The sequence below is a fragment of the Benincasa hispida genome, chromosome 11 (assembly GCF_027475165.1).
Source record: "Benincasa hispida cultivar pf3 chromosome 11, pf3_genome.v1.1, whole genome shotgun sequence".
Classification (NCBI taxonomy): Eukaryota; Viridiplantae; Streptophyta; class Magnoliopsida; order Cucurbitales; family Cucurbitaceae; genus Benincasa; species Benincasa hispida.
The window spans coordinates 15,909,787-15,981,875 of record NC_143488.1 but is presented as its reverse complement, the minus strand read 5'-3'; the positions used below and the strand labels follow the sequence as shown (position 1 = coordinate 15,981,875).

Below are 72,089 nucleotides of genomic sequence, written 5' to 3'. Positions count from 1 at the left end.
ATTCCATATTTTAAAGCCCTTTACACCTTTAGTGAACCTTACAAACATACATTCATAGCCCTAGACTTAAGTTTTCCCTGATTTTGATGTATGTACCCAACACATTCAAATACGCTTAGGTTGTCAAGGTTAGGAGGATGCTTGGAGCATTTTTTCTTCAGGAGTTAAAAAGTTTAAGGATATACGTGGGCACCTATTTAAGGTGTACACTGTATAGCTTGCAGCTTTAGCCCAGTACTTTTCACTAAGAATGGCATCTAAGAGTAAGCATATGACCCTTTCCGTAATAGTCTTATTAAGCCTCTCTACTACCCTATTCTGTTGAGGTGTATATCTGACTGTCATATGCCTAGCTATGCCTGATTCCTTACAAAATTTGTTAAATTCTTCACTAAAAATTCTAGTCCATTGTCTGTTCTTAGGTATTTAATTTCTTTAGAGGTTTGCTTCTCAATCGTGAGTTTCCATTATTTATATTTGTTAAACACTCGGTCTTTTGATTTAAGAAAGAAAACCCAATTTTTCCTTGAAGTCATCTATAAAGGAAAGTAAGTACCTTGAGCCACTTAGGCTAGGCATTGGAGTTGGTCCCCATAGATCTAAGTGGATGTAGTCAAGAATAGCTTTTGTTGAATGTTGTGCTTTGGTAAAGCTATGTCTGGTTGCTTTCTCCAAAATACAATATTCACAAAAGGTTAGCTTGTCTAAAATTCCCTGCTTAGACAACACTTCCAGTCCTTTAGCACTAATATGAGACAGCTTTTTGTGCCATATGTCAGCTTCTGTCATATCATTTGTAGTGGCAATATATGCCCCTGTCATCATCTCAATACCTTTGACCACAAACAAGTCATTAATTTTCTCCCCAACAAAGACTACCTTTGAGTCTTTTAGAACCTCAATAATTCCACCCTTATCCCTGTACTCATACCTAATTGTATCAAGCTTCTCAAGGAAATTAAATTCCTCTCAAGGAGTGGAACATGCCAAATATTTTTTAGTAGTTTAACAATCCCATCCTTGAGTTTCATAGAGATAGAGCCAATATCTTCAATTTTACAACCTTGGTTGTTCCCCATGTAGACCATTTCTCCATCAATTTCTTTGTAGGTGTTAAACCAGGGTCTCATAAGTGTCATGTGGTAGGTGCACCCTAAATCCAAGACCTAATCATGTTTCCCAAGAGGGTTAACATGATTGGCCTTGTCAAGTGTTAAGGCAAGTGCATCGGAGTAGATGTAGGAACTTTCTACAACAGAGGCTTCAGGTTGCTTGCCTTTGGACTCTTTTTCTTTCTCTTGATTTTCCTTGTGGTAGGAAAGAATCAAGAGAACCTTCTACAATAGAGGCTTCAGGTTGTCATGTGGTAGGAACCTTCTACAACAGAGCTTCGAGCTGTCATGAGGTAGGAACCTTCTATAACAGAGGCTTCAGGTTGCTAACTTTGTTTTTAGGCCCAAAGAGAAGGACAACTCGATCCAATTTTGTGTGGTAGGTGAAACGCAAGGCTAAGGGATAATCACGATCCTCAACTCAGATTGCCACACGAGGAGAAATTCACTTACTCGATTCTGAGGAAGATTGATGAGGCTGATAGGAAAATGTCAGATAAACAAAACCACACACTCTTCCTCTAGCTTCACTATTCTAAAATGCTCCCAACTCTCTTTAACACTTCACTGTTCTTGACAAAAATCACAGACAATGAAGAAGAGATTCAAGCATGCAATAGAGTAAAAAGAAAGAAGAAGAAGAGTTCTACATAGTGTTGTACATGGTTCGATAAGAAGGTGACTACATCCACGGGAAGGGAGCTGAATCTTTATTGAAGACTACAAAAACGATAAGTATTCTTTTCATCTTACAGATCTTGTACAAACTGAAGTAAAAGTTGTAAAATGATTTGAATGTAACACACTTATATATGTTTACAATTCTGTTATAAGTTTGTTAATTAGTTTGAATGAAGAGGAAAAAAGCCATTGAGATTATATCTTCATTAATCGTTACAAAACACGAGTTTTAGGACATACAACCCAACAATAATGTTGTTTTATTGACCCTTTTAACTCTTTCCTTCTAATTTTTTTGTTTCACAATTTACCTTATTTGAATGGATTGGCTGCTTTGTTTAGGAAATACATGAAATTTGTTCATCAAATTCTATTAGAACTCTATCTTACTTAAATTTTATTTCGAACTATAACTTTGAAAATAGTTAGTTGCTCCCTACTTCTCCCCTAAAACTCACTCACTCAAATTGCTAACGACAATTTCAAGAGTTTTTTGTTCACATAGTTGGAGACTTCTAGTTTAACAAATTTATTTTCTTTCTTACAACCAATTTGTTGGAAATTTGAAATGATGGTCTAAATTATTAGTCATTTGTTTGTCAAGAAGCCACAATTATAAAAAATCTCATTTAAATTTGGGAAATTGCATTGTATGGCAAATACATTCTAAGAAACCAAGGTCATGACTTCAACTTTTTGTAATTGCAAGTGTGGCAATCACAAAGCAAATACATAGAAATCAGATAAGAATCACATTACAATCACATAAAAATCAGATAATAATCAAATTTTTAGATGTAAGTTTTTTTGACATGTTTGCAAAAAAGCAAAACTTAGGGATACACGCCCAATTTTCAATATTTTTTTAATAATTAAAATTGCAATTTCCCTTTAAATTTAGCTCTACCAAGATGGGTTCATTTTCCTCATGGATTACTTTTTTTCTCATATCAAGTTCAATAGATTCTTATTCATTGTTTATATGGTTCTCCGTCCTTTTTTCTAATATTCAAATTGTTCAACCTTAATTTCTATCGTGCGTGCTTGACTTTTGATGTTGTTGATGGAAAAAAATCAAGTGTTGAGTCTGTTCAAAGTAGTCAACTCAAACGACATGATTGCACCATTTTCTAGGACACTAGCTAATCGAGTGAGGATCCTGTCAATTATCTTATAGTGCCCTCGCTAAAAGGGTTGAAGTGCCCTCAACAAAACCACTTTGGAACATATTATGTAGTTTTGTTTTGGTTGGCAGACTACTTTTTCTAACTTTGTTATGGTTTCTACTAATTAGTTTATTTCAGTTCATGAGTATCATTAACTTGTTGAGTTTCTTTCTTGAGTTGAGTTGATAAGTTTAGTTTATGTAATTTCTTCCTATTTCAGTTTTTTATTCTCACATGCTTACATGTTTCATGTTTGTTTTCATACATGATTTTGTAGGTTTAATTTGGTTGGTTATTCAAAGAATTTGGGTTAATATTTTCTCCTTTTATTTCAAATGACTTGTTATACTTCAAAGAATTTACCTTGAAATTTTGTTACGTCCTGTGATAAATCAAAGGATAGGTACATTATCATTTAATCAAATAATATGAGTATTATGTAATGAGGTTCATGAGAGAGGTATTCCATTATCTAGATATTCCTATCAAATCTCTTATATGTCACTCTTCTAACATAATATTATTATTTACATATTATGTACTTATTAATAACAAGTTTATTGTAATATTTGTTACTCATTTACCGTCATATAGTTTGATACTGAGAACCTTTTTACCTAGAAGAACTCAATGAGGACATACGAGTTGGGTGGGTGGAATTGTCAAGCTCCATTTGATCAGATTGTGTTTTGAAACATATATTGTTCGGCTTCACTTTGAACATTTGGAAGCTCTTAGACATTTTGTGTTGGTTTGAAACAAATTGTGTAGTTTTGTTTGGTTGTTAATATATTTTTGTAGCTTTGCTAGATTTCAAACATATTGTACATTGAAACCTGATATAATAAATATTGAAATAAAATGATAGATTGTGTTTTAGAATTTTGTCGCTGTTTTGCTGAACATTTTTATTAAAGTATTAATTGAAATAGGGGTTGAGAATTATTATTTTTGTGAAAAAACATTTTATGCAGGATTTGGGTTCCATATTATGCTAATATATTTATTGTCAATTATAGAAGATATGATGTCAGTTCTATATTGCCATAGTAGATTATAATAATAACTGGTATGAACAAACCACCAACGTTTATGTATGATGACATGGGTTCCATGTCAGTTACAAACTGACATCGTAACAAAATGCCTATGATGGCATGGGTATGATGTCAGTTCTAAACAGACATCACAAACAATTGCCATCGTATATATGTGATGGTGAAAGTTTTGATGGCGGTTCAGAACCGCTATCGTAACCTACAATGTCACCAGATGTAATGGCGGTTTGTAATCCGTCACCATAAGTATATGATGTAAGTTCGAAAATGACATCTAAAGCCAAAATTTTTGTAGTGGAAGAAGCATCATAAAATTTCAAATAAAATACCGTGGAAGAAGAAGTAGATGCATTAAGAAAGAATCGAAGTTGGGACATAGTGCCAGAAGGCTAAGAGCATCCAATAATGTAGAGTTCCAACAATAGCTCGAGATGATAGAAAGAGCTAGAATAGTTAGCATTGAGGGGGAATGTTTAAGTAGGAGCAACACTAACTGTTCTGAAATCTTCTTGAAGTATCTACATATAGCTTAAGTGTAAATATAAGACATCTCTAGATTATATAGAATATTTTTAAATATATATGTCAAAGAAAAGATGTAGAAATATTTTAGGGGTTTTTTAGGCTTCAAGAAAGAATTCCTTTAGATAAGGATACTCTCATAGAATTATCTAGAATTCATTAGATCTAGGAAAAGTCTAGAAAAATCATATTTTTTAAAAGTTCAAAAGTCTTATACCTATAAATAGAAGACATGTCCTCATTTGTAAAGTAGGAAAGCAAAGAGAGGAAGAAAGCAAGTAAAGAGAGGAAGAAAGAAAAACAAGAGAGTTAGAGAGAAACCTAGAATAAAAGTGAGTGATTGTGTATTGAGAGAGTAAAAAAGTATAGTCCCAAAAGTGTCCATTTTTATACATTTTTAATAAAAGTTTCATTCATTAAAAGAGATTATCTCTCTTCTTCTTGTGTCAATTATCTTAAAAATAAAATTAATATTATTAACTATGTGGAAACCTACCTTGGGTTCTTATTAAATTATTTTGAGAAATAACTATCTTCTCCTTCCACCTCTTTCTCTAGCGAGGAAGAATAAATGGAAGACCAAGAAATTAGAGGCAAGAGAGAGGCAATTGTTGGCCAAAAGCAGAACCCTTAACATTATGACAATGGAAGTTGGTTGTCTACCACCATTGAAAGGAAGGTTAATGTCTTGCAACACTACGCCTTGATATGGAAAAACTTGGTTGCATTCAAAATTTACTGCCACTTGGGTATTTGAAGTCCCCCTTATGCCTTCATATCTCACATCTTTAGTCTGCACCCTTGACTAACTTTACCAACAAAAAACCACAATTTTGATTTAGAGTCACACATATATAACATATATTACTATATTCAATATTTTGTTAAAACCATAATTCTCTCAAATTATCTTATATATACCATTTCATCATTTGGACCGCAAGAGTCGAGACAATACATTTGATCAATGATGATAGGATTTTTGACATTGTTCATTTGGAGATTGAGAAATGTGACATTGCTAACCATGTTGGAATATGAAGATGACCATGATTTGATCCTCACTCAGTTGGAAGTGCTAATGAATGTGGAGTCTCTTATTGTGACTTCGAAGATGTCTTAATCGCTTGGTTACTTTCCAAGGCTACCGATGTTAATTCCATGGCGGACCATATTGAACATTGGTTATGTTGATGAATTTACTTCCAAGGTCCAAGGAGATACAATCATCTCCAGTACCGATCACTTGATGCATGATGTTGATACCGCTCATTGATGAAATGTGGATTCCATCTGCGTTGGGGCTGTCTGCTGGAACTATCACTGTAACGTGATCAAACGTGACATGACGACATCCATGTACAGTGAAATGGAAGAGTTTTCTATTATAAGAGCTTATGTTCTTTATACTCGTAGTATTGATATTATTTTGTTTCATATACTACATAGAATATCAAACTGTTATATGGCAATAATAATTTTTGGAGTTGCATTTAAAATAATAAATATTTTGTAGGAGATGATCGTATATAAACACTTCCATAGTCAACATAACGAATAAGCTTTCTTTTTCAAAATGAAGAAAAAATTCAACTCCTTTTTAAGGCAATAACATGCCATTCTTTACAGCATAAGAAAAACAACCACAAAAATGTTTTAAACAAATTGTTATGGGACACTATGTAACTGGGTGGCTAGATTGGCTTACAAAGTATTGATAGTAATATTTTTTCTAAAATACCCTGGAATAAAGGTTTGAGATAGAAAGCAAAGTTATCGTATGAAAAACAATTTTTTAGTACTCACAAAAATATAGTAAATGTAATGTTAGGTTTATTGTTAGAAACAAAAAATATGAATTTACAAATTTAATATAACAAATGTAATAGAAACAAAGACATGAAAACAAGTTATTATTTAATCAAAACAAATTGATAGTTCTCCCAAACATATAGTAAATTTAAAATCAGGTTTATTGTTATTGAGAAAGAAAAAGAAAAGATGAATTTATGACGTGACAATTAGCGAAGTTATATGGCCAAGCGATAGAACCGCGATCGTTCAAGCGACCCAAACCATCGATATTGAACAAGTTGTTGACTTGGTTGATACTAAGATAATAGTCGCGCGATAGTGAAATGCTTAGCGGCGGGAGCCAACAGTTTGCCATCACTATTTCCACAAGCTATGGCATGGACCTTGAAGCAACAATGGCAAAACTAAGAACCTTCCTTGTGTTGGTATTAAAACCACACCGCCTCCACTATTTCCACAGGCTTCACTCCGTGCATAATGCCTATATTATACAAATAAATCAATTAAGTTTAATTTTCAAAACTAAAAATTTGAAAAGTAAAGTACATTACAAAGAAATTGTAAGAAAACAAATAAAATTTATTTGGTTTTTTAAAAACTTTGGCTCAAAATTGAAAATTTTCCCTACGAAAAGATGAAATCCATTGTAAAAAATTATAAGAAAAGAAATATAATTCTAAAAAACGTCGAATATATTACAAACATCTTGACTTATGTAGTTTGTAACTTCCAAGACTTTACATCATTTTGGAAATGATACATTTCTAAGAAAAAAAGTTCTTAAAGACAGAAACGTGAGACGTGATTATATATATATATAAAAGAAAGAAAAATGCTATCAAACTATCTCCAAATAACAATTTTTAATTATCATTAATTTTATAAATTACAACAAGATATGTCATAGATATAAATACTTAAAACATTTAAGAAAAAAAATATTTGAATTGATTTTTAAAGTATTTGTGGTTTGATATTGAAAACAAAAATTTTACCTTACTGTTATCCATTATTCCATCAGGTTTGGCACCAAATTGCATGATATCGAACACTTTATGTTGAGCACTACAATATTTACAAACGCAAAGTAATATCATAATGGACATTACACATCCATTTGCTAAATAACTCAACACAATTGCAAGACTAGAGGTCGGACTATTGACGATTGAAATGGTAGTTTGTACTTTATTCAATATCATATACGATTTTATTTTGTATGCAACATATTTGTGATTAGTAGTATAATTTTCTTCTTTATCACGTCATTACACTTACACTACCATTCCACATACTTTCTTTCTTTCTTTCTTTAGTACAAGAGGGATGAGAATTCGAAAAATACAGATATTTTGGCCGTTAACAGTTAACACACATCTAAACGTCAGTTGACCCATGCTCACTTTGATATCAATATTCTATCCTTTAGTTCAACAATGTGCATAGATATATTTGAGGCTTTAATCTATTAATTGAAAATATATATGTCTCAAGTAATTGAGTTATCCTCAAATTGGTCTACTACTACCCTTCTAGAAGAGTGACATTTCTATTCTTTTAACATTCATGGATGATGGTATCTATTGACAATAGTTAAAAAGGGTATCATTAGATATAAAAAACATCATGTAAGGAGGAGATATGTTTCATAGAAAAGGAAACATTTTTTAGTACACCTAACTTAATGGTTGTTAGGCAATTTTGATTATGTTTTTACTAAATTCTTCTATGAATATGTCTTCAACGGATTTTTTTTTGTTTTCTTTATTTTATATTTTTAGATTTATGATTGAAATTTTAAAATGCAAATTTACAGTTAAAAAGGTAAAAAAAAAATTATTAAATTAAAAAATTTATAATATAATATATTATAATTCTATAAATTGTTATACAATAGGGTTGTTTTCAAATGAAGTATAATGCCAACTTACTTACAAATATAACAAAATGTTACTGTCTATTAGTAAAAGACCGCGATAGACTTCTATCACTCAATTATAGAAGTCTATGGCGGTCTATCACTAATAGACAATGATATTTTGTTATACTTGAAAATATTTTCAGCAGTTTTACTATTTAAAACAAGGGACAGTTGCAAATATAGACATTAGGTCCAATGTATTAGCGGATATAACATAATGTAAAAAAAAAATTACATTTGCAATTTTAAATAGTCTATCAGTGATAGACCATATTATTGGTAGGAGTCTATCAGTGATTGACTATATCATTGTAAGAGTCTATCAATGATAGAAGTCTATCGTTGATAGACTTGTCTATATTTACAATTTTTTTAAATGATGTTATATACTTGGTTATTATTCTTAAAAATGCTACGAATTGCAATTATCCTTAAAAAAATTACCTTATATAATTATTATACAAATTTTTTTTTAAAGTTAAACATGTTTAAAAGTGTATTTAAATAGTTTATACAACAAGATATTTTAGCGGGTAATTACAACTAGTTTTATGATTTATAAATATATTATATCAAACATATTTTAAACAATAATTGTTTAAGTTGAGATCCAATATTTAAATATACTCTACTACAAACAAATATGAAAATATGATTTTTTTTTCATTGAATCCATTGTTTTCAAATTTCTGATTTTCGATCAACTATCTAAGAAATCCAGATCTCTAGAATACAAATGTTAAAGTATATCACATTAGGTTATTTGAGTTGGATTTATTTCCTATTTGAATTATGTCTTGATATATTAAAGTAACTAGATATTACAATTAAATCTTATTTGGTTTAAATAGGTTCTTAGATATGTACCTATTAGGAAATTAAGCCTTATCCATTCTTTCCAATTTCTCCCATTTTTACCTTCCTCTAAATTTCATAACAATAAGAACTAACGTGTTTCATACTAATCATGCAAGTATGAGAATCTGAGGTTATTACCAAGTATATGAAACCTCATTAAAGGGACACATATCAATAAAAGCTAAAGAAAAATTTTCAAATACAATCCATGTTAAAAGTACATGTGAAATTATTTACATCGAAGAATTATTCGATTAGGCCACCATAATGTGTTCGGTTGACCGTGTTTTTATCTGTTGGATGCATGTAAGTGAAGAAGTATCTCTCAAACTAGGGACATGCAAATTATTAAAACTACGTTCAATGATATTATGAGACCACCAGAGACGGATTTAGTATGGACTTAGGGGCACGAGCCCCTCTCAACTTTATACCCTTTATATAGTAGATATATATATTATCATAATATCAAAATCACTTGCTAGCAAATAGTAAATCTACCTTTCGTCCCCTTTTAAACCTAGGTTCCAGTCCCACTAATTATTTTTATTTTTACTAAATTATATAAAGTTTCCATCAACAACATTGCTAAATGCGCATTGGAGACAACCATAGTGTAATGGTTTCATTTTGGAAAAATCCCAAACGAAAGAAAAACCGAATTGTTGGGCATTTAAAATGTAGAGAAAGAAAGTGAAACATTTTAGAATATTTAAACATAAGAAGTGAATCTAATTATATAGAGACAAAATTCATGGTAAAACTTCAAATTTAATTGAAACCAATCAAATTAGATGATATTTAATGTACAAATTCAATATATAAAAAAGTTAAATTAGAGTTTCTTCAATCTCAATGATTTATGTTTGATTTTGATCAAGTAACAACTCAAGTTAAATTTGTGAAATATTTCGATTTTGTATTTATTAAACTTAATTTATTTTTTAAAAAAATTTTGGGGAGTGACTAAGAGCGTGTTTAGTAGGAAATTTAAAAACAAAAATCTAAAAATAATGGATTCAATGAAGACAGAGTTGAATTTTATGTTTTTCATATATGTGTTTAGCAGCAGATTTAGAAACTAGATTTTAATTTAAATAGTTATTTAAAATGTGATTGATATCATATTTTTAAATCATAAAACTTTGTAGTTTCCCAACTAAATATTAGTTGACTATAAACTATTATTAATTTATTTATGAACATGTTTTATGTAAACTTTTTGTATAATTATTATTTTATAATATTATATAATTTCTAATATGTTACATAATAAATATTTTAATTTTTTTAAAAAAATAAACTGAGTTTATAACATTACATGTTGTAGTTTTAAGTGTTTTTTTAATCTTTATTTATTATAATTATGTATTTTAAAATTTAAAATTCAAAATCTGGATACAATATGAACATAGAAATGTTATTTTCATAATTTGTACTATTTAAATCATAGAATTTGAAAATAGTTTTCAAACACATATGTGTTGAACAGAGTGAATCTGAAAATGTAAAACAAAATCTGGATTCTCTACGAACAGGTGCTATATTACTAGTTTATAAATAGCAACTTGTTTCTTCATTTGTATCATCTCATTCCAAATTGTAGAGTTTTCTCTCTCTCTCTCTCTCTCTTTTTAATCTTGAGTTGAGTTGATAGAAAGTATCCAAATTATTCCCAGATTCACCTAAGGATGCTAATGCTTTGAATAAAAGCAATATCAAGGCAAGTAAGGTCATGTTTGCAATTAAAACTACAGTTGATGAAGAAATATTGGAGTACATCAATATAGTGGACATACCAAAGGTAACATAAGACACGTTTGTGTCACTTTTCTCAGAGAAAAATGATGCGAAATTGCAGTTTCTAGAGAATGAGCTCAAAATATACAAAGTCCTTGGCAAAGTGGTGTACATGATCGAGAACTACAATTATGGAGATCAACAAAACAAGCATTCCAAATTTCAGGAATGTAAATGCAACATTAGCAGAGTATCTAAAGAACTAACAACATGCGAAGAAGCATTATAAAACATCAAATCGAAGATTGAGGAAGAAGAAATAGATACATTAAAAAGGAATTGAAGTTGGGACATAGTGCCAAAAGCCTAAGAGCATCTAAGAATGTAGAGTTCCACCAATAGCTCAAGATAATGGAAAGAGCTAGAATAGTTAGCATTGACAGGGAGTGTTGAAGTAGAAGCTAAATATTCTAGAATCTTCATGAAGTATCTACATATATCTTAAGTGTAAATATAAGACATCTTTAGATTATCTAAAAGAATTGTAAATATATATATAAAAGAAATATCTAGAAATATTCTAAGATTTCTTTAGGCTCCAAGGAATTCTAGAGAATTCTTTTAGATAAGGATAATCTCATAGAATTATCTAGCATTGGTTAGACCTAAGAAAGTTCTAGAAAAATTCTATGTCACACCCCGCCCTAGACTCCTCTCTGAGCATAGGAAAGGACATGAATGCAGCAGTTATCAATCCTTTTGTTGACACTTACTGCCTAATAACTCTTGCAGAAATAATTCTGATACCAATGAACAAATTCAACAGTCAACTGATTAAGTGAATGAGGCAAATAACAACTTATTAAGTATGCCCATTTTATTACAACGATATAACGTTTATACAACTCCAAGACTTAACTACGAAGTTTACAACAACAACTGTAAAATTCTCCGGAAGAGTAACTGTGGCATGTGGCAGACCATGACCTTAGCAGTACCCTGGAACTCCTCACCTTTCCCTACCTGGGAAGAAAACATGAAATAACAAAATGAGCTTCACAAAGCTCAGTGAGTGGTAAGTAATTTCTAGAGTCTATTTCAACTCATGAATAATAAATACGAGGTTACATTCAAACCTCCACCTTGAATGGGTCCGGTCTCAACTCTATCTACGCGCACGATAGATAGCTAAACTGATAACTACTTAGAATGAGTATGTTGTCTACCTACACACACGGTAGATAGATAACTGTTACTAAATACAACGCTTACTCTTTACGTTTTCTTTGTCTCCTATGTGCACATAGCTCCCCGCTCATGGGCTCAGAAGCTAGGCCCTTTGGCCCTCTGATCATCCTATAGGAGGATCCTCCCACAGGCTCAGGAACTAGACTTCTTGTGTCCCCTGACCATCCCGTGAGATTTTGCTTACGGGCTCAGGCACTAGGTCTATTGACCCCATGACCATCCCGATCACATAATCTCATCCTCATGCTAGATACTCATTCATAACCTAAGCATATACAATTTACTCTAAAAGATATGATTTAAGACTTAAAGGAAAGTACCAATCACCTTGGTCGTTTAGGAACCTTTATCTCTAGAAGTTCCTTGATCACCTCGGGCTTTCCTTTTGAATCCTAAATTTCAGTTTCAATTTAAAGTTCAGACTACTAATAATTCTAGGATTTATCTCGAGTTACTTCCTTCTACAAATATACTCTAACATGTCTCAGGAAGCTTACTTCAAAATCTTAGCTCATAAATCTCCGTGGTTTGGCCGGAAACATCAAAACATCAAGACTGGCCTAGCTTACCCGACAACTCGACCCCTCTGTCTCGTCCTCACTTTCCAGCCTGATTCCTTAGAGCTTCTTCTCCGGTAGCCCTACCCTGAAAACTAGACTCTCTTAGCTTTCAAATGGATTTGAAATCACACCAAACGCACGAGTATTCTGGGAGAATGCCTCGTCCCAAGTTGATGCTTCTTCCTATCTTTTCTGTCTGACAGCATTCTCCCTCTTGGAATCTCTTGACCAACGCATGGTCTTACTATCAACGCATAGCCTCCTCTCAATACACTCTTCTTTATGTCCTTTGAAGAGAATTGAGTTCTCATCCGAAGTCCTTGGCCCTATTTATAGGCGTCCAAGATTGCTCTAAGACTGACACCTCCTACTTGACCATATCTAAGTGTTTTCCTTAGCATCTGCCAACTTCCAGCCTTCTCCACCTCCTGCTTGAGGTGTCTTCACCTCACTCCATCAATGCAACTTTTGATCAACGCAATCTTAAGTGTCTTTCTCCCCTATTTCCAATGCGTGAGGCTTAACTTTGCATGTCTACCTGTGCACCCACCTCATTTCCTTAAGGCCTAAGACTCCTTCCTAGCAAGCCACATGTCTGATAACGTCCTCTATATGCGTTCATTCTCCATATGCACTCATTCTTCCTATGCGTCCATCCAACTCAATATGCATTCAACTAGGATGATGACCAACGCCCCTTTTTAATGCATACTGCTAGCATCGGATATCAACGTATAGTATACCACCAACGCATAGTGTATCACCAACGCATGGTTTATCATCAATGCATAGCAACCCTTGGCTACACTTGGTTTTTAACTCAACACCATCGCATCTTCTACAACGCAAACCCAACTCATTTACTTTGTCACCACAAGACTTAACAATTGCAAGAGCAAACCACTATGCTTCCATCCTAGCTCTTCCCATCGCATGGCCTATGCCTTAGCAAAGTCACCATGTCCAACGTATCCATCGTGCATGCCATCGTATACTTCCAATGTATAGCATGGTCGCATGGCATCAATGCATAGCATAGTCGCCTAACATCAACGCATAGGATGGTCGCATGGCATCAATGCATAGGACGGTTGCCTAGTCTAACGCATCCATCACGTCCAATACGACCATCGCATCCGCCTCTATCGCCGCATGCCATCCTCCAGCGCATGTCTTGCACCGCGTCATCGCATACCCTCGCGTCACCGCCTGCCCTTCCAACGCATCTCTTTCAGCTGCATGCCTTCAGCCGTATGGACGCATACCATTGTGTCCAACGCATCCAACGTAACCGTCGAACCTTATGCATTGATCTAACCTCTAGCCGCATAGACGCATACCATCATGTCCAACGCATCCATCATGCCTGCCTCCATCGCCGCATGCGTCTATCCATCGCATCCAACACATCCAACGCATCCAACGTCCAGCGCCCTTGGATGCGTAACTTGAGGCTGCCGCATGCGTTTTCTAACCTCTTCAAGACCTTGGCTGCTACATGCACTACTAACCTTTCAAATAACCTCTCAAAGTCTAATGGCCAACGTATGGCACCACATCAACTCATAGTCCAACACTTAGCCATATTTCTTCTTGGCTTCCAATGCATGGTTACTCTTGGCAATGCCTCTTACCAATACTTCGGCCAATCATGCGTCCAACCTTACAGACGCATGGTTTCCTTTTCAACTTATGCGTTAATGTCTCCTAACACTTAATGCATGGGTTCTTTTAACCTTACATTTAACTCAAAGCTACTCAAGGAAAATCTATTCAACATTTAGAAATTTCCTTTACTTCAACATAGGATTTAACTTTCACTTAGTTAATTCCTTTTAACACATGCTTAAATAGGAATAATGGAAATCCAAGTTTCACATTCTATTCCTCAAAGGTTCAAGGATCTCATACCTATAAATAGGAGATATGACCTCATTTGTAAATCAAGAAAGCAAAGAGAGGTAGAAAGCAAATAAAGAGACGAAGAAAGAAAGTGAGTGACTGTATATTGAGAGAGTAAAAAAATAACCTCACAAAAGTATCCATCTTTGTACTTTTTTAATAAAAATTAAATTTTTCATCTCTCTTCTTTTGGTTCCAATTGTCTTAAAAATTAGTATTATTATTATTACTTTGTGGAAACCTATATTGGGCTCCTATTAAATTATTTTGAGAAATAATCATCTTCTCCTTCCATCTCTCTCTAACGAGAAAGAATAAACGGAACACAAAGAAATTAAAGGCAAAAGGGAGACAATTTTTAGCCAAAAGCAGAACCCTTAACATTATGACAAATGGAAGTTGGCTGGCCACCACCATTGAAAGGAAGGTTAATGTCTTACAACACTATGTCTTAACATGGAAAAACTTGGCTACATTCAAAATTTACTGCCACTTGAGTATTTGAACTCCCTTTTATACCTTCATATCTCACATCTTTAATTTTCACTCTTGATTACTCTATGAACAAAAAACCACATTTTTTGCTTTAGAATCGCGCACGCACACATGCACACGCACGTGAGTGCGCGCGCGTGCACACACACACATGCACGCACGCTCGTACCCACACGCACATACATGCACACACACGCACAGACACACAGGCACATAGACACCCACAGAGATGCATGGCTGTATGGACATGCACACAGACAGACACACACACACACAGACAGATAGACACATACACACACACGCACACACACACACGCACGCAGCACATACGCACACACACACACACACACAAATGCACAAACATGTACACAGACACACATACAGACATATACATGCACACACACGCACACACGCACAGACACACACGCACGACATGCACACGCACGCACGCACGCACACACACACACACCGTTTGATGATGAAATGTGGATTCCATTTGTGTTTAGGTTTTCTGCCGGAGTTATCACTGTAACATGATCAAACGTGATGTCTCAACATCCCTTTACAAGGAAATGGAAGAGTTTTCTATTGTAGAAGCTTATGTTCTTGATACTTGTAGTGTTGATATTATTGAGTTTCATAAACTATATCAAATAATATCAAATAATCATATTTTGACGAGTATGTTTTGGAGTTGTGTTTAAAATAAATGTAGGGGATGAGATCATAAAAAAGTTTTCATTGTCAACATAACAAATAACTTTTTTAAAATAATGAAAAAAATTAAATATAATAGATTATTATTAGGTTCATTGTTCACCAAAAACATATAGTAAATGTAATATTAGGTTTATTGTTAGTGAGAAAGAAAGGAAAACATGAACTTACGACGGGACGATTAGCGCCGTAGTATGGCCAAGCAATAGAACTGTTGGTGTTTAAGCGACCTAAACTACCAATGAACTGTTGGGATGGTACTAGCACACAGCGAAAGAGACGAAGATCGATAAGCACTCTAAGTGATTAATTTTGGCAGAAATGAAAGCATGTTCAAACAGAATTTAATGGGTTTCAAGACATACCTTTGAAGAACCATTGAAATCTCGATTTCTAACGGCTAATTTCTCCAAATCTTTGTGTAGACCACCATAAGGTATTTCCTACCATTCTCTTGATACTCTAGATTGAGTTGCGGGACTCAAAATAAGCTGGAATCAAAGGGAACATGGAGAATACTCACAATAGCAACCCAATGAAGAACACATTCTTCTACTCGAATTTTTCGCTAAAATTCTATCGGTTTCCTTGCTTCAACTTCACTCCAATCTCTTCAATATATTGCAGACTATCATGCAAAGAGACTTTTTGCATGGGATGCATCTCATGCTTGGTGTTATTGAAGGTTGAAGATAATGAGTTCTTTGTGAGCTAGTTGAAGATGAAGTTGAAAAATCCAATTTTTCATTTTTGTGTTTTTCTATTTCCAAAATCCAAAATTGATTTTAAAATCATATTTGATTTCTAAAATCAAAATTTATTAATTTTACAAATTAATTTCATCAATTAATTTTCTAATAAAATTAATAAATAATTATTTAAATAATTTAAATAATTCTAATTAATTTAATATCCAATATTAAATTAGTTTTTACACAAATCCATCTTCATATATTTAAATCATATTCTCCAATTTCATTTGATTCTAATTTGAACGTTTCAAATTAACTTATCACGCTACTCTAGAGCTAATCCATTTTCAAACTAGTAGGGGGACCTCGTGGACCTACAAATCATGGGCTCCAACAATCCGAGATTAATCGGCTAAACTCATTAGATCGATCTAACCCCAATTCGTTAACTAATGGGTCACTCCACTAAAGCCCATAGTTGAACTCCCCTCACTATAGATATATTATGTCCACTCGATATAACCATGATTAGTAAGTCAACCCTTCACAGGTTGTTTGTAATAACGGTTAGGTCAAATCTCTGTTTTACCTCAGAAATTACCTCTTGTTCCTTAAGTCCCCATTGGTCCCCTAATGAACAATAGTTTTGTGATCCAATCAACAAAACTGAGTCCCTCTTGGGCCAATGAGAGGGGAGGGGGGCTTGTTTAAAACCCATAATCAGCACTTAAGGGAACAACCTCACTACTATCCCTAAAGCGGGTAGGAGTGAATTCCGTCTTGCACCCTATGTTCCTAGCTATCTATCAGGTCTTACCCCTGAAATGGGAGGATTATTGAGCGGCGTTGTTGAGCCAACCCTCACCTATGCAAATCTAAGAATAATAGTTCACCTATGACTTGGTTGATATTAAGCCAGTAGTTGTCGGTGGTAAAATGCTTATCGGCGGGAGCCAACAGTTCGCCATCAAGCTGTATATAAATGAAGCAAAATTTAGATTTTCTCCTAGAGTCTAATATCTTAAATCACTGATCAACTAATTAATTATAAGTCTTATTTGTAAATATAGCAAAAATTAGATTCAGTTATCAAACTCTAATATCTTAAATCATCTAACATATTAGACTATATCGCTAATAGGGGTTTATCTGTAATAAATTTTGCTATATTTGCAATTCTTTAACAATGTTGCTATACACTTCATTATTAACCCTGACAATATGTAGATTAGGGGAATTGAGCCTCCTCAGTCCTGATGTTGAGGTTGATACAAGCACTATATCAGTTGAGCAATGTTCATTTTGATTTTGATTTTATTTTATTTTTTGTTTCTTTATCAACTTATAAAGTTAGACGTACCTAAGCATATTTGCATGGTAATCATTCCCCTTTTTTTTTTTTTTTGAGCAATACTTGAGTGCATCTCTAGATGCATCCATCTTTGTGCATCATATTCTCATCACACATAAACAAAAAGAATTAAATACTTTAAAAAATAAGTAAAATGAATTTATCATGTGACAAATAATGATTGGACAATTTGATTGGTACAAAGATAGATGCATGATGCATCTAAATATTTTCTTTTTTATTTTACGTTAAATTTACATTTAGATATTTATTTAAAAAATTATGCTTACGAACAACGATTACTGTTAGGTTTTGAAACTAAGACCTTATTTGAAAAATAGTTAATTTTTTATTTTAATTTTTGAAGATTAGCTTATAGATACTATTCTACCTATGATTTATTATTATTTTTTTAATCTACTTTACAGGAATAACGTTCAAAATACATGTTTAAGTTTTAAAAATTTTAAAGGTAGTTTTAAATTTTTATTTTTATTTTTTTTAGAATTCTTGTATGGATGCATGTGTTTTCTTAGGGAAGGTGAAAATTTATTGTAATAAATGGTAAGAAAAATAAGCATATAATTTTCAAAATCTAAAACTACGAAACTAAATGGTAATCGAACTAGACATAGGAAAAAAATACTTTTCAACGAGTAGGTTTTGGTTTTGATGGCTTAATGTTTCCGTAGAAAAAGATGAAACCCGTTATATAGAAATTATAAGAAAATAAATACAATTATGAAACATATCAAATGGTTATCAAAAGCCTCGACTTTCACAGTTTATAGCTTCCAAAACTTTATTACATCATTTTGGAAACGACAATTCTCGGAAAAGAATAGAAACTAATGAGAAGTGATTATATACGAAAGAAACAAAAACATTACCAACTATCCCTCAAAAAAAAAATTTTATTGTCATTAATTTTAGAAATTAGTACATCAACCAATTTTAATTGCATACATCCAAATAAATTTTTGAAAGTGTTAACATATATACTTATTTGAACTTTCTAAAAAGAATTCAATAAGAGTTTGCAAAAATAACTACTCCTGCCTTGATCAGGTACAAATAACAATACAGCATTAAAGAAAAAAAGAATAGGTATTATGCTGGTCCAAGTAAAAATAAAAAAAAAAAGGACAATATCCTCAACAACCTTACCTTACTGAATCAACTCAACACCACTTTAATAAATCCCTTAATTTCCACAAGCATTGAAGTTGAAAACAAACTTCCAAATGAATTAAGGCTTCAAATTCTTCATTGCAACTCCACCAAGATCTTGAAGTCTCTTATAAGAAAAAGCTAATCCTAATCATGGCCGTCAAGTTTGTCAACTCAAGAAAAATTCGGCTTCGGCCCAATAATCCTACTTCGACTCAAAATAGAAGTTAGTAAATAGTACCTTCAAGCTGTCACTGCAAGCACAAGAAATATCCAAACTCTTAATACTATCGTCTTCCTGACATATTCAACATTCAAGTATCTTCAAGGTGATTAATAATTCAAGTATCTTCAGGGTGATTAATAAAAGCCAAGAAACAATACTTCAATGCAACCAACAAAAGAATCAATCCATTGGAAACCACATATATGGCGTTGTAAAATCCTAAATGACAAAACTGATCTTGCAATAACAACTAAGCATACCCATTTTAAGTATTCATGTACCATATAGTTTCAAGTTTTGCTATGTAAGTATGAGAGGAAAGGCAACAAATACAAAAAGAACGCAAAGGAGTTACAAATAAAATATGGGTCTTTTCAACTTACATGGAATCTAGTGTCCCAAGAGTGGAACTATACCCTTGTACAACCTGCAATTACAAATGAGTCGAAACAATCTTAGTGGGTCTTTTTCTATAATGCACTTCAACAATACTTTGGGAGGTTTTATGTTATTTTCAAAGAGATATACAAACCGAAAAAAATGATAAAACAATATTTTATAGGTCTTGAAGAGCAAATATAGAACATCAACTCTTTTATTACAGATCCTTTATTGTGATCAAGCTTGGTCCTATTGTTGTAAGCTATTACAGATCCTTTATTACAGATCCTTTATTGTGATCAAGATTAGTTGCAATCCAATCTTCCCCAACATCGAGATTATTTTGGATATAATCATTTTTGATAGATTGAGAAAATCAATCCTAATGTGATTTGTCTTTATTCATGCCCAATGAATTGGGTTGAAACGCACATTCAATCCCTCTCCAGCGCATTTAGTCAAAAGAAGGAGAACAATCATAGTCTTCAATTAAAAAAAAGTAAGCCAAAAAAGGTTAAGTTGAAGGAAAACACACACCAAGAGAAGGGCATCAGAATCAACGATCCAGCGAAACAAATCCAATTGCTCGACGTGAAGCCTTTGAAAGTTAGGGCTTGAGAGCACCATTCTAGTATTCTGGCTCTTCTCGATCCTATGCACAAACTTTCTACAAGAGAGGTGGAAGCTTTGAGAATGGCAAAGGCGACAGCATAAGTAACCTGTCAAATGAGACAAAGGTTGAGGCTAGGGTTTGCGATGAAGAATGTGTGAGTGAAGGATAAGGACAAACAAAGTTGAAGAGGACTAACAAATATGCTTCACGTTGCGACTTACTTGCGAAGTTGGAGAGGAGATAAACAAAAGAGAAACCTAAGAGCAAACAATAGATGGAGTTGTTCGAAGGAGAAGACGAGAAAGAAAATGAAGGGGAAGAGACTGACGCTTGAACGAAGTGGCAGAAGAGAAAATGACACTCGAAGGAAAAGGCGGAAGAAAAAAAAATCCTAAAGCGTAATCTGAAAAAATGAGGAAAAAATTAACCCTCCGGCTTTTTTTTTCCCTCTTTTTTAATAGCCTTTTATTTAAAAGCTAGGCGAAAATGCTATTAAAAAGTCTATTTGTCGTAGTGCTATGAAAGTTAAAGAGATAAAAGAGCATACTCGCAGTATGAATATTCATAACAATTCCTTAGATATGTGTCAATCCCATATATCTCAAGCTAGTTACATAAATAATATTCAAACTCAAAATAATAGAATATGTAGCATAAGGATAAAATAATTGTATATATAGCACAAAAACTTGCAAAAGACTAAAATGTCCACACCCAGTCCACCATTTCGTGCGTTCTTCCTAGTTTTCTCAAATTAAAAATTATCATTGATAGCTACTATCAGTGAATATCACCGATAGCTGCTTTTAGCGATAACTTTCAATTTGAGAAATATGCTATCAGTTGCTATCATTGATAGTATTGATAGCTGCAAATTGAGAAATGTGCTATTAGTGATAGCTTTCAATTTGAGAAATATCAGGAAAACAAAACCTCTTCCTTCCTCTTGCAATCTCTGCTATCTGAGTCTCACCCATCTGAACCCTAAAACACATCGTTTCTGATACGCGCACGCCCATTCACCGCCACCCTCTGCCCATGCTCACACCATCGTTGCCGTCCTTGATGACTCGAGCCTTCTCTCTCGTCTCTTCCATCTGATGGTTGCCCTCTTCTTCTCAATCTCTGTCACAAAACCCAAAAGAAAGAAAAAGGTGAATTAGCTTCTTGAAACCCAAACCTAATCTTGAAGCTTCTCGCCAAGCTTTGTGAAGGTGATGAATAACGGAAGAATTGAAGAAATCAGAAAAAAAAAGGAAGAAGAACCAAATTTTCGAATAATGCAGGAGTAGAGAGCTGCAGAATTGAAAAATGAAAAAAAAATGTTGTACAATCGGAAAAAGGAAACAAAAAAGGAAGAAAAGATGGAATGAAAATGTGTGTGCGAGGGCAAACTTGTAATTTTAAAAAACTTTTAAAGAGGTGCTATAATGTCGGTTTAAAAAAAATGGATCTTTAATGTCGGTTTTAAACCGACATTGAAGATGGGCTTTAATGTCGGTTTAAAACCGACATTAAAGATATAATATTTTTTTTTCTTATTTTATTAAATAATATATCCCTAATCTATCGCATCCTTCTCGATTATCATTCTTCGCCCAAACCCTATGTCGCACCGAAGCAGAAAAAGTCCCTCAGGGCCACAAAAACGTCATCGCTTTGATCGACTACTTCCATCATCTAGAGCTCAACGTCCTCGATTTAGTCGCACTCTCCGGCGCCCACACCATCGGCCGAGCAGCCTGCCATACCTTCCAAGATATGCTCTACAATTTTAATAGGACCTAAACACCCGACCCGATTCTGAAACCTCCATTTCTGAATTTGCTTCGAAGGCAATGTAAGAAAGTTATGGATCTGGTATTTCTGGATGCAACAACTCCAAAAATGTTTGATACTGCTTATTTCAAGAATCTTCAGAAGAAATTAGGGCTTCTAGCGACGGATCAATCGTTGTTTTCTTAAGAGAACTTCTTCCTTTGTGGATTTGATGGCGAATCAGCCGTTTCTTTTTTATAGCCAATTTTCGGTGTCGATGTTGAAATTGGGGTATGTGGGAGTGCTTACAAGGAAAAATGAAGGAGAAATTAGAGTGAATTGCAATTTCGTTAATCCTAGAAGAAAGAAGTAAGGATTTGCTTCCTGAATCTCCAACACAAATTATTACAAAAATGTTTGGTAATGTTTGTTATTATTATTATAAATATGTATGAATTTTGACTCTTTTGGGGGTGGGACTCCTAAAATAGTGTTGTTTAGTGATTAAAAACACTTTCAAACTAATGTTAAATTCACTGTTGTTGTTTCCATTGAAGGTCTTTGATTTTTGTGCTCTTTGTTTAATTGTTTATTTTAGGATCCTTTCCTGAGAATATCTAGAGTTGTTGAAACTGGAGGCTCAATTCGAATCTGTAAAACTGAAGTGGTTAAAGACAATCTTAATCCTATTTGGAGACCTTTATGCTTGAGCATGTAGAAGTTTGGAAACAAGGCAAGCATATGGCCTTCTGAATCTTATTCTCATTAATAATATTTTATAGCCTCCTTATTTTTTTTCTAAAAAAAATAATATTAATAATTTCTGGTTTTCTCTTTAAATACAGGATAACTCATTGGTCATTGAGTGCTTTTATTTCAATAGCAATGGCAGTCATGAATTAGTTGGGTAACTATTTTATAAATTCATCAATGTCTAGTATTTACTTTTCCATTATGGAAAAAAATTATCAAAGTATACCTTAAACTAGAATGTGGGAAGGAATTTTATTAGTAGCCAGATGCGATTACTTTTGTAGGTAGGGTTTGAACATATCTATCTCTATGAGTAGATTTTGAGTATTACTTGTTGTTTAGGTTTTGTATGATTCATTGTTTGGTTCAGAAATTATGTTCTTGTTTAGTTTTGAAAAGGTCCGTTGTTCAAAGTTTAAGACTGGTCTATTTTAACATTTTAAAATTGAAGGTAAAAACACTGACTTGTTTAAGTAATCGAATAAAATTGAAATTGTCTTATAAATTATTAACTTGTGCTTTCTTCATGTGCATATTTCCATTTATTCAATAAGCTCCAAAAATCGATGGGTGATCTCGAAAAGCTTTACGGAGAAAAAAGTGGTGCAAATTTTATTATTCCATCTTCTTCTCATGGTGGCTATGAGACGGTCGGATCTCTCACATTTTCAGAAATTATTAGTATCGATTTTTTCTTCTTCTTCTTCATATTGATATAATATAATTGTGTTCTTTAGGTTCTAAAAGGTCAGCTATTTGTTGATCACTACGTTGAGAAAACACAATTCAGCTTTCTTGATTACATTTCTAATGGATTTCAGCTTAATTTTATGGTCGTTGTTGATTTTATAGGTACCTTCTATGAAAAAAATTAACACATTCTCTTTTTACTTCGGTTAATTTTGATGTCAAAATTAATAAATTCTAAAGTTAATCGCCTTAATTAGTTATAGAATTTCTTATACTTGGATGTCCCTCTTTTGGGTTAATGAAGATGTTGCATTCATGTTTTATGTCTTCTCAGAGTTCGGTAGCAGATTTAGAAATTCGATGCTTTTAGTTCCTAAAGTTGTGGGATTCATGGTTTAAGTGCTTTTTACAGCTTCGAACGGAAATCCCTACAATCCAGATTCATTGCATTACATTGACCGTAGTGGATGTCTGAATAGTTACCAGCAGGTTAGCCACACCATTTCAACTATACTTCCAAATTATAAATTTAATACTTACTTCATTTAATATAGAAAGTTGTTAGCTTAGTATAATTGAATTATTCAAAGATTCAGTATATTAATAACTTTTCTTTGTTCTATGGGCTGGAAGTTTAAATCTCTATATTTGGTGATCTTTTTTTTTGCTTTTGCTGTAGTAGGAGATAAAGATAATAAATATAATTGAAAAACTACTTGAACTTATGGCGGGCCATAATAGATGTAGGGGAGGTAATTCAATTCTACGACACTGATCGGTGCTTTCCAGCTTGGGGGTTCGGGGCAAGAACATCAGATGGCAACGTTTCACATTGCTTCAACTTGAGTATAGCTCCAACTCAACCTGAGGTTCTTACAATTCTATATTTGTGCTTTTACTTTCAATATTGTAACCTTAACTCTTTTAAGCTTTATGTTTGTCTTTTTGCTTATTATTTCCCATTCATTTCAATTGAACATCAACTTAATTAATAGGTGGAAGGAGTGGAAGGCATAATGGCAGCATATGCAAATGCTCTTCACAATGTTTCATTGGCTGGACCTACTTTATTTGGCCAAGCGATCAATAAGGCTACTGAAATTGCTGCCCACTCTCTCTTGGGCACAAGAGAAATAATGTTATAACATTGTCATTGGGTCATGTTTCATCTTTATGCTGAAAGCCTATACTAATATCAGCCATTGCAAGTCTTATGGTAACGTCCCAACTTATGATTATCTAGGTTGCAACCTCACTTAACTCTACTGAGTGTTTTGTCCTGCAATCTGGCTCTTCTGTTTTCTCTTGGCATGGAAACCAAAGTACATTCGAGCAGCAACAGTTAGCTGGCAAATGTTACAGAGTTTCTAAGGGTAAGGTCTAAAAAATTTTATCCATTTAATTTATATATATATATATTTGAATGGATACAATCTTCCGTTGCATGTGTTACGCTTATGCCCAAACCTTTATTGTTTGTGATCCTTTGAACAACAGTAGTCAGACAAAGATGCCTATAACCAGACACTGCTGAAGCTGGGGGGTCTGTTCAAGAAGAATTATGAAGGAATCTATACTTACCAAGTAGAGAGGGACAGTAAACTCATAATGTTTGTAAAATCATAATCTTTGTATTACTTGTAATTTGTGTTTTCAAGGCCTGAATTATTGTACGCCTTTCAAATTATAATTTTATAGCAGAATTTGCAGATTAAATGTAATAGATTTACAATCCATACATGAATAATATGTCATAGCCATAGCATTCGATGATGATGTGTCATGTTATACTTTTTTACCAAAAAAATGGATTTGGCAAGGGAACTTTAAAAAACGGACAATAATTGATAAAATGGACAAATTCGGGCTTCAATGTCGGTTAAGAATTTAAAAAAAAAAAAAAGGCTTTAATGTCGGTTGTAAAGACCTTTAATGTCGATTGCAACCGATATTGAAAGCTATGTTATTGGTGTTATTGAAGCCCTTCAATGTTGGTTTAAAACCGACACTAAAGGCAACCAACATTAAAGGGCTTTAATAACACTATCTTTAATGTCGGTTGCCAACCGACATTAAAGCCCGAATTTCTTCTAGTACCACAAGAAATGGAGTTGTGTCAACTATCATTTAGCAAAAACAAGAGTTGTATTGTCCCTCAACTTCCATATTTTCATGACTCCATTTTGGATGAAATGATAAGTCAAGAAATTATTTATAACTAACAAAAAAAAAAAAAAAAACTTATAGAAGAGCACTACTTAGTTTTGTTGGGGTTGATGCCCTAAAGTCTCATGTCTTGTAGTTTTTAAACAGCTTGTACGAACGTTTGTATTGTATGATATATGATATTTACTTCACATCTTGATTTTGCTCAGTTGTATATTTTATTTGCTTTACCACAAAGCAATAAATATAAATTTCTGGTTATCTGTATATAACTTAAGCATGTATGTGGTGACATACAAGTGGATCATGTCTTGAGTGATAACCAAAATGATCTGTAGTATATAGATATAGGAGGGAAACCTTATCCTAGTAATGCTACAGATGCGGCCCGCTTTGTGGAATGGTCACAAGTGTTGTGATTTGTCACAGATGGTCTGATCCTGATCATTCGTGTAGGGGACATGCGAGCAGAGGCATCATATACAAAGAGTTTGTATAAGACTTGACCACGAAGTATTAATGTCTCGTTATATAATACTGTTCATGATAGAGACTTCACTTCACTAGGATGACCATAGGTAACATGATCTCAATCCTGAGTAAGTTGGAAACTCCTGCTATTGAGGGCGGTCCTTTGATTTGTATCGGTGCGAGTGGCCAGGTCACCGATTCAAATCTACCATTTTCGAGATTCGTCTGATTTGGGAGTTGGAAATTCAGCTACACAAGATGGAATTCACTTCTTCCCCGAGACAAGGGCAAGTGGATAGATAGCTTTCTTAAGGGCTGAATCCATGTCTTGAACGATGTGATGCCACACACCTTCTCTTGGTCCGAGAGGTGTTCACACATAGTTGGACTATGTTGTATTATTCATTAGAGAAATCAATGGTACTTAAGGAGTAAGATGTAACTACAGGGGAAAAATGGTAAATTGGCCCAACTTTACTTACGAGCATCTGTGAAGGGTCATCGTACTCATGATTAGTTATATCCGATGGACGCAGAAATATATCTGTGGTAAGAAGAGTTCAGCTGTTGGTCTTTAGTGAAGTGTCTTGTAGTTAACGGATGGTGGATCTCGTGGCTAAGGAGTTTAGTCAACTATTCACGTACCGTTGGAGCTTCGAGCCACAAGTCCATAAGGTCCCTTAGGTAGCTTGGATAAAGTCGAGAATCAGTGTTTGGGTCAGTTTGAAATGTTCAAATTGACAAAAGAGAGTTTGATTATATATGATATAATTGGCTAAATATATGAGATACATTATTTTTGGAGGAAATTAGATATAAATATGATTTATATGAAGTGGAGTAGAAATTACTATAGTAGATATGTGGTATCAAACTATAGGATAAGAATATAATATGATTATATTAATTTATTATTAAATTGGTTAATTATATGATAATTGGTCTAAATCCTGTCCTCGATCGTGCGTTAGTGGGAATTCGGTATTTGGTTATTGTAACGGAAGAATAAAATGAAAATTTGTTTCATTTTTCAAAAGGTTCGTAAAAATTCGCAATTGGTGTGAAAAAGTATCGATCGCCTAGCTAAGAGCCTATACGATAAAGTCTCATCGTCTAAACAATCGCACATCCGCATCTAAACGATCGCTTAGCTTTCCTAAATGATCGTCTAGCGTGGCACGTTTTCTAAATGATCATTTACCTATTACTAGACGATTGCTTAGTAAAACCTACACGATCGTGTAGCTTTGTCTAAACGATAAGTACTCCGCTATACGATAGCTTTCTCTCCCACTTGCTTATCTTCTACACAATCAACCTTTCCTCCTACCTCTATCAAATTCACCAAAGACCACACTTTAGATTCTCACTCGGAGAATACCAAGGGCTCCATCTGGTGGTGTCGTCCCCGCTTCTTACTTGTTCGTGCTTGTTTGTGTTGTTTCCGTTCGTGTAGACGATCATGCTGCCATAGCCGACTGATTTGCTGGGCGATAAAGTTCGTAGAGGTTCTTCCGCTACGTTGAGTTTGAGTTTGAAGAGAGTCTTCAACTGGTATGTTAACTCAATCCTTTGTATTTTATTTATCAAAGCATGTCGCTAATTAGTGTTGAACTGTATAACTATCTGTTAGAATGTATGTGTTGTATTTCGGTCACAATGAAATCGGAAATATTCGAACGCACTCATGGATGCTCTTCGTTAAGAGATCCTTCAATTGGTATCAGAGCTAGGTTTTGATATTCCAATTTCATTGTTGCAACGAATTGCATATATATTCTTGGTGGGTGCATATCTACTCTATTTAATCATTAAATTGTTGGGATGTGCAGATTAATGGAGTTTTCTGGGATGTTAGCCTCGATATGATTTAATTCTTTTACATTTTCGGTTGATTGTAAAGGCCCCTGCATTTTTTGTTATTTTATCGAGTCTGTAATTCAAAGTCAGTTTGAGTCTTGAGTCTTTCGTGAAGAAGATTGGAGCAAGGGTTGCAGTTCTTCGAGGAGGGAGACGATCAAGGGTTGATCGGGTCGTGTAGACAATAGGGTAAGCGATCGTTGAGTATCGGATCGTGTAGATGATGGGATGTTGACATATCGTTTAACGCACGCGCGCACTAGACGATCATTTAGCTCAGAAAGCTCATCGCTTAGTAACTGACTAAACGATCGCTTAGAAACGCACGACAAATCGTTTACCTTTCGCCGCGTTAAGCGATCGCTTAGACGATCAGGCTTCAAAGCCTCGTTGTCGTCTAAGTGATCGTTTAGCTTTTGCGCCTATCGTCTAGTGTGCACTGGGCGATTGTCTACCTTCGACATTTACTAAACGATGGAGTTCTCCTGGCGGTTCAAGACCCAGTTCGCCTGTGAATCAGTTAGCTCGATAGAAAATGTAATAGATAGGGTTATTTCATTCCGATTTTTTGTAAAGGCTCATCCCGTTCCATTAATCCTTAGTTTATTACATGCGATGTCTGTTTTTTATATGTCATATCGTATGCACATATAGTAAATCCCACCTTAACATCATCTCTTTATTGTAAATATTATAATTTAGAGAAGCATGATTTAATTATGTAAGAGCATGCTCCTGCATCATAAAATATAAGAGTTATACTTATGCATGCATAAAAAGCATTTACATGCATCATCTTTATATTATAATTGTTATAGTATAAGGGTGAATGGGAAGCATGTTTGCTTGGTTATTACACATATATATAAAAGTTATGTATAGCAATGACCGGACATTGCATGAAGCATGACACATAGGTTACTTTATAAGTGTTATAAACACTTAGTTGGCGCGATATTTTTTTAGTTGTTTCTTTTTAGAAGTTAAAGAGAAATTAGAATTAAAAGTAATAAGAAAGACATGCATGCTCACTTAAGTTTAATTCAGGTTTTAAAATGTTTAAAATTTGGATCACATAAACCGAAGATCAAGGTTCTAATATGATTAGCAACCCCAAGGCTTTAATCTTTTACTCAATTTAATAGGATTAAATTGACTAATAAAAGGTTAAAGTGTAGCAAATCTATCTATAAGGTACCTTTTGTCTATGTCGGGTTATGTCTAGGCTGGGGTATTTAAATTGACGGAAAAGTAAATTCTCGCTCTTGTTTGGATCAAAATTTTAATTTTGCTATATAACGCTTATGAGTTTTAGTAATTTTTTGATTACCTTGGTTTTATAGTTAAATTATCATCTCCAATTCCTCTTTTGTAACTTATTATTATGGATTTGTGAAAGCAAGCAATTAAGAATTTATTTTGTACATGTATAGGTTGATTACCTTGGTTTTAGGGACATGTCATTTTTAACTTTGTGACCAACATTAAAAATGGATTGGACAATAATTATATTGAATACACGGACAATAATTGAAAAAAACGGGCATGGAATTTATAAAAAAAGGACAATAATTATGGCTTTAATGTTGGTTTAAAACTGACATTAAAGACAACCGACATTAAAGGGCTTTAATAATTTAGTTTTCATATAATTAGATTCACTTTTTTATGTTTAAATATTCAAGAATATGTTTCACTTTCTTTCCCTATATTATAAACATCTAACCACTAGACTTTCCTTTCTTTCAGGATTTTTAAACTGAAACTATTACATTGTGGTTGTCTCATAATATCGTTAAATGTAGTTCCAATAATCGGCATGTCCCTAGTTTGAGAGATGCTTCTTTACGTACATGTATTCAATGGATAAAAGCATGGTCAGCCGAACACATTATGGTGGCCTAACCAAATAATTTTCAATGTATATAATTTCACATTTACTTTTAACATGGGTTGTATATATTTGAGAAATTTTCTTTAGCTTTTTAATGATATGGGTCCCTTTAATGAGGTTTCATATACTTTGTAATAACCTCAGATTCTCATACTTAAATGATTAGTATGAAACACGTTAGTTCTCATTGTTATGAAATTTAGAGGAAGGTCAAAATGGGATAAATTGGAAAGAATGGATAAGACTTATATTCCCTAATAGGTACATATCTAAGAACCTATTTATACCAAATAAGATTAAATTGTAATACCTAGTTACCTTAATATATCAAAACATAATTCAAATAGGAAATAAATCTAATTTTAATAACCTAATTTGATATACTTTAACATTTGTATTCTAGAGATATGGATCTCTTAGATAGGTGATCTAAAAATATAAATTTGAAAACAATGGATTTAATAAATAAATAAATAAATAATCATATTTTCACATATGTGTGTAGTAGAGTATATTTAAAAATTGGTACTCAACTTAAACAATTATTGTTTAAAATATGTGTGATATAATATATTTATAAATCATAAAAGTAGTTATCTACTCACTAAAATATCTTATTGTATAAACTATTTATAATTCACTTTTAAACATGTTTAATGTTAAAAAAATTTGTATAATTATTATATAGGGTAACTGTTTAAATGAAAATTTTCCATTAAGAGTGAAATCTCATTAATCTCAATGCCATGGTTTATGAATAAAATCAATATAGAGATTTTTAACAAAATAAATTGACCTATAAAAGAAACCAAAAACTCAGTTTTGTGAGTTATTCCATTTTTGGTTGTTAAAATTCTGTTATAAAAATGAAAAAAAAATGAGAGCAAAAATCAGCCATCTTTGAGAAAGAAACAAAAGAAGGGGAAAAATGGATTTGAGTTATTTAGCAAATGGATGTGTAATGTCCATTATGATATTACTTTGCATTTGTAAATATTGTAATGCTCAACCTAAAGTGTTCGATATCATGCAATTTGGTGCCAAACCTGATGGAATAACCGATAACAGTAAGGTATACTTTTTGTTTTCAATATCAAACCACAAATACTTTTCAAATCAATTCAAATAATTCTTTTTAAAAGTTTTAAATATTTAGATCTATGACATATCTTGTAGTAATTTCTAAAATTAATGATAATAAAACATTGTATTTGGGGATAGTTTCGTAACATTTTTGTTTCTTTTATATATATAATCACACTCTTTTTTTTCCTAGAAATGTATCGTTTTCAAAATGATGTCATAAAGTTTTGGAAGTTACAAACTACATAAGTCAAGACGTTTCATACATATTTGACATTTTTTAGAATTATATTTGTTTTCTTATAATCTTTTTAGAATGGATTTCATCTTTTTGTAGGGAAAATTTTCTATTTTGAGCCAAAGTTTAAAAAAACTAAATAAATTAAGCTTAACTGATTTGTTTGTATAATATAGGCATTAAGTAATGCATGGAGTGAAGCTTGTGGAAATAGTGGAGGCGGTATGGTTTTAATACCAGCACAAGGAAGGTTCTTAGTTTTGCCATTGTTGCTTCAAGGTCCATGTCATGGCTTCATTCATATACAACTTGATGGCGAACTGTTGGCACCTATCGATAAGCAGTACGCCACCGGCGACTACTGACTTAGTATCAACCAAGTCAACAACTTGTTCATCGATGGTTTGGGTTGCTTGAACGGTCGCAGTTCTACCGCTTGGCCATACAGCTCCGCTAGTCGTCCAGTCGTAAGTTCATCTTTTCTTTTCTTTCTCACTAACAATAAATTTGATATTACATTTACTATATGTTTGGGTGAACTATAAATTTATTTTGAGTAAATAATAACTTGTTTTCCTGTCTTTGTTTCTATTACATTTGTTATACTTAATTTGTAAATTCATCTTTTTGTTTCTAACACATTACATTTACTATATTTTTGTGAGTACTAAAAATTTGTTTTTCATACAGTAACTTTGTTTCTACTACTTTCTATCTCAAACTTCTATTCAGCGGTATTTTATAATATCATTACTATCAATACATTGATGTAGGGCTTGAGACTCTGAAAGTATTTTTATTTGGCTTCTAGTTAGATTGCAACCATTCTTTGTAGCCCAATCTAGCCACCCAATCACATAGTGTCCCATAACAATTTGTTTAAAACATTTTTCTGGTTGTTTTTCTTATGCTGTAAAGAATGTCATGTTATTGCATTAAAAATGAGTTGATTTTTTCTTTATTTGGAAAAAGAAAGCTTATTTGTTATGTTGACTATGAAAGTGTTTATACCATCATCTCCTACATTTTAATATTTATTATTTTAAATGCAACTCCAAAATATACTTATTGCCATATAATGGTTTGATATTCTACATAGTCTATGAAGCTCAATAATATCAACACTATGAGTATCAAGAACATAAGCTCTTATAATAGCAAACTCTTCCATTTTGCGGTACATGGATGTCGTGACGTCACGTTTGACCACGTTACAGTGGTAGCTTCAGCAGACAGCCCCAACACAGATGGAATCCATATTTCATCATCGAGCGGTATCAACATCATGCATTCAGTGATCAGTACTGGAGATGATTGCATCTCCTTGGGCCCTGGAAGTAAATTCATCAACATAACCAATGTCCAATGTGGTCCTGGCCATGGAATTAGTATCGGTAGCCTTGGAAAGTACCCAAACGAAGAAGACGTCTTCGAAGTCACAATAAGAGACTCCACATTCATTGGCACGTCCAATGGAGTGAGGATCAAATCATGGTCATCTTCATATTCTAGCATGGTTAGCAATGTCACATTTCTCAATCTCCAAATGAACAATGTCAAAAATCCTATCATCATTGATCAAATGTATTGCCCCGGTACTTGCGATCCAAATGATGAAATGGTATATATAAGATAATTTGAGAGCATTATGGTTTTAAAAAATATTGAATATAGTAATATATATATGTGTGTGTGTGTGAGACTCTAAAGCAAAATTGTGATTTTTTGTTGGCAGAGTAAGTCAAGAGTGCAAATTAAAGATGTGAGATATGAAGGCATAAGGGGGACTTCAATTACCCAAGTGGCAGTAAATTTTGAGTGCAGCCAAGTTTTTCCATGTCAAGACATAGTGTTGCAAGACATTAACCTTCCTTTCAATGGTGGTGGCCAGCCAACTTCCATTTGTCATAATGTTAAGGGTTCTGCTTTTGGCCAACAACTGCCTCCCTCTTGTCTTTAATTTCCTGGTGTTCCATTTATTCTTCCTCGCTAGAGAGAGAGGTGGGAGGAGAAGATAATTATTTCTCAAAATAATTTAATAAGAACCCAATCTAGGTTTCAACATAGTTAATAATAATAATGTTATTTTTAAGATAAATGGCACACAAAGAAGAGAGACAATCTCTTTTAAAGAAAGAAACTTTTATTAAAAATGTACCAAGATGGACACTTTTGGGACTATATTTTTTTACTCTCTCAATACACAATCACTCACTTTTATTCTAGGTTTCTCTCTAACTTTCTTGTTTTTCTTTCTTCCTCTCTTTACTTGCTTTCTTGCTTTACAAATGAGGACATGTCTTCTATTTATAGGTATGAGACCTTTGAACCTTTAAAGAATATGATTTTTCTAGACTTTTCTTAGATCTAATCAATTCTAGATAATTCTATGAGATTATCCTTATCTAAAGGAATTCTTCCTTGGAGCCTAAAAAAACCCTAAAATATTTCTTGATCTTTTCTTTGAGATATATATTTACAGTTCTTCTAGATAATCTAGAGATGTCTTATGTTTACACTTAAGCTATATGTAGATACTTCAAGAAGACTTCAGAATAGTTAGTGTTGCTCCGACTTAAACATTTTCCCTCAATGCTATCTATTCTAGCTCTTTCCATCATCTCAAGCATTTGTTGGAACTATACATTACTGGATGCTCTTAGCCTTCTGGCACTATGTCTCAACTTTCCTTCTTAATGCATCTATTTCTTTTTTCACGTTCTTTGATTTGATGTTTTATGATGCTTCTTCCACTACAAAAATTTTGGCTTTAGATATCATTTCCAAACTTACATCATATACTTATGAAGACAGGTTACAAATCGTTATTACATCTGGTGACATCGTAGGTCATGATGGCGGTTCTAAACCACCATCAAAACGTTCGCCATTATATATATATGATAGCAGTTGTTTGTGGTGTCGGTTTAGAACTGACATCATACCCATGTCATCATACGTTTACGATGCCAGTTTGTTACGATGTCAGTTTGTAACTGAAATGGAACCCATGTCATCATACATATGAAGGAACTCTTAACGAAGGGCATCCATGAGCGTGTTCGGATCTTTCCGATTTCATTGTGAACGAAAAACCACACACACATTCTATAATTATGCAATTTACATTAATTAACGGCATGCTTTGATAAATAAAATACAAATGATTGAGTTCTCATACCAGTTGAAGGCTCCCTTCACTTTCGAACTCAACGCAGTGGAAGAACCTCTACATTCTCTATCGCTCAGCTAAACAGTCGGCTACGGCAACACGATTGTCTACATGAACAGCAGCAACACAAACAAGCACGAGCAAGCAGGAGGGGGGATGACACCACCACTTAGAGCCCTTGGTATTCTCGGAGTGAGAATCCAAAGAGTGATCTTTGTTGAATTTGGTTGAGGTAGACGATAAGCAAGTGGGAGAGAAAGCTATCGTATATCGTGTATGCTTATCATTTAGATAAAGTTACATGATCGTGTAGGTTTTACTAAGCGATCGTCTAGTAATAGATAAACGATCAATTAGAAAACACAGCACGCTAGGCGATTGTTTAGTGAAGCTAAGCGATCGTTTAGAGAAAAGCGTGTGATCATTTAGAAAAAAGTGTGTGATCGTTTAGACGCGGATGTGCGATTGATTGAGTGATGAAGCTCTATCGTATAGGCTTTCAGCTAAGTGATCAAAACGTTTTCACACCGATTGCGATTTTTTCGATCTCTTGCAAAAATGAAACAAATTTTAATTTTATTCTACGGTTACAATAACCGAATACTGAGTTTCCCACTAACGCACGATTGAGGAGAAGATTTCGGCTAATTATCACATAATTAATCGATTTAATTAATAAATAAATATAATCATATTATATTCTTACCTATAGTTTGATATCATATATCTACTATAGTAATTTCTCCTCCACTTGATATAAATCATATTTATATCTAATTTCCTCCAAAATAATGTATCTCATACATTTAGTCCATTATATCATATATAATTAACCAGTTCAATTATATCATATATAATCGAACTCCCTCTTGTCAATTTGAACATTTCAAACTGACCCAAAAACTGATTTTCGACTTTATCCAAGCTACCTAGGGGACTTTATGGACCTATAGCTCAAAGTTCTAACAGTACGTGAATAGCTGACTAAATCTTTAGCCACGAGATCCACCATTCGTTAACTGCCAGACACTCCACTAAAGACCAAGAGTCGAACTCTTTTTACCACAGATATATTTTTGTGTCCATCGGATGTAACCAATCATGAGTACGATGATCCTTCATAGATGCTCATAAGTACAGTTGGGCCAATTTACCGGTTTTCTCCAATAGTTACATCTCACTCCTAAGTACCATTAATTCCTCTAATGAATAATACAACTTAGTCCAACTATGTGTGAACACCTCTCGGGCCAAGAGAAGGTGTATGGCGCCACATCGTTCAAACCCTGGAATCAGCCCTTAAGAGAGCTATCTATCTACTTGTCCCTGCTTCGGGGAAGGAGTGAATTACATCTTGTGTAGTTGAGTTCCCGGCTCCCAAATCACACGATTCCCCAAATGGTAGGTTTGAATCGGCAACTTAGCCACTCGCACCCATACAAATCAAAGGACCGCCCCCAATAGCAAGAGTTCCTAACTCACTCAGGATTGAGGTCATGTTACCTATGGTCATCCTAGTGAAGTGAAGTCTCTGTCATGAACGGTGTTATATAAAGAGACGTTAACACTTCGTGGTCAGGTCTTATATAAACTCTTTGTATAGGATGCCCTCGCTCGTATGTCCTCTACACAAATAATCAGGATCATATCATCTGTGAAAAGTCATAACAATTGTGACCATTTCACAAAGCAGGTTGCATCCGTAGCGTTACCAGGATAAGGTTTCCCTCCTATATCCATATACTACAGACCATTTTGGTTATCACTTAAGACATGATCCACTTGTATGTCACCACATATATGCTTAAGTTACATACAGATAACCAGGAATTTTATGTTTATTGGTTTGTAGTAAAACAAATAAAACATATAACTAAGCAAAATCACGATGTGAAGTAAATATCATATATTATACAACACAAGCATTCGTACAACCTGTTTACAAATTACAGGACACGAGACTTTAGGACATCAACCCCAACAATATATATGATGGTGGTTTGTTTATAGTAGTTATTATGATAATCTACTATGGCAGTTTAGAATTGACGTCATATCTTCTATAACTGACAACAAATATATTAACATAATATGGAACCTTAATCCCGAACAATTTTTTTTTTTTTACAAAAATAATAATTCTTAGTTCCTATTTCAGTTATTTCTTTAACAAAAATGTTCAACAAAACAGGGACAAAAATCTAAAACACAATATGTCATTTCACTACAATATTTATCTGATTGAGTTTCAATGTAACGCTCTTAAAATAGCTATACAATATGTTTCAGATCTAACAAAGCTACAAAAATATCCTAACAACCAAACAAAGCTACATAATTTGTTTCAAACTAACACAAAATACCTAAGAGCTTCCAAATGTTGAAAGTGAAGTCAAACAATATATGTTGCACCAAAACACAATCAGATCAAATGAAGCTTGACAATTCCACCCACCCAACTCGTATGTCCTCATTGAGTTATTCCTAGGTAAAAGGGTTCTCAGTATCAAACTATATGAAAGCAAATAAATAACAAATATTACAATAAACTCGTTATTAATAAGTACACAATATGTAAATAATAATATTAAGTTAGAAGAGTGACATATAAGAGATTTGATAGAATATCTAGATAATAGAATACCTCTCTCATGAACCTCATTACATAATAATCATATTATTTGCTTAAATGATAAGGTACTTATCCTTTGATTTATCACAGGATGTAACAAAAATTTCAAGGTAAGTTCTTTGAAGTATAACAAGTCATTTGAATAAAGGGAGAAAATACTAACCCAAATTCATTGAATAACCAACCAAATTAAACCTACGAAATCATGTATGAAAAAAAACATGAAATATGTAAGCATGTGAGAATAAAAAACTGAAATAGGAAGAAATTACATTAACTAAGCTTATCAGCATAAACTCAACTCAAGAAATAAACTCAACAAGTTAATGATAAGTTAATGATACTCATGAAGTTAATAGAAATCATCACAAAGTTACAAAAAGTAGTCTACCAACCAAAAAAAAACTACATAAAATGTTCCAAAGTTGTTTTGTTGAGGGCACTTCAACCTTGTTAGCGAGGGCACGACAAGACAATTGACAGGATTCTCACTCGATTGGCTAGTGTCCTTGAAAATGATGCAACTATGTCGTTGGAGCTGACTACTTTGAACAGACTCAATACTTGATTGTTTTCCATCAACAACATCAAAAATCTAGCATGCAAGATATAAATTTAAGTTGAACAATTTGGATATTAGAAAAAAGGACGGAGAACCATATAAACAATGAATAAGAATGAACCCATCTTGGTGGATCTAAATTTAAATGAGATTTTCAATAATAGTGGCTTATTGCACATACAAATGACTAATAATTTAGACCATCATTTCGAAATTCTAACAAATCAGTTGTAAGGAAGAAAATAAATTTGTTAAACTAGAAGTCTCCAACAACGTGGAACCAAAAAAAAAAACTCTTGGAATTATCATTAGCAATTTGAGTGAGTAACTTTTAGAGGAGGAGTGGGGAGCAACTAACTATTTTCAAAGTGATAGATAGAAATAAAATTTAAGTAAGAAAGAGTTCTAATAGAATTTGTTGAACAAACTTCATGTATTTCACTAAACAAAGCAGCCAACACATTCAAAGAAGGTGAAACAAAAAAATTAGAAGGAAAGAGTTAAAAGGGTCCATTGTTGTAGGGTTATATGTCCTAAAACTCGTATTTTGTAAACATTAAACATATTTTATTTTGCAATAAAGATATTATTGAAGTTTATACAGTAAAAGATGTTATTGAATATGTGATTTGCACCTTTTAACCCTAAATCCAATAAAATAAGAACCTCTGGCTATAGTATGAAGACTTGAACTTTATGTTGAGACATAAAAGTGGATCAAGTTCGAGTAATAGTCAAAACGGTTTTAGTATAGGGATTAGGCTAGGTACCTTATCTTGGGGACACTATGGATGTGACCTACTTTGTATTTGATATAAACGATGTGATCCTAAATCGATCATATGGAGACAAGCGAGTGGGGACGTCTTATGCAATGAGCTTGGACAAGACCGGATCACGAAATAGTCACTTTTACTTTATAACACCGTTTACAATTAAGAATTGACTATTTCAATTTGATGGCCAAGGTAACTCGATCTTAATCCTGAGCAAACTATGAACACTTGTTTATTCGGGTTTATCCTTTAATCTGTATGGGTGAGAGTGACTCAACATCGCTGACTCAATAAACCTCTCATTTTAGGAGTAAGATCAGGTAGATAGCTGAGGATATAGTCTTGCAAGATAGAACTCAATCCTACCCGATTCTAGGGATAGTGGATGGTTGTTCTCTTAAGTGTTGACTCCGGATCTCGAACAAGGGGTCTTGCCCTTTCACTGGCCCAAGAGAGACTCGGTTTAGTGGTTATACCGCAAACCAATTGTTCATTAGAGGATCAGCGGGACTTAAAGAGCAAGATGTAATTACAGGGGTAAAATGGTAATTTTTGATCCAGTTGCAATTACGAATAAACTGTGAAGGATTGACTTACTAATTATGGTTAAATTGAGTGGACAGAAATATATCTACAATAAGGAGAGTGCAGCTATTGATTTTTAGTGGAGTGTTTCGATATTATCGAATATTTGTTAATTAGGTTAAAGAGTTTAGTCGGTTAATCTCGGATCATTGGAGCTCATGATCTGTAGGTTCTTTAGGTCCCTCTGCTAGCTCATATCGGACTAAACCTTAGAATAGTGATGAGAACATGAAATGTTCAAATTTGAAATAGAGAATTATAGTTAATTATGTACAATATAATTAACATAATTATATAGTTTAATTATTGAATTAAATGAAATTGGAGAGTTGTAAATATTTAAATTTGGTTTAAATATTGTACACGTGAATGGAGATTCACGTTCAGGATTGGTGTTTTATTAATTTAATATTTGATTTTGAATTAATTTGATTAATTAAATTGTTTAATTAATTATTTAAAATTAATTATTATAATTAATTTATTTTAATTAGTTTTAAAGAAGGAAAATTATTTCAAATGGTAAACCTGTTGAAAATATTTACAAGATATAGCAAAATTTTAGAACTATCAATGATAGATGTTGATAGACACTGATAGAAGTCTATCAGTGTCTATCAACATCTATCACTGATAGTTCTAAAATTTTGTTATATTTTATAAATATTTTGGTTCATTTTTCTATATTTAAAATCAGCCCTTTAAAGAAATGAATTTTATTTAATATTAATTATATGAATTAATTTTATATAATTAAAATTCATTTAAATTTTTTATTTTTTGAAATTCAAATTAAATTGAATTTTGAAAATCCATTTTAGTTTTGAATTTATGAAATTCAAAATGGAAAATTAGGGTAATGAGTTTTTCCCACTTATCCCACTAATTAACACATATCCCACTCAATTGCATTCTAATTTAGTGTCACTTTGTAGTTAAATCAATTTTGCATGTAATCTTCTTTAAAGGGAATAAAAATGGATTGAGAGTGGGTTCCAATGGTTGGGCTTTTGAAGCCTAAAACATTCTCTTAAAGTGTTGAACACAAAAATTCTCCCTAACTTCAAATTCCCTTTAATTCTATCACAAAATTGGAACTAACAATCTGTTCTAAGATCGGAGAATAGTGGGCAAGACTTTAGCAGTGGTCCATGATGAGTTTATGATAGAATAATTCAAGGGATTTCCCCTTTTGAACATGTGTGTTTTATTCCTAAATTTATTATAGTTAGAGTGCTTAGAATCTTGATTTCCTCCGCATGTGCGTTATATGAAATTTTCGCAAATGTACGAAAAGTTCCATAAAATCAGACGCATTTTTCCAAAACCGACATCATAAAGTCAATTTGTCATCGTTTAAAAAATGCTATCTGATATCTAAAGCCAAAATTATAGTAGTGTTCGCATGTTGTTAGTTCTTTAAACACTTCTAATGTTGCATTGACATACTTGAAATTTGGTATTCTTTGTCTTGTTGATCTCTGTAATTGTTGTTCTCGATCATGTACACCACTTTGCCAACGACTTTATACATCCTTAATTGCTCCTTTTCATCCTTGTTATTTTCTTCTTCTATTGGAGTTTGTTGTACTTGACTTATCTCTTCTTTTAATCTTCTTTAAAATACCTCTCGTCCTTGGGTGTCTTTCATGATTTGAGTGTCCAATAGGATGATGCTTCATCAAATGCAACATTTGATGTATAACATTGGCCATTGATAGAGTCGATGCACTCTGACCTTAGGTGACTTTTCTTATTCTCATAGGGGCCCTTTGCTAACATGAAATAGGTGAAATCCATTTCTTGTCCTTATTAATAATATGCCACTGACTTTGAGATCTCGGTACACTTTGACACCATTAGGTCCAAACACGACAAAGTTGCCTATTGATGTCAATTGAGATAATAACACCAAATTCTTCTTCATTCGTAGCACATAACATATGTTCTCCAGTTCCACTTAATTATAACATTGACCCTCTTTTCTATGCATGTATTTTCAATCACGGTTTTACTAAATCCCCCTACTTCAAAACATTTCGGACTTTTTTCTTCTTCTTTTGTTCCTACTTTCTTTTGATATTTAAATGACCTTTGTTTTGGCCATTTAAGAGCACTTTTTCATTATTGCTCTTTAATGTGACATTTGAAATTGGCTTAGCCAATGCTTCTTGACTAGCAAGCATATTTTTTTGGTCAATGAGAGAAGGACGGCCCAATCTCGAATAGAAGTAATAAAGCTTCTATGTTCAGGTTTAAGTTCATGGATAATAATTCTCGTCATTCTCAATTCTGAAACGGCGGAAGTAGAATATAATTCAAAGCAACTGACAAGAGCTCATTCTCTAGAACTCAAATCTCACATCATTTTTCTTTGAGAAAAGTGAGACAAACATGCCCCATGCTACCTTTGGTGTCTCCACTATATTGATGTACTCCAACATTTCTTCATCAACTGTAGTTTTAATTGCAAACATGACCTTACTTGCCTTGATATTCCAATTATACAAAGAATTAGCATCTCAGGTGAATCTGGGAAAACTTTTGGATAATTACTATCAAGTCAACTCAAGATCAAAAGAAAGAAAGAAATGAGGGAACTCATCAATTTGGAATGAGATGGTACAAATGAAGAAACAAGTTGTTATTTATATACTAGTAACAATATAGCATTTGTTTGGTAGAGAATCCAAATTTTGCTTTATGTTTTCAAATTTACTAAGCTCAACAAATATGTGTTTGAAAACTGCTTTCAGATTTTGTGATTTAAAATGTACAAATTCTAAACATAATATTTTTATATTTTCATTGTTTCCATATTTTAAATTTTGAATTTTAAAATGCAAAATTACATTAAATAAAAATAAAAACACTTAGAACTATAGTATTTCATGTTATAAATTCAATTTTTTAAAAAAATAAAATAAAATATATATTATGTAATATATTATAAACTATATAATTTTACAAAATAATAATTATACAAAAAAATAACATAAAACATGTTCATAAATAAATTAATAATAATTTATATTCAATTGTAGTTGGGAAACTACAACAAGTTTTATGATTTAAAAATATGATATCAATCACATTTTAAACAATTATTTAAACTAGAATCTAGTTCCTAAATTTGTTGCCAAACACATATATGAAAAACATGAAATACAACTCTATTTTCATTGAATCCATTATTTTCAAATCTTTGTTTCCAAAATGCCTACCAAACACGCTCTTGGTAACTCTCCAAAATTTAAAAATAAATTAATTAAGTTAAATAAATACAAAATCGAAATGTTTCACAAATTTTACTGAATTGAGTTGTTACTTGACCAAAATCAAACATAACTCATTAAGATTGAAGAAACTACAAATTTAACTTTTCTATATATTAAATTTGTACATGAAACATCATCTAATCTGCTTGGTTTGAATTAAATTTGAAATTTCTACCATGAATTTAGTCTTCATGTAATTAGATTCACTTTTTTATATTTAAATATTCAAGAATATGTTTCACTTTCTTTCCCTACATTATAAACATCTAACCACTAGGCTTTCCTTTCTTCCAGGATTTTTAAACTGAATAAAATCTTTCCGACTCTTTCCACGAATTAGAGCCCAACTATTACACCACCGCTCCTTTTACGGGTTCAAGAGCAAACTCAATCCTTTCTACGGCTTAGGATCAAACTGTTACAAATATTGGAATTTTTTAAGAACACAATATAACTCTCACTAGAGTGGATTTACAAGTTTTAGCACTCAACAAGTTTATCTTCATAATACAATAATATTCTTTCAAGAATAAGATGAAAAGAAAAAAATTGGGAACTTAGAGAGAACAACAATTGAACTTTTGAGTTTTGGATGATTATGAAATGTAAAATTCGTTGGTTTAAAAATTGGAGAGGAAGATGGTTTATATAGAGATGGAAACATTTTTAAAAACCACAATTAATTTAGACCATTGGATTTTGGAAAAGAAAAATCAATGGTAAAGATTTTAAACTAAACTAGTCGTTAGATATAAACAAAATATAATATTAAATTCCTTTTCTTTTGAAATTCATTTTCTTTTTAAAATTAATCCAAAAAATAAAAAACATACCATGTGTCAAAAACTAGCCGTTAGACACAAACATAAAATAATATTAAATTCATTTTCCTTTTAATTCATTTTCTTTTTAAATTCATTCTCTTTAAAGTCAATCCAAAAATAAAAAACATATCATGTGTAAAAAACTAGCCGTTAGACACAAGCATAAAATAATATTAAATTTATTTTTTCCTTTTAAATTTCTTTTTAATTTCAATTTTTTATTTTAATTCAATCCAAAAATCAAAAGTCCATCATATGTTAATCTCTTAATGATTCACCATTCAACCAATATGCTGCCACATGTCTACATGCAAATGATCTAGTTATGCTACGTCATCCACCACGGTATTTTCTCTATAAACTTGTTTCGGTTATATCGTCTTCGTTTTTGCTCCGATTTGAGTGATTCAAGAGGTGTTGGAATCGTTGTTCCGAGCTCTACGTTATGGACATATTAAAATACTAAGATTTTCAGTAATTAAAAATTGAGTTTGTTATCATCAAAATATTGATTAATTAATTAATTAAAATTAATTAATTTGAGATTAAGGGCTAAAAAGCCAACAATCTCCCCATTTTTTATGATGACAAACCATTCAAGAAAAATAACTTGAAATACATGTAAACCATATGTAGCACATAATAAAATTCAACATATCACCATAAAGATCATTCTTGAAATTCACTCAAAAAAAATAAATTCTCCCCCTAATTAATACAATCAAAATCATAACAAATTTATAGCATATTTTTTTAAACTTCTCCCCTTTGGAATCATCAAAAAGAATAATTAAGAAAAATTTAGAACTACATAAATGTTTCCCTTAAAAACATGAACATAAATTTAGCACAACTTCCCCTAAGAATATTAACACATGTTTTCCATATCTCCCCCTATCAAAATGCCTTCTAAAAGATTTAACAAGTAAAATTATAAAATCAAAAGGCATCACAACGAATAATACCGAGCTCAAGCCTATTTTTGCAAAAGTTTTCTTCATTCAAAGGCTTGGTAAAAATATCCATTAATTGATTATTAGAGCCTACAAATTCAATAGTAATATTATCATTTTGCACATGCTCTCTAATAAAGTGATGTCTAATATCAATATGCTTAGTCTTAAAATGATGTATAGGATTTTTAGTCAAATTAATAGCATTAGTATTATTACAAAATATAGGCACATTATCAAACTTTAATCCAAAATTACAAAGAGTTTGTTTCATCCAAAGAATTTGGGCACAACAACTAGCAACTGCAATATATTCCACTTCGGTAGTGGATAAGGCAACTGAATTTTGCTTTTTACTAAACCAAGAAACTAAGGAACTACCAAGAAATTGACAAGTCCCACTAGTACTCTTACGGTCAAGTAAACTACCCACAAAATCCGCATCGAAATATTCTACCAAATTAAATTTAACATTTCTAGGATATCATAAGCCTAAATCAATAGTACCAAGCAAATATTTAAAAAAATTTTTAACGGCATGTAAATGTGATTCCTTAGGACAAGATTGAAATCTAGCACAAAGATATACAATAAACATAATATCGGGTCTACTAGTGGTTAAATAAAGTAAAGATCCAATCATAGCTCTATAAGTTTTTATATCCACACACTTATCTTTTTCATCTTTATCAAGCTTAGTGGATGTGCTTATAGGAGTTTTTGCAATTTTACCTTCATTGAATTTGAACCTTTTGAGCAAATCCCTTGTGTATTTTTCTTGACTTATGAAAATATCATCCTTGAGTTATTTGATTTGGAGTCCAAGGAAGAAGCTAAGTTCTCCCATCATACTCACTCAAATTCACTATGCATACACTTAGAAAATTCTTCACACAAAGATGGATTAGTAGAACCAAAAATAATATCATCCACATATATTTGTACTAAAAGCATGTCATTTTCTTTAGTCTTAATAAAAAGAGTAGTATCAGTTTTACCCATTTTAAATCTATTCTCAAGCAAGAAATTACTAAGTCTATCATACCAAGTTCTTGGAGCTTGTTTTAAGCCATAAAGAGCCTTTTTCAACTTATAGACATGATTAGGAAAATCAAAACTTTCAAACCCCGGAGGTTGTTCTACATAAACTTCCTCCATGATATAACCATTTAAAAATGCACTTTTCACATCCATTTGATACAAAATGAAATTCTTATAAGAAACAAAAGCAAGCAACATTCTAATAACTTCTAATCTAGCAACGGGTGCAAAAGTTTCCTCATAAACTATTCCTTCCTCTTGACAATAACCTTGAGCTACAAGTCTAGGTTTATTTTTAATGATATTTCCATTTTCATCCATTTTATTTCTAAAGACCCATTTAGTTCCAATTATAGAAACATGAGAGGGCCTAGGGACTAACTTCCAAACTTTATTCCTTTCAAATTGATTTAATTCTTCTTGCATAGCTAAAATCCAAAATTCATCATTTCTGGCATTTTTAAAACTTTTTGGTTCAATTTGAAAAACAAAAGCAAAATTATTAAACATATTAAGAGAGGAACGAGTTTTCACACCTTGTTTGGGATCACCAAGAATTAATTCTTTGGTATAGGAAGGAGCATACCTCCACTCTTTAGGCATGGATGAAGAACCAACTTCATTCTTTTCGATTAAGCTCACCTCTTGCTTACTTGAAACAATTTCCTTGTCTTTGTTACTAACAAGTAAATCTCCAAAATTTCCTTCTAAAACATCACTATAAATAGGCTCATTAGAAATAACATTGCAAGATTCATCAAATACTACATGCATAGATTCCTCAATTACTAAAGTTCTTTTATTAAAAACTCTATAAGCTTTACTAGTAGATGAATAGCCAAGGAAAATACCAACATCCGTTTTAGAATCAAATTTTCCAAGTTTTTCATTGTTATTCAAAATAAAACATTTGCAACCAAAAACTTTGAAATACCCAATATTTGGAATTTTGTTATGCCAAAGTTCATAAGGAGTTTTATCCAAAGAAGGTCTAATTAAAACTCTATTTAAAACATAACAAGCGGTGGTAACGGCTTCTACCCAAAAGTATGTAGGTAAACCATACTCATGTAACATTGATCTAGCAAATTCTTGCAAAGTACGATTTTTCCTTTCAGTTACACCGTTTTGTTGAGGAGTTCTTGGAGCGGAGAAATTATGAGAAAAACCATTTTCTTCACAAAAAGTTTCAAAAGCATTGCTATCAAATTCTCCTCCATGATCACTCCTGATTTTAGAAATTAAAAAACCTTTTTCATTTTGAACTCTTTTTGCAAAACTAGAAAAGCTTTTCAAAGCATCATCCTTATGTTTTAGCATCAAAACCCAAGTAAATCTTGAAAAATCATCAACTATCACAAAGGCATAATAGTTCCCTCCAAAACTAGCAATTCTAGAAGGGCCAAATAAGTCCATGTGTAATAGTTGAAGGGGTCTAGTTGTAGAGATTACATTTTTAGATTTGAAAGAGGACTTAGTTTGCTTACCCATTTGACAAGCATCACAAACTTTGTCTTTTTCAAATTTAAATTTGGGAAGACCTCTAACCAAAGAATTCTTGGAAATATTTGAAATTAAGTGCATGCTAGCATGTCCTAGTCTTCTATGCCATAACCAAGAATCATTATGCAAAGTCGATAAACATTTATCATTAATAGGACAATCATTCAAATCAATAGTATAAACATTTTCATCTCTATTTCCAACAAATATAACTTTTCTATCACTAGCATTTTCAATGATGCAATTCTTTTTATCAAACACAACTCTAAAGCCTTTATCACACAATTGACTAATACTAAGTAAATCATGCTTCAAACCATCAACCAAAAGTACATTTTTAATTAAAATAGAAGATTCATTACCTATACTACCTTTACCAATTATTTTACCTTTCTTGTTGTCACCAAAGGTTACAAGACCTCCATCCTTTTTGGAGAGAGAGACAAACTTGGATGGGTCTCCCGTCATGTGCCTCGAGCAACCACTATCCAAGTACCACTTGTTTTTCTTAGAGGCTTTCAAACAAACCTACAAACACAAATGTTCAAGTTTGATTCTTTGGTACCCACACTTGTTTGGGTCCTAGATGGTTAGCATTGATAAACTTAGGAATTCATTTCATTTTTGCATATACATTTAAGGCATTGGATTTAGACAAGTAACAAGAATAAGTTGTATATCCAAACTTGCCACATGAGAAACAAACAACATTATGTAAAGATTTCTCTTACAACAAATTTATGCACTCTACTTTTCTTGGAGAAATTATTCCTTGGAGCATTGTGAAACTTTGCCCTTTGAGAAAAATTTCTTTTTGGAGAAGTAGTATGAGCATATTTCAATTTAAAACACTTAGGTCTAATATGGCCTTCAACACCACAATAATGACATATAGGCACAAAGTTAGATTTACCATGCTTAGACACAACCTTAGGCATATTAAGCTTAGGCATATTATGAGATGCTTTAACAAAGATAGTTTTAGAACTTGAAGGAGTAGAACATTCATCAATTTAGCCTAAACCTCTTTTATCACCAAAAGGCTTGCCTACTTCAATTATCTTGTCTAACCTTTGAGCACCTATTGTCAACTTTTTAATAGATTCTTTAGCCTTATCAAGTTCTTGCAAAGCACTAAATTCCTTTTCTTTGAGTAATTTAATCAAATTATCTTTTTCACAACTATCATGCTCAAGAAATTTAACTTTGTCAAGCAAGGCATTTTTCTCATCACAATCAAAAGCATGCTTGTCACAAGAGATATTCATTTCATCAATATGCATAGCATCATGCTCATTCTCTTTTAAGCAAGCAATTTCTTCAAGTAAAGACTTATTTTTACTAGATAAAACATTGTATTTCTTTTAAGCACAACACACTTAGAACTAAGTTTTTCTAAATCATTTTGCATATTTTCAAAAGCTTCGAACAATTCATTATAAGAAAGAGGTTCTAGAGTTATCTCATCATTTTGTTCATCCTCTTTGTCACTATGAGCCATGAAGCAAAAATTGGCCACTTCTTCATTATCACTCCCACTTTCGCTTTCATCGCTATCATCCCAAGTAGCTTTCATTGCTTTCTTCTTGGATTTCTTGGATGATTTGAGAAAATGACAATCGGTTCTAATATGACCTGGCTTCTTGCATTCATAGCATATTACCTCATCATTTTTGCTCTTTTCACCTTTTGACTCTTTTTGGTTGGAGAGATGCTTCTTGAATTGCTTCTTTCTCTTGATGAAGTTCTTATACTTACATGAAAAATAGGCAACATCATCTTCATCAAGGTCATCTTCATCTTGGGAGTCAACTTCTAAATAGATGGTCTTTAAAGCTATACTCTTTTCTTTGTTTTTCTTCTCATCCTCCATGTTTTTCTTGATCTTTATCTCATGCGTCAACAACGAGCCCATGAGTTCATCAATGGAGAGAGATTTGAGATCCTTTGCCTCTTGAATGGCGGTGACTTTAGGCTCCCATTGTTTAGGCAAAGACCACAATAGCTTCTTTATCTTCTCAAGATTTGAGTACTTTTTCCCAAGTCTTTCTAAAGCATTGACAATGTTAGTAAATCTAATAAACATATCGGAAATAGCTTCATTTTCATCAATTTTAAACATTTCATATTGATGAACTAACATGTCAATCTTTGTTTCTTTTACTTGACTAGTTCCTTCATGAGTAATTTCTAATTTATCCCATATCTCTTTAGCGGTTTTGCAAATAGACACTCTATTATACTCAACTTCATTCAAAATATAAAATAAGCAATTAATAGCTTTGACATTTAAAGAGCATGCTTTCTTTTCATTTATTGACCATTCTTCCTTAGGTTTTATAGTGCTAACACCATCAACATCTTTTGTTGGAATTTTAAAACCTTTCTCAACAATATCCCATAAATCATAATCAATAGAAAGCAAGAAAAATCTTATTCTATTTTTCCAATAACTATAATTAGTACCATTAAAGAAATGAGGCTTTGTAATAGATTGACTATCGATAAAAGGGATAAAACCTAAAGTTGCCATAGCTCAAAAACAATTAAGTTTATTAAGAAATAAATATTTCAAGAAGAGCAACCCGCTCTGATACCAATTGTTGGATCGATATGGCAACCCTAGAGGGGGGTGAATAGGGTTTAATTAAACTTTTTTTCTAAATTGACCCAATTAAACTAATTAATACACTTTTTATAAATAATAAGAAAATTTCAATTTATGCAACAAATAAGATGACAAAAATGTGATAATTTAATTCTATCAAATTTTAGCAAATAAATAAGAACAAACTAAAACATACAATAAATTGCTTAAATTAATTGCAAAAATAAAAAGGAAAGAGTTAGAGAAGAAGACACCGTAATTTTTATAGTGGTTTGGTCAAACTCGACCTACTCCACTCCCCAAGCGCCTCTTGGAAATTTGAATAAAATCTTTCCGACTCTTTCCACGGATTAGAGCCCAACCATTACACCACCGCTCCTTTTACGGGTTCAAGAGCAAACCCGATCCTTTCCACGGTTTAGGATCAAACCGTTACAAATGTTGGAATTTTTGAAGAACACAATACAACTCTCACTAGAGTGGATTTACAAGTTTAAGCACTCAACAAATTTATCCTCACAATACAATAATACTCTCTCAAGAATAAGATGAAAAGAAAAAAAAAATTGGGAACTTAGAGAGAGCAACAATGGAACTTTTGAGTTTTGGAGGATTATGAAATGTAAAATTTGTTGGTTTAAAATTTGGAGAATGAAGATGGTTTATATAGAGATGGAAAATTTTTAGAAACCACAATTAATTTGGACCATTGGATTTTGGAAAAGAAAAATCAATGGTGGAGATTTTAAACTAAACTAGTCGTTAGATACAAACAAAATATAATATTAAATTCTTTTTCTTTTGAAATTCATTTTCTTTTTAAAATTAATCCAAAAAAAAAAAACATACCATGTGTCAAAAACTAGCCATTAGACACAAACATAAAATAATATTAAATTCATTTTCCTTTTAATTCATTTTCTTTTTAAATTCATTCTCTTTAAAGTCAATCCAAAAATAAAAAACATACCATGTGTAAAAAACTAGTCGTTAGACACAAACATAAAATAATATTAAATTTATTTTTCTTTTAAATTTCTTTTTAATTTCAATTTTTTATTTTAAATCAATCCAAAAATCAAAAGTCCATCATATGTTAATCTCTTAATGATCCACTATTAACCAATATGCTGCCACATGTCTACATGCAAATGATCTGGTTATGCCACGTCATCCACCACGGTATTTTCTCTATAGACTTGTTTCGATCATATCGTCTTCGTTTTAGCTCCGATTTGAGTGATTCAAGAGGTGTTGGAATCGTTGTTCCGAGCTCTACGCTATGGACATATTAAAACACTAAGATTTTCAGTAATTAAAAATTGAGTTTGTTATCATCAAAACATTGATTAATTAATTAATTAAAATTAATTAATTTGAGATTAAGGGCCAAAAAGCCAACATTTCCTACACGATTGTTTAGATGATCGTTTACCTTTTTCCTACACGATCGTATAGACGATTGTTTACTTTTACTACACGATCGTATACTTCACCTAAATGATCAAGCATCCTGTCTATGCGATAGATGACCTCTTCTCCCACTTGCTTGATCATTTTGTACGGTCACTCTTCCTCCTTCCCTCTACCAAATCCAAACAAAGCCCACACTTTGGATTCTCACTCTAAGAATACTGAGGGCTCTAAGTGGTATTGTCTTCTCCGATTCCTTCTGTTCGAGTGGTGACTGTTCGAGGTAGACGGTTGAGCTTCAGACTCGAGAAATCTTCATCTGGTAAGATTTCTTAATCCCTTTAGTATTATGAAAATTTGTTTGAATGTATATGCGGTAATCTGTCACAATGAATTGGAAAGATCCGCTTCCGCTCGTAGGTACTCTCGAGTAAGAGTTCCTTCATGATGATGGTTTGTTCAAAGCAGTTATTATTATAATCTACTATGACAGTTTAGAATTGACGCCATATCTTCTATAACTGACAACAAATATATTAACATAATATGGAACCTAAATCCTGAATAATTTTTTGTTTTTTTACAAAAATAATAATTCTCAGCCCCTATTTCAAATGTTCAACAAAACAGGGACAAAAATCTAAAACACAATTTGCCATTTCATTTCAATATTTATCTAATCGAGTTTCAATGTAATGCTCTTAAAATAGCTATACAATATGTTTCAGATCTAGCAAAGCTACAAAAATATCTTAACAACCAAACAAAGCTACAGAATTTGTTTCAAACCAACACAAAATGCCTAAGAGCTTCCAAATGTTCAAAGTGAAGTCAAACAATATATGTTGTACCAAAACACAATTGGATCAAATGAAGCTTGACAATTCCACCCACCCAACTCGCATGTCTTCATTGAGTTCTTACTAGGTAAGAGGGTTCTCAGTATCAAACTATATGAAAGCAAATAAATAACAAATATTATAATAAGCTCATTATTAATAAGTACACAATATGTAAATAATAATATTAAGTTAGAAGAGTGACATACAAGAGATTTGATAGAATATCTAGATAATAGAATACCTCTCTCATGAACCTCATTATATAATACTCATATTATTTGCTTAAATGATAAGGTGCTTATCCTTTGATTTATCACAGGACGTAACAAAAATTTCAAGGTAAGTTCTTTGAAGTATAACAAGCCATTTGAATAAAGGGAGAAAATACTAACCCAAATTCTTTGAATAACCAACCAAATTAAACCTACGAAATCATATGTGAAAACAAACATAAAATATGTAAGCATGTGAGAATAAAAAACTAAAATAGGGAGAAATTACATAAACTAAATTTATCAACATAAACTTAACTCAAGAAATAAATTCAACAAGTTAATGATACTCATGAACTGAAATGAACTTATAGAAACCATAACAAAGTTACAAAAAGTAGTCTACCAACCAAAACAAAACTACATAATATATTCCAAAGGTTTTTTGTTGAGGGCACTTCAACCTTTTTAGCGAGGGCACTACAAGACAATTGACTAGACTACTTTAACTCAATTGAGTTGTTATTTGACCAAAATCAAACATAACTCATTAAGATTGAAGAAACTACTAATTTAACTTTTTTATGTATTAAATTTGTACATGAAACATCATCTAATTTGCTTGGTTTCAATTAAATTTGAAATTTCTACCATGAATTTAGTCTTCATATAATTAGATTCACTTTTTATGTTTAAATATTCAAGAATGTTTCACTTACTTTTCCTACATTATAAATATCTAACAACTAGGTTTTTCTTTCTTCCAAAATTTTTTAAAATGAAACTATTACATTGTGGTTGTCTTATAATATCGTTGAATGTAGTTTCAATAATCGGCATGTCCCTTTTAAGAGATGCTTCTTTACTTACATGCATTCAACCGATAAAAATACGGTCAGCCGAACACATTATGGTGTCCTAATCGAATAATTCTTGATGTAATTTCACATTTACTTTTAACATGGGTGGTATATATTTTAGAAATTTTCTAACTTTTTATTGATGTGGGTCCCTTTAATGAGGTTTCATATACTTGGTAAAAACCTCATATTCTCATACTTAAATGATTAGTATGAAACGCGTTAGTTCTCATTGTGATGAAATTTAGAGGAAGGTAAAAATGGGAGAAATTGGAAAGAATGGATAAGGCTTAATTCCCTAATAGGTACAATCTAAGAACCTATTTCTACCAAATAAGATTAAATTGTAATACCTAGTTACCTTAATATATCAAAACATAATTCAAATAGGAAATAAATCTAACTCTAATAACCTAATCTGATATACTTTAATATTTGTATTCTAGAGATTTGGATCTCTTAGATAGGTGATCTCAAAACATAAATTTGAAAACAATGGATCCAATAAAGAAAAAAAAATCATATTTTCATGTAAGTTTGTAGTAACGTATATTTTAAAAATTGGATCTCAACTTAAACAATTATTTTTAAAAATATGTGTGAAATAATATATTTACAAATCATAAAACTAGTTCTAGTTACTCACTAAAATATCTTGTTATATAAACTATTAATAACTCACTTTTAAACATGTTTAATGTTTAAAAAAAAATTTGTATAACTATTATATACGGTAATTGTTTTAAATAGTAAAACTACTGAAAATATTTTCAAATATAACAAAATGTCATTGTATATTAGTGATAGATCATCATAGACTTGGAGTGATAGAAGTCTATCGCGGTCTTTCATTAATAGACAGTAACATTTTGTTATATTTGAAAATAAGTTGGCTCATTATCTTTTATTTGAAAACAACCCTATTATGTAACAATTTATAGAATTATAAGACATGATATTATATATTTCTTAATTTAATAGAAATGAATTGGGTTTATTACATTAAATACTATATATACTAAAATTTTTACCTTTTTTTAACTGTAAATTTACATTTTAAAATTTCAAATATAAATTTGAAAATATAAAATTTTTTAAAAAAAAACAAAAGAATCTGTTGAAGGCATATTCATAGAAAAACTTAGTAAGAACATAATCAAAATTGCCTAACAACCATTAAGTTAGGTGTACTAAAAAAATGTTTTCTTTCTATGAAACATTTCTCCTCCTTAAATGGTTTTTTTTTATCTAATAATACTCTTTTTAACCCTTGTTAATAGATACCATCATCTATGAATGTTGAAGAATAGCAATGTCACTCTTCTTGAAATGGTAGCAGTAGACCAAATTTGAGGATAACTCAATTATTTGAGATACATATATCCTCAATTAATAGAATAAAGCCTTAAATATATTCATGCACATTGTTAAACTAAAAGATAGTGTATAAAAGTCAAAACGAGTATGATTCAATTGGCATTTAGATGTTTTAAGGGCCAAAATATCTATGGTTTTCAAATTCTCTTCACTCCCTATTATACCAAAAAATGAAAGAAACAAAATGTATGAAACAAGAGTGTAAGTGTTATGACAAGATCAAGAAGAAATTATACCATTCCTCACGAATATTTTTTTTTTTTATCAAAAGAGTTTAAACAAAAATGATTTTTAAAAAAAAATACTTTTTTCTTGTTATTACAAACAAACCCTTAAACCCTATAGATCAATTGTCATGCATCTTTCCTTCTATTCAATAATACACATAATTTTATAAATGAATTGATTTTCAACTTCTCATTATGTAATGGAGTTTAGGGCTTAATTATTTCTAAATTCATTTTTTCTGCAAGAGAGATCAGAGATACAAAAGAAATTTGAGGAAGGTAAGACTAATTTTTTCCATTAAGGGTGAAATCTCATTAATCTCATTAATCTCAATGCCATGGTTTATGAATAAAATCATTATAGAGATTTTCTAACAAAATAAATTGACCTATAAAAGAAACCAAAAACTCAGTTTTGCGAGTTATTCCATTTTTGGTTGTTAAAATTCTGTTATAAAAATGAAAAAAAAAATGAGAGCAAAAATCAGCCATCTTTGAGAAAGAAACAAAAGAAGGGGGAAAAAATGGGTTTGAGTTATTTAGCAAATGGATGTGTAATGTCCATTATGATATTACTTTGCATTTGTAAATATTGTAATGCTCAACCTAAAGTGTTCGATATCATGCAATTTGGTGCCAAACCTGATGCAATAACCGATAACAGTAAGGTATAATTTTTGTTTTCGATATCAAACCACAAATACTTTTAAAATCAATTCAAATAAATTTTTTAAAAAGTTTTAAATATTTAGATCTATGACATATCTTGTAGTAATTTCTAAAATCAATGATAATAAAAATAAATAAAAATAAAATAAAATAAATATTTGGGGATAGTTTGTTAACATTTTTGTTTCTTTTATTTATATATATATAATCACTTCTCACTCGTTTTTCTCTTTTTTTCTTCCAAAATGATGTAAGAAAGTTTTGGAAGTTATAAACTACATAAGTCAAGATGTTTGATACATATTTGACATTTTCTAGAATTATATTTGTTTTCTTACCATCTTTTTACAATGGATTTCATCTATTCATAGGAAAAAATTTCTATTTTGAGCCAAAGTTTAAAAAAACTAAATAAATTAAGCTTAATTGATTTGTTTGTATAATATAGGCATTAAGTAACGCATGGAGTGAAGCTTGTGGAAATAGTGGAGGTGGTGTGGTTTTGATACCAGCACAAGGAAGGTTCTTAGTTTTGCCATTGTTACTTCAAGGTCCATGCCATGGCTTCATTCATATACAACTTGATGGCGAATTATTGGCACCTGTCAATAAGCAGTTTGCCACCGGTGACTACTGGCTTAGTATCAACCAAGTCAACAACTTGTTCATCGATGGTTTGGGTCGCTTGAACGGTCGCGGTTCTACCGCTTGGCCATACAGCTCCGCTAGTCGTCCCGTCGTAAGTTCATCTTTTCTTTTCTTTCTCACTAACAATAAATCTAATATTACATGTACTATATGTTTGGGAGAACGATAAATTTTTTTTGAGTAAATAATAACCTATTTTCGTGTCTTTATTTCTATTACATTTGTTATATTTAATTTGGTTTTCATTATTTAAAAAGTTATTTGTTATGTTGACAATGAAAAATGTTTTTACGATCTCATCCCCTATATTTATTTTAAATGCAACTCCAAAACATACTCATTGAAATCTAACAATTTGATATTATTCTATGTAGTCTATGAAACTCACTAATATCAACACTGCAAGAATTAGGAACATAAAATCCTACAACAGCAAACTCTTTCATTTCGCTGTGCATGGATGTCACAATGTCATGTTTGATCACGTTACAGTGATAGCTCCAACAGACAGTCCCAACACAGATGGAATCCACATTTCATCATCAAGTGGTATCAACATCATGCATTCAGTAATCAGTACTGGAGATGATTGCATCTCCTTAGGTCCTGGAAGCAAATTCATCAACATAACCAACATTCAGTGTGGTCCTGGCCATGGAATCAGCATCGGTAGCCTCGGAAAGTACCCAAACGAAGAAGATGTCTTTGAAGTCACAATAAGAGACTCCATATTCATTGGAACGTCCAACGGTGTGAGAATCAAATCATGGTCGTCTTCATATTCTAGCTTGGTTAGCAAGGTCTCATACCGGAATCTACAAATGAATAATGTCAAAAACCCTATCCTCATTGATCAAATGTATTGCCCCGACTCTTGCGGTCCAAATGAAATGGTATGTATAAGATAATTTAAGAGCATTATTAGGGTTTTAGCAAGTATTAAAGATGGTAATATGATGGACATATATATGAGATTCTAAAGGAAAATGTGGTCTTGTTGTTGGCAGAGTAAGTCAAGAGTGCAGATTAAAGATGTGAGATATGAAGGCATAAGGGGGACTTCAAATACCCAAGTGGCAGTAAATTTTGAATGCAGCCAAATTTTTCCATGTCAAGGTATAGTGTTGCAAGACATTAACCTTCCTTTCAATGGTGGTGGGAAGTCAACTTCCATTTGCCATAATGTTAGGGGTTCTGCTTTTGGTCAACAATTACCTCCCTCTTGCCTTTAATTACCTAGTGTTCTCTTTATTCTTTCTTCACTAGAAAGAGGAGGAAGGGGAGAGGATACTTCATCAAAATAATTTAATAAGAACCCAATGTAGGTTTCTACACAGTAATAATTATCATTTTACCTTTATATTATCAAAGCATCATAAAAAAAAAACCATAAATGGTAACTTTAAATTTTTTTTAGGTCATTTGAAAGTAAAGATGCTTTAACATTTTGTTCAATTAATAAGCATAGTTGAAAATAACACAAAAAAAATGTGGTTATTTAGATAAAATAAAGTTGTATCGACAAAAATATAATCATAACAAATCGAGTTATATCGATAATCATTGAGCAAAAATGGAGTTGTATCTTCCCTTAACTTCCAATTTTTCGTGACTCCATTGTGGATGAAAAGACAAGTCATGAAATCATTTAAAGGGAAAAAAAACTTTTAGAAGGGCAATACTTTATTTATCTTTGGTTGCATCAATTTTTGGTAACTCACTTTAATCATGCATTAAAAATAAAAGTATTTAAAGAAAATTTGTCATATGAAAATTTGTAAATGGTACAAAAATTGGTGCTGAGTCCAAATCACTTTTATCATTTTTAAAATGACTCTTAAATATATTTTTAATTATTTAAAATCAAATTTGATAATATAAAAATGGTATTTTAAAATATAAAATTAAATATTAAAGTGTTACTTATTTAGTTTTATTTTAAAAAAATCGTAATGTTTGAAATTTGAATAGCCAAAGGAGAAGAAGAAAATGGAAGTAATACAGACATCATCATTTCTAGTTGTCTCATCATCATGGCGAAAAAATAAAAAATGATAAAATACAACGTGGACCTTCCAATCTGTCGGACGGTTACGAAAGTCGACACGTCGTCAATTGACAGTTAATTTTAAATTATTTATTATGGTTTCTATTGCGTCATGCTTCCACATGACTGATGTCATAATGGGCCCAGGCCCACGAAATCTGTGATCCATAACTTCAATTTCAATGGCCCACCATTTAACAACGTGTTGACCTTTGAATCCTAATGTTTCTTTTCACTTCCCCATTTCATTTCTTCATCCCAATCTTTGATTTCATATCAATACTAATAGATTGACGTTGATATACCAAAAAATAATAAAAAATAAAATCTTATTTAGTTTATTCGAGTTTTTAAGTTGAGTTAAAATATAGTTGAAATTAGCTTAACTAAATAGGTATAAAAAAAATATTGTGTTGCGAATCTATCAATATGTCTCCAATCTATCCATTTTTATTATACTGAAAAAAGAGAAATGATTAGGTGTAAACTAAGATATGCCTAATTCATTCTCTCATTTACTTTATACAAAAAAATAATAAAAAATAAAAATTTTGTCACATGATAATTTTTTGTTGGACAATTACATGCATGGTTGTACCTACAAGTACCTAAGTATTTCTCTTAAAAAATTGGAATTCAAATATTATATTAATTATTGCATACTTATTTCATTTTATTATAGTCATTCGACTCTCAAATGTCCAAATTTTGTCATTATACTTTCATAAATCTTAATTAAAGATGCAATTTTTTAAATTTTAAGATTTATTGGAATACATGAAAAAAAAATATATTTGTAAAATCTGGATAAAAAAATCATGGTAACTTAATATTAATATTTGATAATAAGCATTTTATAAAAATCTCGAACTTAATATAAATTATTTTTTTTTTACTAAATAACTTATGAAATTAATGTAAATAGTAAATAATGTTTTGTTTAGTTCAACAACTTTGTGAGTGTGCCTAGATTTGAGTAACTAAGTTTAATTTTCAACAATAAAAAACAAAAAAATGAAATGGATTACAAATATAAGCCTAGAAAATGTAGTTTTTAAAAATCTATTTTTATTTTGAAATTTGCCTAAGAATTTGATTATTTTGCTTAGAAATGTGACAAACATTATAAGAAATTGAGAGCAAATAGTATAATTTTTTTAAAAAAAAAAATCAAATTATTACAGAATAGAACGTAAGTTATCAAAAGATTGAAAAAACAATATTGGAATAGTACATAATTTAAAGATAATTTTTGCACAAATCTTACATATAAAGATGTCCAAATAATCCATGGGTCGGGACTCGAACGAAGAATCTCTGAATACACGAGGAATGTGGGAGGAAGTGGAAAATTTTTTTCCATTTGCAATTCAGGACCAGGGATGGGGAATATATTCCCGACCCCGACCTTACCCCATGTCCCCGCCCGCCCCGACTTTTGTATATATATATATATATTAGATTTTGTTAGGATAATTATGGAGGTTTTAATTATTTAAGTTTAAGACTTTATTATTTTAATTCTTTAGATGTTGTAATATTTAAGAAAGGTGTTCTAATTGTTTGATTTTAATTTATAAAAATTATGAGAATTTAGCATTTTAATTATATCTTTTTAAATTGAATACGTATTATTGTTTTTATTACCAAAATTGATAATATTTTATTTAAATGAAAGTAGTATTGAATATGTCTAAGGAATTGTTGAAAATATATATTTAATTGAAAAAGAAAAGTGTTAGAAAAAAGTGATGGCGGGAAAAAAAATTTCGCGAAGAATCCTTGTCCCTTTTCCAGCTGAAAAATTCCCGAGGACGGAGAATGGAAAGGGGTAGGGACAGGAACGGGGATGGGAGGGCTTCTTCGTCCCCACCCTGTTCTGCGGACATCTCTACTTACATATCTATATGTTGTTGTATGACTTTATAAAGCTTTCATAGGGAAAACAAACATTTTTTCTTTTTTCTTTTTATTTTTTTAGAAAGAAAAACAAACATTTTTACTATATTAAAGAAACATCAATTATTTAAATATTCATGACATTTATATTTTCAAACATATTAAGATGGCGTCTATATAATTTCTAAGCATATGAAAATAAAGGTAAAATTAAAATAATATGGTAGTTTTAAAAATTATAAAATATTTTACTTTTGAAATTATTTAAAAATATATATATATATATATTTTAAATAGGTCGAGGGTTCAAAACTCGACCTAGGTTGAACTTTCCCCTTTTTTTCTTTTTAATAATTTAGAGATCGAATGTTGGAAATTCGACCTCTTTTCTTTCTTTTCCTCTTTTTTTTTTAAAATTTTTCATTTTATAAAAAAAATCTAAAAATTAGCGCCTATCGTCAAGCTTCCAGCGTATATCGTCTAGCATTCAACGTCTATCGTCTAGCACCCAATGTCTATCATCTAGCACCCAACGTCCATCATTTAGTGCCCAACGTCTATCGTCTAGCACCCAATGTCCATCGTCTAGTGTCCAACGTTTATTGTCTAGCTCAATCATTTAGCAAACGTTCTCGCTCTCAGCGATCTCGCTGATCTTGCTCTCAACGATCTCGCGCATAGCCTATCGCTTAGCTACTGCGAGCATCGTTTACCTCCACGCAATTACTACACGATCGCCCAGCGCCTGCCTACACGATCGCCTACCTCATCGTGTAGTGTCATTCACTTACTAGACGATCGCATACCCAATCGTATAGTGACGCTCATCTGCTACACGATCGTTCAGCGCCTTTGCTCGCACACACTTGAGGCTGCCGCAAGCCTTATCAACGCATCATGCCTTTCAACCCATACGTTCATCCTTAGTACCAACGCATAATTTACCCTTGCCTTCAACACTTAACCTCTACAACCCTTCCCTACACATTCTTTATTAACGTAACAATAAGTGCAAACTTCCGGAAAGAACAAGTGAACGATGAACAAATTATTTATTAGAAGCTAAATGACCGTTTACAATTTCTCCACGATCGCTCAGTATGACTAAACAATCGCTAACTAAATCCTCTGCGATCGGCCACAAACTCCTATACAATCACTTAACTATTACTATTACACGATCGCCTTCTCAGAACCTATACGATCGCATATCTTTTACTATACGATCGTATACCAAATGCTACACGATCGTTAAGCTTTACTACACGATCGCATAGTGGAAGTATACGATGAGGACATGTTGTGATGGCCTCTCGAGAGCTCTCTTTCCCTACTACACGATCGCCCACAAACTCCTACACGATCGCTTACCTTTTACAAATAGACGATGACCTTCTCAAAACCTATATGATCGCATACCTTTTACTATACGATCGTATACCAAATGCTACACGATCGCTAAGCCTTTTAGAGATCAAATGTTTGAAATTCGACCTCTTTTCATACATACCATTTAATTTTTTCTTTTTAATAATTTAGAGATTAAATGTTGGAAATTCGACCTCTTTTCTTTCTTTCTTTCTTTTTTTTTTTTTAATTTTTCATTTTATAAAAACTATTTCTATAAATATTTTATTATTTTTAAATATTTGAATTTCCCTGGAATTTTTTCACTTTACAGCTAGCTTTGTATTATGTGTGCAGGAGACATAGCATTGCATACCTTGAAAACTCAAGCATTCAGACATTTCATTTTTATTTGGAAAATATAACTTTTTTGATCCTTGGTTTCTTTCTTTTTAGAGATCGAATGTTGGAAATTCGACCTCTTTTAATATATACCATTTAATTTTTTCTTCTTAATAATTTAGAGATCGAATGTTGGAAATTAGACCTCTTTTCTTTCTTTCTTTTTTTCTTTTTTTAATTTTTCATTTTATAAAAATAATTTCTAAAAATATTTTATTATTTTTTCTCAATTTCCTTTAGGTCGAGGGTCAAACTCTCGACCTCTTCTTTAATTTTCGACAGGTCAAGGCTTGAACCCTCGATAAAATATTTTAAACTAAATCCCCGCCTCGAAATCTCCAAAACAACCATAGATTTTTAAATAATTTCAAAACCACTATATTTCTCTAAATACTTTTCCTAATCACAATATTTATATATAAAAAAAAAATAAACTCCTGAAAATAAATCGTGAACACTGCTTAATATCAACCATGAAATGATAATGCACAATAATTTGTTTAGCTAATCAAGACATGATCCGATATTAGAGATTCAAATTCTTCCCTCGATTTGTTGTTGAGATAAAATGAACAATAATTTATTAATTTCATTCTTTTTCTTTTGATTACATGGTAAAATAACTAATTTGGTAAAAACACTAAGAGATAGAGTGATTTTTGAAATGGTTAAAATCATTTTTGCGTTATTCAAAATCATTATGAAACATGTTTTTAATTATAAAAATATTTAGATTGCATGAAATTTGGTTTAGAAGTGTAAAAATTGATTTTGAATGATTAAAAATGTTTAAGTTATTTTCAAGATGAAAAAGGTGATTTAAATCGTTTTAAAAACCACCCCAAACATATTTTTTCTTATCTACTAAAAAGTAACCATGCATAGACAGTGCTTCTACGGAAAATTTTATACTATTATGGTAATATCAAACTCCTTTTTTTCATACATTAGATTTGTATTCATAAATATTAGTAGACTGCACATTAATGTTAGAAGGTTTCACTCTATTTTTAAAAGCATGTTAACGTGACACACAATAAATAGAGGAAGTACAAAAAAAAATTTCCTTTATACGTATAAGATTCTCTGTTTTATTATCCATTTTCTCTCCATATGTTTAAACACAAAGTCATGTGTCTTTCAACACTAAAACAAAGTTGTGTTTGATTTTGGAAATTCATTAAAAATTTCTATGTTTTTTTTAACGAAAGGTGAAACTATAATTAAGAAATTAAATGAAAACAAACATAAATTTAAAAAAAAAAAAGATGAAATTGTTATCAAACAAAATGAACGGAGATGAATGAAATCCAACGATGAGAAAGGTCTTTTAGTTTTGAGGTTTTTTTTTTTTCTTTTGGTTAAGGTACCTTTTGATCCATACACTTTGAGTTGAACTCCTTTTTAATCTGTAATGATTATTTAATTTTAATCATGTTTGGTAACTATGTTGTTTTTTGTTTTTATTTTTAAAAATTAAGCATATTTTATTCACATTTCTTACCATGATTTGCATTTTCTTAAGTACAATGATTGGATTCTTAAAATTCCAAAAACAAAAACAACCTTTTGAAAACTACTTTTTATAGTTCACAAAATTTGACTTTTTTCAAATCATTGGTGAAAAGTAAATAACAAAGGAAGAAATTTGTGGTAGGAATGCTACCAAAGTCTCACATTTGTTAGATAAGGGAAGGATAATGGGTATATAATTGAGGATAATTATTTTCATTGGTATGAGGTTTTTGAGCGGTTCTAAAAGCGAAACCATGAGGATTTATGCTACCCAATGTCTATAGGCTTAATTTTTAAAACAAAAAAATAAAATAGTTATCAAACGGAGTCTATACTTTCAATAAATTATAAACTTAGTCATTTAAAATTATTTTTTTATCGAAATTGATTGAATAATATATATATATTTGTATAACAAATGATATCATGTGCATATATTTCAAAGGTATGTTAATAGATATTGTTTTTAGGAAAAAAAAAAAATAATAACAGTACAACTCTAAATTTTTTTTCCCTTTTTTTAGCAAAATCAAACCCAAACTTGATTATTTTCTAGAAGCAAGATTAACTTTTTATTAGAAGCATGGTGGAAATTTTCCTTTTGAGGGGAATTTCAATTTTCTCCCCCATCTCCCTGAAATTTTGAGAATATTTCAAATTTGGTAAGAATTAACTACGTTAGTTCAGCTTACGTTTTTTTAATTTTATGATATTAATTATATGTACTAGTTAGTTTCACATGCCAATATATAGTTTCATATGTCAATATCATTTTCGATGAATGATGAAATTTTGTTAATGTGTTACTGTTGAATGAGAAATTTTAGACCAATCACAAGTTGTCACGTCATTTACTTAATTAATGATGAAATTCCAAATCATTAAATTGATGACGCCACGTGGTTTTATCATGACCGTTGAATCAGATAAGATTAATTGAACTCAATTTGATATTATTATTTAGATCTAAGTCCAAAAATAGGCTGAATTTGACCCAAATGTCAAATCAGACCTAAATCCGATTAATTGGGCCCAAAGGCCAACCCCATGACCAACCAAGCCCAAGTCCAACTAATTGGGCCCAAAGGCTAGACCCATGGATCAACCAAGCCCAAACCCACTTATAAACTCTATAAATAGATAAGCTCTTCTCATTTGGATGGGTCAACAATCCTATACTCCAGAGAGCTTATATAGAATTCTTTACCATAAGAAGATTCCTTAACTCCTGAAATTGACCACATCTGAAGACTGAAGTCTTTCGAAGATACAAGTATCCTGAAGACTGAAGTCCTTTAAAGACTGAAGTCCTTTGAAGACTGAAGTACTTTTAAGATACAAGCAATTGAAGACTGAAGTCCTTTGAAGACTGAAGTGCTTTGAAGATACAAGCAATTCTATATTTAGAGAGTCCAAAGAGAATTCATCAACAAGTAGAAGACTCCTAAGATTCTTAAAGCTGCACTCTTAGAAGATAGAAGACCCTTAAAAACTGAAGTCCTTCAGAGATACAAGTATTCTTCCAAGACTTCAACTCTACGATCATCACGCGCTTTGCTTCCTCAAATCAAGCATACACATTCAACTGAGAGAGAATCAGAGGATCAAGTATTAGAGATCGAGCTACATCGCATCAAATCAACTTCAACATCAACATCAACTTAAGTTCAACTCCACGAAACAAGTTTCTCTGGAAGTCTCGTGCGAACACTAATCCTCCAAGAGGATCAACAAGCTCAAAGGCCGATCTTCCAAGAAAATCAACAAGTCCAAAGAACGATCATCCAAGAAGATCAACAAGCCCAAAGGCCGATCATCCAAGAAGATCAACAAGCCCAAAGGCCGATCATCCAAGAAAATCAACAAGTCCAAAAACCAATCACCCAAGAAGATCAACAAGCCCAAAGGCCGATCACCTAAGAAGATCAACACAAGAAGATCGACTAGCTTAAAGTTTATAGTTTATTTTGAAAGCATCAAAATACTGTGTATTAGATATTGTACTTAAATTTCTCTTGAAATCTCGTGCGAACAGTTACTTTTTCTAATTCTAACTTTTCTCAATTTTCAAATCCAAAATTTTCATTCAAAAGAATGAATTTAAAAAATTCACAAAAAAACCTATATCTAATTTCATTGAATCTTTTCTATTTAATTTTCACATCATTTTACGTCAAAATTGAATTGATGTGAGTTTTGTTTCTTTTACCATCCAAAACTTCCATTTTCATATCATTTCATCTCAAAATATTATTAAACTTTATATTATTTTGTAATTATTTTTCATTTCTTTTTAAATTTTTTGCTCTTTTATCATTGCTCACGTACATTTATAATATACAATTAAATATTATCTTACAATATAGTGTTTAAACCATAATCAAAGTTTTATTAATTAATAATAACAATTTTCATAATATTTTCTGAAATTTCTACTGCATCAATAATTTCATAAAATCAAGACCTTGATACTTTCATCGAGATTGAAATTTTAAACCTAGATTGGAAGTACATGGATTGAGCAATTTAAATTACATAAACCAAAAGTACAACACTAAAATAATACTTTAACGTTTCATTATTGTACCCATCTTTTGTGCAATTATAACAATATCAATAACAATGTGTCATATGATAATTTTTTTAGAAAAGGTAGACTAATTTTATTTATCTTTAGTGTGTAAAGAAGAAATGGGCATAAAATTATGTAGGGGTATTCGTGAGTTGGGTTGGGTCAAATTTAAAAACTTTTCAGACCCAACCGATTGTTTGAGTTGTAATTTTTTTTTAACTAAAATAACTTTTATTAAAAAATAAACGCAACTCAACCCTACCATGAAATATTTGGGTTAGGTTGGTTTCAATTACCCAGATCATTTATTTAAATATTTATTCTAAAAAAAATAAAATGTTAATATGTAAAAATTTAATTTAATTATTTTTATATATATTGAACTAAAATTAGAAATTCATTTTCAATTTATACAATGAAACTTTTCTTTCTGAGATGCTTTATTAGAGAATGAACTATCTAGAACATAAAGAAATTAAATGAAACTATAATATATATATATATATAATTGTATCATAAGTACAAAAAGATATATCATTTAAAGTTAATGGGTTGATTTGGGTTATTTGAGTGAGATCATGAACGAATTCAATCCATAAAGTTTTCATTTATTTGAACTCAACTCAATCCAATCCAAATAAATTGATAATTGACCCATATAGTATGAATTGAATTGGATTGATGAATTTTTTTCGAGTGAGTGTTTAAAACCTTTAGGATTATGGATTAGATGCACCTTATTTGTTTTTATTTATTTGTTATTATTATTATTTTAAGGCCAGATTATGATCAGCTATTAGTACTATTAGTAGGCCATTTCCAAGACCCGACTAAGAAAGGAAAGGACCCAGAAACAAATAAAACAGAAACACCGCAATTGGCCACAATCCAACGGCCAAGATTCAAAATGCAAAGTCGTAGATGAACGACGTCATCCCACGTCATGCTGACATACGTACATTTATTAATTATGGTCCAAAAATTTAAGAAGTAAAAAAAAAAAAAAAGAAAAAAAAAACCGACTCTCTTCTTCTCTTCCCTCTTCCTCAAGCAATCTCTTTCCCTTTGACCTCTCCCAAGTTCCCAACTCCCAAATTCAAACATTTCAAAATTAATTATTTAAAATCTCTCTTTTTCTCTCTATAAATATATCACAAAAATCAGGCAATTTCGGGGGAAAAAATCACCAGAAAAGAACCAAAAATAAGAAATTTTTAATTTTTTTTTTAAAGATATGGCTCTACAAAGTTTTAGTTCAATAAAAGAGCCTCGTTTTGTGGTTAAAAAATTTCTTGCTAGACCTCAACATGAAGGCCTTGGCGCTGTTGTAAGAAGAAGCATCGGCAGGTCTTTTTTCCTTTTTTCTTTTTTTAAATTTCCATTTTAATGGGATTTCTTAAATTTTATTTATGTATTTATTTGTTTATTTTTCAGGTTTGAGCTCAAATACTTTGATCCATTCCTTGTTCTTGATGAGTTTTTTGGTAACCCACTTCTCAAAATCTCTCAAATTTTAATTTGTAATTAATATTGTGTTGGACATTAAGAAGAAGAAGAGAAAATTAAATAAATTTAGTTTATTTATTTTTTCCATTTTATTATTATAGTTACTGCACCTGCTGGGTTTCCTGATCATCCTCATAGAGGATTTGAAACTGTCACCTACATGTTACAGGTATTATTTTTACTTTTTTAAAAATATATATATAATTTTTAATTAACTTCTAATTATCTCTCCTAAATTACCTTTTATTTGTTACCAAATAAGCATATCTTAAAAAAAACAAAATCTATATTTTGAGTTGTACTCATCTTTATGCAACCCGTGTTTAATAATTATCAATTATTATTTTTAATTGAGCAAATATCTTTTTTTAAATGTATCTGCTTGTTTTTTTTTTTTTTTTTTTTTTTTTTGTGATTGGGATCAGAGCGGGTTGTGCATAAAAAGTGAAGGTAGTTTTGGACCTAGTATTAAATTTCTCGTTAATATTTTCACATGAGTTCTATGTCAACAATGTAGGATGAATCAATATTTTTATTATATTATAGATAAATTCACGAAATATAGAAAATAAGTTACCAAAATATCACTAATTTATTTAAAAATCATAGATGTTTATTTTTTTTATAATATTCTTCAAAAATATAACAGCAACAATATTTTTTTTCAATATTTCAAATTTGTAAAATTAAAGCTTTGATATTTTCATCATCATCGATATTATAAACCTTATTTAGACTCAATCAAGTGAGTCTTGTTTTTTATATCAAGGGAGAAATGAACCATGAAGATTTTAAAGGGCATAAAGGAAGAATTGGAGCTGGTGACTTGCAATGGATGACTGCAGGCAAAGGCATTGTTCACTCTGAAATGCCTGCCTCCCATGGCACCCAACATGGCTTACAACTTTGGATCAATCTTTCCTCCAAACACAAAATGTAAGTTCAACTAAAGTCCAAAGTTAAAAAATAGATTTGATTTGATTTGCAATTATAAAGTTTTTTTTTTTTTGGAAAATATAAATTTATACACATAAACTCTAAAGATTGTATTAATTTAAATATAAACTAATAATTGTATCAATTTAAACTCTGAACTGTATAAGTTTAAAATTTGTCGTCTCTATTTTCTTCTCATTTCTTATAATGATTTGCATCTTTATCGAGTACAATTGTTGAATTCTTAGCCAAATTCCACAAATAAAAACAAATTTTTAAATGCTTTTTTTTAAAAAAATTGGCTTGGTTTTTTAGACTATTGATAAAAAATAGATAACTAATAAAGAAATTTGGAGGTGGGAGTAATGTTTATATCCTTAATTTAAAAAAATGAAAATAAAAAAAATCAAATTGTTACCCAACGGAGCCTAAACTTTCATGAATGGAATAATTTAGACTCTTAGACAAATTTCCTTTAAAACCATACATGTATTCACGCTAGTAGTCCATTTTATAAAATCGATATTTAAAGAAGTCTACACATGTTTGAAAATTAATGCATGGATGATTTACAAAAGTAATTGTAGTGAAGGGTCTAAATTGATTGACTTATGAAAATAAAAGAATGTGAGCTAGTAGGGGACCTAATGGATCTATAGATCATAGACTCCAACGATCCTAGATTAATCGGCTAAATTCTTTAAACACCCAAAGTTTAAAGGTATAAATTGATATTTTCTCTAATTTTTTAAAATCATCTTAAAATCAAATTTTGAACAACAGGATCGAACCGAGGTATCAAGAAATACACAACGAGGACGTAGTAGAAGCTACAAAAGAAGGAGTAAAAGTGAGAGTGATAGCTGGAGAGGCCTTGGGAGCAAAATCCTCAATCTACACCAAAACTCCAACCATGTACTTGGACTTCACTCTCAGCCCAGGATCTCGCATTGAGCAGCCGATCCCGTTGGGGTGGAACGCGTTTGTGTACGTGCTAGAAGGCGAGGGTGGAGTGTTCGGGAGCATGAAATCGATGCCGATTATGCCACATCACCTTCTTTTATTGGGGAATGGGGATGGGTTGGAAGTTTGGAACAAGTCCTCCTCCAAAGCGTTAAGGTTCATATTGGTTGGGGGTCAGCCATTGAATGAGAGTGTTGTGCAGTTTGGGCCATTTGTGATGAACACTCAAGAAGAGATTGACCAAACCATTGAGGATTTTGAGAATTGTACAAATGGCTTTGAAAGAGCAAGACATTGGAGTTCTCAACCTTAAGCTCTTGCTGCCTCGTCTCTTTGTTTATTTTACTCTCATATTATTAATTGGAATTTTTTACACACAAATTTGATCCTTCTAAATTTGTAAAGTAGAATGTGTCATTTAATTTAATTCATATGCAATTATTATTAATGTATTGTTACAATTTATTGAATATAAATTGTAACAAATGGAGAGAAAAGGTATGTGGAAATACTTTCTTATTACTTTCATTTATTGTATTTACATACTTCAAGTTCCTTTTATAGAAGAACTTGTTAATTTGCTTGACTAACTAACAGCTGAAAAATACAAACAAACTCAAACAGAATCATAACTGTTGTAACAAATAAATTATTATAACATAATGTAACAAATAAATTGTTGTAACTATTTTACTGTTGATACTCCCCCTCAAGTTAGACAATGAATATCAATGATGCCCAATTTGGATACTAGTTTAGACAAAACAGATGTAGGCAATGCTTTAGTAAACATGTCTGCGAGTTGTTGACTGGATTGGATAGGGAGAACCTTAAGGAACCCATCAGCTATCTTGTCCCGAACAAAATGACAATTAATTTCTATGTGTTTTGTCCTCTCATGAAACATTGGATTATAGGCAATGATAATAGCAGCTTGATTGTCACAGAATACAGTAGTGGGCATTAGAATCTTAACCTGAAGATCTTTGGGAGTTGAAAGATCCACATTAATTCACTAGTAACTGAGGCTAGTGCCCTGTACTCCACTTCTACAGAAGATTTAGAAACGGTGGCTTGTTTCTTTGATTTCCATGATATGATAGATGCCCCTAGGAATATGCAGAAACCAGTAATGGATCTTCTAGTATCAGGACATGATCCCCAATCAGCATCCACAAAGGCTTTTAAATGAAAGGAAGTGATAGGGCTGATTAAAATGCCTTGTCTAGGAGACCCTTTTAGGTACCTGAGTAAGTGATGAGCGGCATTTAAGTGAGCTTTAGTGGGGCTGTGGATGAATTGGCTTAGCCAATAAACAGCAAAGCATATGTCTGGCCGAGATATTTGAAGAAGATATATAAGCCTTCCAATCAGTCTCCTATAACATGTGATGTCATCTGCCTTTAGAAGCTTTCCTTCATTTTTTGATAGTTTCAAATTGGGATCCATAGGAGTTGTAGCTGGTTTAGCTTCAAGAAATCCAGTATCCTCAAGTATTTGGAGGCAATATTTTCTTTGGGAAATCATGATCCCTTGTTGAGATCTGGATAATTCTAATCCCAAAAAATATTTCGCATGGCCTAAATCCTTGAGTTTGAAATGTCCTTTGAGGACTTCTTTGACTAAGCTGATTATTTGAGGGGATGGTCCGGTTAGTAATATGCCATCTACATATACCAACAATGCAACAAAATCATGTCCATGTCCTCGGGTAAAAAGAGAATAATCAGACTTGGATTGATGAAAGCCATGTGAAGATAGAGTAGCTGTAAACTTGAGAAACCATTGTCTCGAGGCTTGTTTCAGCCCATATATAGATTTGTTAAGTTTGCAGGCTAGTTTCTCACCCTTCCGTGGTACTTGTGAGGTTTGATAACCCAATGGCAAAGACATATGCACTTCTTCAAACAAATCACCATTTAGGAAGGCATTATTGATGTCCATTTGAGTGAGTGACCAATTGTAGGATGCAACAAGGGCGAAGAAGACTTTAACAGTGACAATTTTGGCGACAGGTGAGAAGGTGTCTGAGAAATCTATTCCTTCTTATTGATTGTAGCCTTTTTCTACAAGCTCGCCTTATATCTATCAACTGTTCCATCTTATTTGTACTTGACTTTGTAAACCCATTTACAGCCTACGGTATGATGATTCTTTGGAAGAGAGACAATAGTCCATGTATTAGTTCGTTCCATGGCTTCTATTTCCTCTGCCATAGCCTTCTTCCAAATCTGGTGGTTCGCGACTTGGTGGTAATAGGTGGGTTCATAGATGGAAGTGACATTTAGGATGTATGTCTTATGGTTTTTGTTGTAAGTATTATATGAGAGGTATTTGTGAAGAGGAAAGGGTGATTTTCTGTGGGATGTGAGGTTACAGTAAAAGTCTTTTAGGTAGGAGGGTGGGTCATATGCTCTCGATGACCTTCTTGGTATGATTAGTTTCTTCTGAGGTTTCAATATGAGGTTGTGAATCATCAATACCGTGGTTATCCTCACATAAGTGTTCTAAGGTATTAACAACAAGATTTTCAGTAATACCTTTGTTTTCAAAGTGATCAGATAGTGGGCTTAGTATGACGAACTAATCAATAAAATCATGTGAAATGGGCTTGTTGTCTTCTTTGATAGACTGGAATGGGAACCTTTCTTCAAAGAATAAGATATCCCTAGAGATAAAAAAATGTCATTTTAGTCATATCATATAGCTTATAGCCCTTTATACCTGATGGATATCCCATGAAGACACATGGTCTTGCTTTTGGATCGAATTTAGACCTGTTGACTGTTGGTGTAGAAGCATAGGCAAGGCATTCGAATGTCTTTATGAAGCCATAGTCAACAGTTTTGTTAAACAGAACAGCATAGGGAGTGCTGTTGGATAGTAAAACCATAGGTGTTCTGTTGATTAAGTATGCTACAGTGAGGACGCATTCTCCCCAAAAAGTGAGAGGAACATTGGACTGAAACATTAGGGCTCTTGCAACGTTGAGGAGGTGTTGATGTTTCCTTTCAACCACTGAATTCTGTTGAGGAGTATATGCACAGGAGAACTGATGAGTAGTTCCTGTTTTGGCAAAAAATTCTCTGAAATTTAATTCAGAAGCATTATCAGAACGAAAACTTTTGATTTTCTTTGAGAATTGAGTCTCAACAAGTTTGAAGAAACTGGGAATGACTTGTAGAATGTCACTTTTATTTTCAAAGAGATGTATCCATGTGTACCTTGATTAATCATCAACAATGGTGGCAAAGTAAGTGTGACCTGCATGTGTTCGGGTTTTAAAGGGACCCCATATATCACAGTGCACAAGGTCGAAAATATTCTCAACAACATTATTTAAGGCAGGAAATGAAAGACGCTTCTGTTTAGCTAAAGGACAAATGTGACAAAATTGTTTACAATTTGCGAAATCAGAAATCTCTATAATCTTTGACAATTCTTTTATTCTACTAATAAAGGGGTGTCCCATACGATTATGTCAAGTAGTTGCAGAAGCTTTACACAAAAACACAACAGATTTAATAGGCCAGTCAGCAGATTCAATAGACAAGTCTTTATTCTTTTCATCATTTACTT

General features: G+C 31.9%; 2 protein-coding genes and 1 pseudogene across 2 annotated transcripts; all 3 read left to right on the top strand.

Moving 5' to 3' along the window:
* Positions 1 to 32,267: 32,267 nt before the first annotated feature.
* LOC120090560 (exopolygalacturonase pseudogene) lies at positions 32,268 to 33,101 on the top strand (annotated as a pseudogene).
* A 21,528-nt stretch (positions 33,102 to 54,629) lies between these two features.
* LOC120090559 (exopolygalacturonase-like) lies at positions 54,630 to 56,555 on the top strand. Its single transcript, XM_090306903.1, has 4 exons — positions 54,630 to 54,674; positions 55,124 to 55,414; positions 55,698 to 56,216; positions 56,331 to 56,555. Exons 1-4 carry the CDS (start codon positions 54,630 to 54,632, stop codon positions 56,553 to 56,555), a joined length of 1,080 nt encoding a protein of 359 aa, XP_090163029.1.
* A 9,670-nt stretch (positions 56,556 to 66,225) lies between these two features.
* Positions 66,226 to 69,038, top strand: LOC120091301 (pirin-like protein). The gene is made up of 5 exons (XM_039049275.2): positions 66,226 to 66,452; positions 66,540 to 66,589; positions 66,713 to 66,780; positions 67,381 to 67,547; positions 68,331 to 69,038. Exons 1-5 carry the CDS (start codon positions 66,340 to 66,342, stop codon positions 68,821 to 68,823), a joined length of 891 nt encoding a protein of 296 aa, XP_038905203.2. The 5' UTR covers positions 66,226 to 66,339; the 3' UTR covers positions 68,824 to 69,038.
* The last annotated feature ends 3,051 nt before the right edge of the window (positions 69,039 to 72,089 follow it).

Coding starts and splice junctions, on each gene's coding strand:
- LOC120090559 (XM_090306903.1), top strand. CDS start 54,630: ATGCAATTTGGTGCCAAACCTGATGCAATAACCGATAACAGTAAG. Junction 55,415..55,697: donor GCTCCGCTAGTCGTCCCGTC/GTAAGTTCATCT, acceptor TATTCTATGTAG/TCTATGAAACTCACTAATAT. Junction 56,217..56,330: donor CTTGCGGTCCAAATGAAATG/GTATGTATAAGA, acceptor TGTTGTTGGCAG/AGTAAGTCAAGAGTGCAGAT.
- LOC120091301 (XM_039049275.2), top strand. CDS start 66,340: ATGGCTCTACAAAGTTTTAGTTCAATAAAAGAGCCTCGTTTTGTGGTT. Junction 66,590..66,712: donor TGTTCTTGATGAGTTTTTTG/GTAACCCACTTC, acceptor TTATTATTATAG/TTACTGCACCTGCTGGGTTT. Junction 66,781..67,380: donor CTGTCACCTACATGTTACAG/GTATTATTTTTA, acceptor TTTTATATCAAG/GGAGAAATGAACCATGAAGA.